The sequence below is a fragment of the Rhipicephalus microplus genome, chromosome 3, assembly GCF_043290135.1.
Source record: "Rhipicephalus microplus isolate Deutch F79 chromosome 3, USDA_Rmic, whole genome shotgun sequence".
Classification (NCBI taxonomy): Eukaryota; Metazoa; Arthropoda; class Arachnida; order Ixodida; family Ixodidae; genus Rhipicephalus; species Rhipicephalus microplus.
Genome location: NC_134702.1, coordinates 132498195 through 132565426, shown reverse-complemented (window position 1 = coordinate 132565426; position 67232 = coordinate 132498195). Strand labels below are relative to the sequence as shown.

Below are 67232 nucleotides of genomic sequence, written 5' to 3'. Positions count from 1 at the left end.
TTGTCCTGTCACCACTTCTTTAGTTATTCATGAAAGAGATTACTGCGGCCCGACCAAGTTCGTGTCACATTGCATGTTTCAAGTATACTACAAGTTGGCTGTGTATGACATAATTTACAAATTTGTAGACACTCATCTTATCCATGGAAACCTAATCCCTCCCACCGCTATGCACTCCACTACAAATAATTTGCACTTTCTTTAATATAGGGGCTGTAACTTACACTCGAAAGTAGCCTATAGGCAAGAACAAGTCGGGTAGGACCGTTTATTTTATCTACAATCCACCGCCAAGGTCACTCAAAAATTTCCAAGACAAACGCTTTTTTTTTCGCATACATACATCAGCAAAAAGACACAGTGTGTTGTTGTAAAATACCAGCGCTGCACGGTATTACACTACAAATAAAAACAGAAACAAACTGACATTTAGAGATTTACTATGCGGAGTTTGAAAACATCGTACACCACGGGAAAAAGTACGCGGTTTTTTTGTAGATAAAGCTACAGTTTCCAATTACATGTCGACTTATTTTCTTTTTCTTATCACCGTAGCAGCCATGTGTAGAGGCGAAGGCGGCCCACCGTTACCGCGAGCTGCACTTTTTTTTTCAATCTGTGCGTGCTGTTTTCGTCCACTGGTGGTGCTAATAAATGAAAAACTGGAAGCAACAGCTGGGAAAGTCACGAGGGTTGCACGTACAAGCATGTAACCCCAAGAGCTCCTTCATTGGTAGACAGTGTAGGAGCGGCGGTCACGAGCGCATCTATTGTTTCACCATATATTGCGCCTATTGTAGCGCACAATCACATATTATAGCGCACCATCTAAGTGTCATATATTGCTTATGATGGTCGCGGGTGCACTCTGGGCCCGCGGCAGCCGCTGGAAGCAGGCAGTTGGAAACGAGGCTTAAAGAGACAAACAAGGTTCCTGGTCTGGCTGCATGCTTTTCTTGCGGTATGCTGGGCAGAGCAGCCTCGAAACCTTGCAGCAGTGAGCAATATATTTGGGTTAAAGATCTTGCTCAAGAATAAGAAGCACATGCATAAGAGTTTCACGCTTCTGTGGTAAAATAACGAAGAATGGACGTCAAGATTGATGCACCACATATCTCTTAGTCCTTTGAGTGTTCTCCTTTTATGACCCCATAGACACCTTTCAGCAAGTTTTTGTCATTGTGGCGATACGCAAGGAATCTCCTGTGAAGGACTCCGAAAGAAAATAAGCGAAAAGAAAAAAGAAAGAGATGATATAACTAAAGTGATAATGAAGCTGACAGCTTCAGTTATGTTGGAGACTCAGGGTAGAGCTGCAGCATTGCTTTAACGCTGCAGCAGTGCCATGCGGCACATCTGCTGCAAAATGTGCACTTTCCGGCAAGTTTCGTTCTATGTGGCGCCATAAACATCGTTATCTCAGTGCCAGTCATAGCGGACACATTTTATGTAAAGCAGTCCGAGAAGGAGCCGCAAACCTCTCATTTTTTTGTGTTCTTGTTTGGTGTTCTGAGCTCGTGCCGCTGTACTTTTTCTTAATAATTGGTTTATACCTGAATTACTCAATCGAGTGGTAGGTTTTGTAGAACGAGTGTTTAAATCAGCGTTATCTTTCGATTTTGTCATCATTGTACATTGATACTGTCTGTACTCATTGACTGATTGTTTATGTATTTTTTCATCTCTCTTCAAAAATTTTTGTGTTTCGTTTAATTATGTGCTACTCTTCCCCTAAATCTACTGTATGTGCGTTGAGGGCACTTCAAATATATAAATAATTATAATGAAATTGGAGCTTCTGGGCACCTGAAAACGATTGCCCCTATTGCATGCAGTGCTGTACTATACGAGAGAAAGATTGGTCGGAGTGTGCCAGTAAGTATCTGATAGAATATACGAACGAGCTTCGATATGACCTAATACAGTGGTCAGTCTTTCTTAAACGGCTCACCACCAAGCATATATGACCAACTTGGGGAAGTTCCTAATTATTCATGATCTGCCTGAGTTTTCTAAGGTCACATTGAGAAATGCACACATTTGATAGTTAAGATGGCTTATCACAAACACGTTCAAGCACGAACAAATAACTAGTGTTGTCTGAATTAGTTTAATAAGTGCATGCATGCCACTAAATAAAGTATATGGCGAGTGGTACATAATGCGTCCTTAAAACCGAACAGTTAACTGTCAACACAAGTCTTCCGGCCTAGATTGTTCTTGTTCTTCGGGTGCCTATCTATCTATCTATCTATCTATCTCTTTATGTATCTACCTATCTCTATATCTATCTATCATCCTACACCAAGGTGTTCTCGTGATTATCTGATCATCGCATAAATAACGTGGAAATGCCTTTATATACGTCATCAGCCCTTTCCTGCAGACGCGAATCGCCCATTCCTGTGTACCACCATCCGAGGTATAGGACTATGCACCTGATGCCAATGGCAGTTTATATCGACCTAGGAAGGGTGAAAACAGACCTAAGTAATTTGAGTGCGAGTGTTAAAAAACTGCTATATACAGCGTTTTCCCAACAACCACAACAAATAAATGTCATGGTCCCCGCAGAAATCAAGCCCAAGCTTTTACGTGGCACATTAACTATTGCACCACAACACCACGCCAGGTCTCACCGCTGTTTTCGAAAAAGACCCTATGCAGGCTTTTTTTAAATAGAAAATAAACAAAGAAGTTTTTGTCACTGTTGCTTGGTGACGGCTACCCCTTTCCACTTAGATGGTACACATAAAAGTATGAAAAAACAATAGCATATATTCATATATACAGTCCTACATGGGTGAGAGCAAAAGTTCTCCTATTTGGGCAGAACAAACACATAGACGACACGCTCACTTTTAACTTTTGTCCGCTCAGTATTCGTCACAAATCTTCGTTTCTTCGAAAAACTGTTGCAGCACCTTCTTTGCTTTGCTGTTTGTTTTGGATGGCCGTGGACCTCGTATTTTATTCAACCCGAATGGCCACACGGGCTCTAACCTATGCAGTTCCTGTTTCAGTCGCCTTCGGTGTGTGTCGTGTTTCGGACAGTCGAGCAAGAGGTGACAGATATCTTCGTCACCGTGGCCGCATGAACATGCTGACGGTGTTGCACGCTGAATACGAAGTAGGAATTGCTTTGTGTAAGCAGTTCCGAGTCGTAGGTGATGTATGAGTGTGTCGATTCGTCTTGGAAGTCACGGTCTAATTGGTATTCAAGATTAGGATCAACAGAATATAGAATCGATTCCTTTGTTTTGTCTGTGAACCAGGTAGACAGGCATAATTCACGTATTGTTGTTCTTAAAATCCTATTTACATCATAATAGATACCGGAATAAGGCACGTTTGCGTAGAAGTAAGAGCGGTTTTCGCCAACTCATCCGCCATTTCGCTTCTCTTAATTCCGCAGTGACTGATAACCCACTGAAATGCCACTCAATGATTTGACTTCGTAGCGAGCTCTTTTAGTATAGCGTATATTATAAGCACATCAATGTGTCTTGAAGTGGCATTTTTCACACATGCCAGTGCTTCCAGAGAGTCTGTAATTACCACCAATTTTCTTGGTGTCGTTGATAGTATAATAAAGCTTATAGCTAGAAAAATCGCTACGAGGTCCGACGTTGTTGAAGAGGAGAGGTGGCCCAACCGACATGCATATTCTTCGTGCAATTCCGGAATTATCAGTGCTGATGTCGCTGTCTCTTTGGTGACGGAGCCGTCAGTGTACACGTGAGTGTATCCTTGGTAACTGTCAAACAGATGATGTGATGCCAACTGCTGTGCGGCAACGGTTGACATTTCATGTTAGCTCAAAATTCCTTCTATTGACGTTTCAATAGTTGGTAGTCCAAGCAGCCATGGAGGGTAGTGTTTGGTCCAGTGGCCAATGTGTCGACACAAGAAGCCGGGAAATTGACTGTTGGTACACATGGTGTATTTGAGCTCCAGCACGGTTCATAATGTTGGATATGAGCAGATGGGAAGGGTGTTGCGTGACTAGACGAAAGAGGTGCCGACATGTTTTCACATTTCTAATTACTATAAAGTTGGGTTCTCTTACCTCTGCCAGTGTCAGAGAACTTTATGTTGCCTGTTGAGCCCCCAGACATATGCGTAAGCTTCGTGCTTGTAACAGCTGAAGTCGATGTAGCGACGTCTGCGAAATATTGTGAAGAAGTGGCGCAGAGTAGGCAATTTTTTGTCGGATTAGTGCACAATGGACGTGGAGGAGAGACGCTGATGTACCGCCCCATTTTGTTCCCGTGATGCGACGTATAGCATTTCTGGTGTAGTTCACTTGATCTGCTAGATCCGCAATATGCTGACTCCATCTGAATTGGCTATCTAAGGTAACGCCAAGGAAGCGATGCTTTCGTGCGATTTTGATTCTTTGGCCATCCACAAAAAGCTTCAAGTTTTTCACAGTTTTTCTCGTGAATGCTGAACTACAGTTTGGGCGTGAGAAATCTGCATGCCTTGCTCTTTGAGGTAATCACTTATTGCATTTCATCCTTGTTGAAGCCGATGTTCGGTCACTTCCAGTGATTTGTGAGACGTCTATATGCATATGTCGTGTGCATACATGCATATGTTCAAGGCTTCGGGCAGTACTTCTGGAAGACCTGCCATTGCAGCATTGAAAAGAAGCGGACTGAGAACGCTTTCTTGGGCTACACCTCTGCTCATGTTGAAGCGATCAGTGTCTCCGTTATTGGTTGAAATGTATATTTCTCCGTTATGTAGGAATTCGGCGATCCATTGAAGGATAGGACCATGAACCTCTAGTGAGGTAAGCCCGTGCAGCACAGAAAGGTGGCTCAATGCAGGCTTAATGTTGGTGAAACTTCCGCTCATAGAGTTTCCTACAATGCTTACTGGAGGAAACTCTGGCGCTAGAGTCTATGGAAGTTGCAACGCCCGACGCTTCAGCGAGCATGGGAATGACACACATTTGTCTAATATTCGTACTTCAGGCCTGCTTTTGGCTCCGTGTGTGTTTGTTTGGCTCGGAGCTGTTTTCTTACGAAACAAGTATTAGAAAATAATCACTCGTTGCGCTTCACCATTTTATTTTTTTAGACTTACTTTCAAAATTAGCTCACGAAGTTCCAAAGGGTTCAATCTATCTTTCAAAAAAACCGAAACACAGCAATAAACGAAGCCGCAAGTACGAAGACTAGGCAAATGTGTGTACTACCCATCATTCCCATGGTCGCTGAACGGTCGCAGCTCCAGAGTGCCCTCTAGTTAATTTTAGGAAACTCTATGCTTCCACTGTGGTTGCAGTGCTGTCTATTTAATTTTATGAACATTACATCACGAGGGGTTAACGTCAACTGTATACTCAATCTCATCTATTAAATTTGCTTTGCGTACATCTACCGAGAGCCACCATCTTCTAAGCACAAGCGCTGCATGTCAGCTTACCGTTTCTGATGTTGGTAATACCCAGGTTGCTTCTGGCATCGTTATGCAACCGTAAACATCTTCTTATGTAAAACATGTTCGCATGCGCAGCATATGCATATGTCTGTGGGTACAACATTTCTACATACTTATAGCTACATTCCATAACGTTTCACTGAATAAAAAATGACACCACAGTTTCCTTTCTTCGGCACGCTTCGCATAACAACGATTCTTATCGATGCATGGCATCTGCTAAATTCTTTAAACATGGGCACCACTTATCAATTGGCAAACATTTTAAAGCCACAGAGCACAGATTTTTAAAATTAAAGATGGCTGCAATGTTTCGTATCTATTCTTTATGAAAATGTTAGGACTCACAACCCTGTGAGTGACCTTTCAGTAGACATAGCCAAGGTCAGCAACGTAGCTGAGGAATAAGATATGGGTACGTAAATGACAAGTCACTTGCATTGTAGACTATTTTCACAGTGTATTCACAGTGGTGCTTGCAGTGCTGACCAGCTGACCTCAATTACCGAGCTGAGAGAGATCTTCATTGTCTTCGTTGGGCGCACACGCGCATATTCCAGCGGCTAGCAATGTGCGTGTAGCATGATTCCCGGTGGCAGATGTGCCATCTCGACGCATCTGGATGTCTGCGTCACTGGGAAAGTGGCAGGGCTTCAAGCGTGCTATGTGTACAGTGTCGCTGGCCTGTGTAGCACATGAAGGTGATGAAGCAACAGGAGCGATTTCGTGAAGTACAAGAGTAACCGCATGAAGCACTAGGTATGTACCTGTGTCTTGAGACAGTAGTTTTTCCGACAGTTCAATGTTACAGGCTGGAGACCACAGCATGACCAAACAACGGGGTTAGAAGTTCAGGCCTCGGAGTCGTAAACCATTCAAACGCCGTTGCTTCTGTTGAGAACTCAGAAGGAGAGCTCGAGTGGCTTCACGTGCTTCGGCAACCTGAGTTATAGCGTCAAGGGCGTATTCACGGGTCGGTACAGCGGCAAAGGGTAGGATGCTGCCTAGCGACAACGTGGGTTGTCGGCCAACCAATAAAAACATGAAAAATAACCGACAGAGGAATGGCGCGAAGAATTTTAAGCGAATTTCGCGTACAGAAAAGCAAAGTTAAAGTCAGAGCGGGCTGAGGAAACACACTTCGGAGGCATGCCTGCAAATACTAGGTTCAGACGCCCAGAGAGACAATTTGTATGTTTATGGTACGAAGTAGTGAGTCTCATCATGCCTCGTTTCACATCACTGCAGGATGCCCGCTATGACCTTCCACAAATGTGCGGCCACTGTCTGTAAATAACTGGCGGGCAGCTGCATGTGGTTAACTGACGTCGTGTAGAAGTAAATAAACGACATCTGTGACGCAATTCGTTGGAACAGCTCGTTTGATGGCGTAGCACGTGGCATAGTCAGTAGCCACAACTATCCACGTTTTGTCAGAAGAAGAAAGAAGAAACGGGCGAAGTAGGTCTAAGCCAACGTGAAAAATATGGTTCTGATGAGATTTCAAGAGGGGGAAGGCACGCGGCGGGTAGCGTCGACGGTGCTTTGTGGCGTGAACATTTCTTACATTACGCAACATACCTTCTCGCCGAGCGAGCAAGCACTGGCCAGAGGAAGTGTCGGTGGATTCGGTTATAATTGGCGATACACGAAGTTGACCGGCCATCGCAAGTTCATGATGTTTGTGAAAAACAGCCGAGTACAGGTGCCTCGGAATAAGTAGCAGCAGAGTTGGACCGTCTGGGGAAAACTGTGGCGGTAGAGTGCAACATCTTAGAGGACGATCGAGCGGCGAGTCCGTTTGGTAGACGATGCTTGTAGGCGCTCGATGATAGTACGGAAGGATGAATCATGGCATTGTTCGTCGCCTATGTGTACCAGTAAGGAAATGAAAAAGACGCAAGTTTCGGTCAGTGTCAGTCTCAGACAGGAGTTCATCCACCGGTTGGCGAGAGAGGCAGTCTGCGTTCTTATGTAGGCGTCCCAACTTGTACGCCACTGTGTAAGTACGTTCTTTCAGTCGCAGAGCTCCGTGATCAAGCGGACAAGTAGGATACTATAGTGAAGAAAGCCAATAGAGTGCGTGATGGTTCATTATTAAGGAGAAATGACTGCCATATGAATATGGCCGTAACTTGACTGCGCAAAAAAGAGCTATGCATACGCACTTGTTAATTTATTAGTTACGCTCGGCAGCTGTAACGAAGGGGCCGGCATAGATGATAACGTGACTTTACCATTGCTGACATTGAGCTAAAATGACTCCGATACCCTGACCTTCGAGCAAAAGTTTGAACCTCTATCAGAGTGGATGAGGGAAACTTTACTAATAGTCGTGAAGTCGTGATAAGTGTGACGAGGGTAGAAAAGCGGCAGTTTGAGTAGAACCCTGTGTAAAAGGCGCATCGTTTCTCAAAACATCAGTAACGCTTGAGCGGTAGTTGCAAAATCTGTCATGAACCTTTTGACAGAGACAGATCTCCCAAAACTCCGAACGTCTTTGACCAACGCTGGTAGAGGAAAACTCGTGACGGCAAGAGTTTTCTCTGGGTAGGGCTGCACACCCAAAACATCGAAGAGGTGGTCCAACACTGTAATTTCCGGCAGCTGAAGGGACACTTCGACGAGTTAAATTGGAGGCCCGCTTTCTGGAAGACGCCCAGAATAGCTGACAAACACTGGTGGTGGGCCTGCAAATGTAAGTAAATATGAGAGGATATCGTCGAGGTAACAAAGACATGTCGACCATTTGAATCCTTATAGCTGAGAGTCCATCATACGTTCGAATATGGCTGGGGCATTGCATAGACCGAATGGCGTAACCTTGTACTAGTAGAGGCCAACGGGAGTTGGGAGTTACAAACGCTGTCTTCTCTTGGTATTTCTCATACACAGCTATCTCCCTATAGCACATGATAAAGAAAATAAAGGGCGTGGGCAATTTGGGGCAAAAGGTTAATGTTGTTGTTTATAATTCAATTCAGCTGGTGGTAATCAATGCACTAGTTCCACGTGTCATCTTTCATTTTACCAAGCATGACAGGTGACGCCCAAACGCTCAATGAAGGTTCAATAATGCCTCTGGTTAGCGTCTTCTTGACTTCTTCTTGATGGAACTTACGCTTTGAGGCAGGCACTCGATATGATGGGCAGTGAATGGGAAGAAAATTTTCAGTGTTTATGCGGTGCTTTACAAGAGAACTCTGGCCTAGTGGTCGCTTGTCGACGTCAAAGATGTCGCGGTAGGAAGTCAAAAGACAGCATCAAAGGGATGATTGCTCAGGCTCAAGGTTCGGGGCGATCATGAAACTTAATTATATGTCGAAGCGTGTAGTCTCTAGCGCGAAAAAAAAGAGCATCTGCGCACAAGTCTGCTCCAAGAATAGGGACGTAGTCGCCTGAAAGGGATCGTAGCGTGATGATTGAGATGCCTTGGGAAGCACTTGCTTCGTGAAATCAAAATTTATAATGATAAGATATATCTGGCAGGTGGTTTCATTCACAACACTGCGGTTCAGTGTTGTCTCACGCTGGAAGAACATCAGCAATGAATGGGACGTTGTAGTCCCCGTCAAGCAGATGTGAATATGGTGCCAATTCGATGAATGTTGCGGCTTTAGTCGGCATGTGCATTGTCTGCGGTTCAGAGGCTCTTCTGGAGCTCACAGCGCAGAATGCATTGATAAAAAGTTCATCACTCGGATAAGGTCATAAAGGTAACTTCTAAGCACCATGAGCATGACGGGAACTTAGCGGGTGGCAATTTCTATTCGAGCGGTACACATTCCTGTGATGGCGACAATCCCATCGTTGGTGACAGGTGCGGCTTTAGTTGTAGTAGGCGTTCGTACTTTCTAAACTCACCGACATAAATGCACGATGATGACCAACCGGAGTTTCAGTATCTATTAACGCCTTCCTACAAATAGCAGTCGCATGTACAGCCGTCAGCACCTTTAACAGGAACACTTCGATGCGTGGCCAGGGCCAGTTTGCTCGATGCCTGCCGCGAGGTGCTGGGTGCTTTTGCCGAGATAATACCTCGGTCGTCTTGGATAGTATGCCAGAGTGGATACTCAAACTTACGTGGTGTCGGCGTCATTCAAACTGCTGCAGGACACGCGGCGGATCGCTCGTGTTAAAAGTGCTGACGGCTGCACATCGATTAAGCTAATGTTTGAAGGAAGCGTCAACGGAGGATGTGGCTCGTACTAAAATAACACACCAATAATAAAGACGTACTTGTTCTTTTAAATTTGTAAAAATAGAGAAGCGCAGCAAATAATAAGAAAATGCTTTAGGTAGTATAAGCGAAAGGAACGCTTCAGGCACATATCCACTGTTGTCCTGATGTCGCGTACCACATCCAAACGTAATATGTTGTTGTCGCCTTCGTTCACACAAACGCCGTGAACGAGAAAGAAATTTTACCTCGATGAGCAATGAACGGTAAGAAGAGTAGTTGTTGGATGCATGCAACTTCCACAGGTACCCCGATGTGACAGGTCAGAATGCGGTATAAAGAGGCGGCAAGTGAGCACACGTACCCTGTCGACAACCGGAATGTGGCGGCTGCATGAGCTTTCGGAGCACCTAATCGCAATGGCAACCCACCCGCCATAAGTTGAGGTAGTTTGTGGAATGCGGAACGCTTGACAGGGCCGTATGACTGCGGTACATATCTGTACATTCCCTGTCTCCCAATTCGCCACCGATTCACCGAGTGCTGGAGGTTGAATTGTGAAATGTTTCAAATGTGTCAGACGCGATGAGATGATAACGAAAGGCTAGTGTTAACTAACTCGAACATTTGCTCGTCCTCACAAAATTAGGCTTGAGAAAATTTGCGGTTCTTGACAGATGCGTCAAGACCTAATGTGTATTAAATATTGACGGCCCTCAAAAGTGGCAGTGGCTAGTGTTACAAACCAGGCTGGTGTAAACTAATATCTGTTGGCCGAAAGTTGCCACGCGACTATAACATATATTTGTATGGCAATGCGGCCTACGAGCTTTTGACCATCCCTGTACAAAGTGGTTGGTCGAAAACGTTTCAACAGAAGGAGGCTACGAGGGATCGCTCACAACAGCACCAAATGTTAGTAGTTTAGCAATCTAAGCAATGAGACTCAATGCCGGCAGTCTAGGCAGGAGTCTAATTGCCGTGAAGTGCCCTGATTATGAAGGCACACATACTATAACAACATCCAAGCAGAGCTTGTTTTCGAAATACATAACCCTTAATACAATGATATAGATATTCTCTAGAAGACGCTATATATTAGCTTAATCGTAAATAATCTCCGTACTATAACATTGCGAAAAATTAGATATGTTATGTGCCCCATTTGTTTTGCCGAACACTTCAAACTTTTATAAGCACGAAAACATACAGCTTTGGGTTGTTAAATTACCTGCTTTTTTATTTCTTTCCTTATGACTCAAATTTTTTTGCATGCAAATACACTGTAGGGACAATAGCTTATATACTCCGGATATGATCCCACGTTTTGTGGTACTGAACGTATGTTATGCGCAGAATAAGTGCACGTCAGTGGGCGGGACGTTGCAAATGTTGAAGAGCAGTTTCATTTTCGTTGAGTGTTATACGTAAAACACGAAATCCAGTTCTCTTGGTAGTGTCAATGTTCAATGCTCATGGACTGAAATGCGACTGGTAAATGCTAAGCAATATACTTAAAGTTGGTCCCATTGCCCTAGTACGTGGTACATTGGCTCAATATTGTTTCTAATGCTCACAACAGAGTCAACCTTGATATTAGCGGACAGATTTGTAATCGGATGACTTCTCTCGGCCAATTGCGCATACCAGTCACCACACTAATGGTTTTGGTGTCGCGTTGGCATTGGTGAAATATTCTACGAGCTTCTTTGGCAAGCTTCTTATGCTCGCGCCTTGTCTAATGGTGGTATGTACATTTCTCCGGTGATTTCAGAAATTATCAATAGATGGCGCACCGCCACTCAAATAGTCGGCTCTCCGGTGATTCCAACAATGCTCGTAGATGGCCACCGTCGCTCAAGGCGTCGGCTTTTTGTTGATTTCAAGAATTCTCGCTAGATGGCATGCCGCCACTCAAGGTCGCGCAGACCCCTCTCGGCATGTGCGCCTCTTTTCTCTTCGCTGGGAGCTGACGCAGTGAACACTCTTCGTTACCACTCGGTCGGATGAACTCCTCAGAAGCCAACTCAGCAGCATAGCGGGCTCGCGACGTAGAAGCCTCTCAGGCTCACCGCAAAGGCCGTGCAATGACAACCCGGGATATAAGAAAACGATGCCACGTCTATATATAGTGACAGGAGATGTGTACGGAGGAGGATTCGCGGGTTGCCCGATCGTCTCCGAGAAAGCGTCTCTAACGTAATTCACTTTGTGGATATGCCTGTTCTATAATAATCGACGAAGAAGACGACGATCTGTTCCTGCATTCGATTCACGCGCTGCAGCAGCCACCCACGGAGTCGGAGTGTGGTTTATTGTCAGTAAACCTGCCGAACGGAAGTTCTCTATCACTGAACGTGAATGCTTAGCTTTAGTGTGTGCCGTCACAAAATTCAGGCCTTACTTGTATGTCTGGGTATGCTAAACTCAATGTAAGGTGAACTTTTTTAGTAGACTGTACTTAACGGTAGCTCGAGCATTTTATAAAAGGCACATGAAATACTGCTTCATCTGTGGTTATTTCTTGTTTGTAAAGAACCGCAAGAGTGTTAAATACCACGGCAAGATCATGAGCGAGCAGTGCACAACAGACAGCAAGTCATTTATCTGTCTAGCCAACTCAGCTAGGCGCCTGTTACTCCGCCCTGCATGTGGCTGCTTTGGATTTCCGAGACCCTCAGCTTTCGCGAATAGGTTACTTGTGCGGCACAGCTGCGCGCACAGGGCAATCAATTCCCGAGCTGCTGACGTCATGGGCAAAAGCAGTGAGTAGGCTTCGTACACCCGGACCTCCAACACCGCCTATTGTAGCAGACCCTACCACACTGATATCACACTCGCCTTACATGTTACGGCTGGGCCAGAATCTACCGGTACGCTGCCCTACCAATCGCAGCAGCTACAGAAACCCCTGCTTCCTATACTGTCGTACAAGCGGTGGCTTAGGTTCTTGAACGCAAATACAGGCTAACTGTTGGTACAATTTCAGACGGAAAAAATTGCTCAAGTGACCGATTGCCGGAGCAGGAAGTTTGCAATAGGCACCGCTGCGCTTTTTTTTTCCTAGTCCGCCGAAACTTAGATCTAGAGTGTCAGGCAGATTCCACTTTACAAAGTATCGAAGAAGGGTGGGGGCGAAAGCGTTCCAGCAAGAATCTTTTGCTGGGCAACTGTGGTAAAGATGCAGTTGCTTGTGGCTCCAGCAAAAAATTAACGAAAATGAAAAAAATCACTATCGTGTACATAACCACATCTGCCGATAAGCTATGAATCTGCGTTTCTTTACGATGCGGGATTTTGGACAAGTGAAGAGCAAGATGGCCTGCTGTGCACTGACCACGCCTGCTTCAAAAACTGGAATGGGCTTGGCAAACTTGTTATCGACATGCTCGGAAAAAATGCAGTTCCACGTGTCCCGACAATGTGGCTCCGGCCACCGTTCTCCTGCGCTATTTTTTCAGCTCGGACTGCACACCTTTGGCAAAATATATATAATTACGCAAAGTTGTGTAAGGGCAATCTCTAGAATGACACTAATCACAAGGGACATTCTGCATCGGCCTTACATCCGGTAAGCCCAATAATTCATCATCGTCATCATCGTGGTCATCACAGGAGCTTCAACGATCACGTGAGTAGCTGAAGACGTCCTTCGGTTCAATGGTAGCAGCTGTTATTGAAAATTATTAGGTGAGCCCTTTATAAAGTTTTGCGCTCGTAAACCAGTAAACCAACTACCCGTTGAGACATTTACATATTGTCACAATTTGCAAAATGTGGTCCGATTCTTTGCTCCCGCCGTGCAGCATTGCATCTGTTAATGTGACTTCTTGCCTACCATGACACTTTGAAGGGTCTGTCTCAAAAGTAGTGTAACTGTCTCGCATGGCTCTGTGCAGAGGTGAAATTAATTGAGGCCCGTGTGCTTACATTTAGGTGAATTTTAAAGAAGACCAAGTGGTCGAATTTCCGGAGCCCTCCACTACGCCGCCTCGCATAATCATATATTAAACCCTATAAATTATTATTATTGTCTAGGCTCTCTCGTGAAATGCCTTACTGACACGAAAAAAAAATACATCATGGGTTCAGTACCAGCCCAAACCCAAATTTTATCTGATATTTAAAAGACCACGTGGGTTTTCAGACCGCACTTTACGTTTCTTGATTTCTGGTCATGATGAGACGCTTTCGCCTAAAACTCTCACCATGCTTCAGTTTTTCAGCCACACACTCTCTTCATGCAATGTAATTGCTCGGACGTGGTTAGCAAATTGTTTGCGGTGGCGACTTATGTCTGTAAAGAACAAAGTTCGTCGGATTGCTTGCCCTGCAAATACCGCATGCTACGCTATACGCTAAATGAATGGCAGGGCAGGTAGGTTGTGACAGTCACAATAAATGAATTCACATAACAACCCAAATTTAGTTAGCGCAAGTTAGTTTATCTTGCAATACAACACTATGGATAACAAGGATAGTGGTTATCGTACTTCATTGGCCCTCAGTGAAATGGTTGTGCATACAAGAGGGCTGTCGAGGATTGTTTTTAGTATTAATACTCTTGCTGCGCTTTGCAAGCAGTTGTGCACTGCGAGGAATGGCCCTCAGGATTCACCGAACTGATTAGCTCATTCTGAAGCTATCGGTCAATTGCGATTGAGAGAAGTGTCTTCCATGCTAACAATTGTTCCCTATGATGAATTTGTTAAACCGTGGCATTAATACTGACCACTAGCATTTATTGATTAGCTTTTTTTTTCCAAGAGAAAAATGAGCTTGTTTATTGTGATAGGTTGAATGACCTCCCAAAAATAGCACAATGAACAGCATGCTCAATCAAAGTATGCTGCGTAAATTAAATAATTTTTTGTTGATCGAGCAATTCACAATTGTATGTAGAGATATGAGCACAAGCGGACTCGTATCACAATGTGAAATACTCGTGCGCTATATTGCTTAATGCACACTCATTGCTGTGATGTTTAAATAGGAAACAGAATGGAAAAAAATGTGAGTGGCATGTTTTTCAAGAGAAAGACGAAGCGGAGGCGTAACTGCCCTTCCAAGCGCACAAAATCTACCCGTCAATTCACGGTGGCCCCCATTGCGCCAGTCTTTGTTCCTATATAAAATGTTGGCAGCAGTTACAATCCTAGATGAAAAGTATTAAGAATTCTTGTGTTATAACTTGTTTAGTATTGAAAAAAAAAACAGAAATAACGCATAGGGAAACGTTGACAGGCGTGCCCTGTGCAGCGGCAGTGATTGTGGCGACGCAGGTTGTTGCTATGCGAAAGTGTTCGGGAGAAATTTATTTAGTGAAAACACAAAAGAACCAAGTACTTTCGGCAGCTACTGTGCTAGACATGCTTTGTCGAATAACATATTCACAGGTGTTTTACTCTGAAGGATATACCCATGCGGTTGCGGAACTGCAGCAACCCATTGCGCATCAAGCAACTTGTAGAGGGCATTGAACCGGTGGCGTTAAACAGCATTTTTTTCGCATTGGGAAAGGGCGATGTGAGTCAATGAACTCACAGCTGTTTAAACGAGATAATCACGAGCTGTTCCGAAGAGAGACATTGTGCACATATCACTTTTGCAGAATGGCTTTTCAGTTGTGGCCATCCTGGGGAGTTGCCTTTAAAGAACGAAATGAATAACATTTCTGGAGAAGAATTTCGGGGCGCCGGAGGCAGCACAAACTTACGGTCTGTCTCCAGATGTCGTGAGCAGCTACATTTACCAGCAGTGTGTCATCTTGGAGCCCACAGCGGCAAAAGGAAGATTTGTGTTATCCTGGTGTTTTCGAAGCGAATGATGGGCGAACAAACCTTTACTTAGTGGCTTCCTCAGAGGACTACTTATGAGCGAACGAAAGACGGCAAAACATATGCTTTCCTTAGCCATTGTTTCTCCACACAAACGCATGGGCATATCTTCGCTTTTCAGTCGATATAGCATTACTACATCACAGTTTTTCTTTTCCAAATACATAGTGTTGAGAGGAACTAAAAACCTATACTATAACCGACCATTGCAACTGCACATTCCATTTACAAGAGAGAACGGTGCTCTGTTTATTGAAGAAAAAAAATCAACAAGCGAAATGTATGTTGAGAAGCTAAGGAGCCCATTCTTTTTATCTTGTTGCCTTTGTGAAGCATCAGGGTTTATGTATACGTACGTAGAGAATTGATAGAGAAAGCGAGAACCGGCACAACCTTCATGGTTCCTAAATAACATGTAAATACTTTCATAATTTATAGCTTATGCAATGTGTGTCTTTACCTCATCATTTTCAAGCTTACGTGGTTCGATTCGGACGATTATTCTTGTAATAACTAACTTAGTATCAGAGTAACTACTATCACTTTCAAGCAACGTAATCAACAATCAACAAAGCTTTGTCCCACCGCGGTGGTCCAGTGGCTAAGGTACTTGGCTGCTGACCCGCAGGTCTCGGAATCGAATCCCGGCTGCTGCGGCTGCATTTTCAATGGAGGCGAAAAAGCTGTAGGCCCGTGTCCTTAGAATTGGGTGCAAGTTCAACAACCCCAGGTGGCCGAAATTTCCGGAGTCCTCCACTACGTCGTTTATTATGATCATATGGTGAATTTGGGGCTTTATGTCCCACATATCAATCAATCAATCAACGAAGTTTTTTGCAGTATAACTTTGTTTCAAAGAACATCTGAACTACGGATGAAAGAAGAATTGTTCGCCTTATACGGTCTCTTTGTTCGTGTCGAGCTACAGTCCCTTCTCTCCCCCCACGGTGAGTCACATGCCGAGAAAAAGTCAGCATCGCACCCGACCACAGAAAACGTAAAAAAAGTAAAGTGTCCTAAGAACAACAGGTGGCTCTGCATTACACATGTTCGATACGCGGCTGTGGCCCAACCAGATGGATCGATATACTATTTCTTTTTCCCCTTGTAGCCTAATGTTAAGGGAAAAATAGCAGCAGCAGCACAGTAGGTAATGGTGCACGTGTGCTTGCGTCCGCAACTTCCGTACTGTTCAGAGCAGCTGCGGCCAAGCTGACATCGACCAGCGAAATTCAAACGTGAGTAGTGCTCGATTTGGAAATGCATAGTATTGCTTTATGACATTTTGTTACGATTCTGGTCAGTGCGTTGTGGCTGTAGTTTTTCCAACGTGATTTTTTAAAGACGATAATCCTTCGCATGGTGTCCTGAAGGACTGCATTTCATGGAAATGCGTTTGTGTTAGGGGTAATTCTTCTGAAGTAACTAACGTGACTTGACAGCGTGGTTGTAATACTATAATACTTTTGAATATAGACGCAACCGGCAGCTGCGAAAACGACGAGCACATTACTCGGTTTGAGAAATCTATCTAACTGCTGTGAAAAAAAGTCCACTTGCAGCAGGTATGTTACATGAACATTTTCATTTGTAATGCTCAAGTCCATATAGCACAACTGTTCGAATCTTTTTTGCTTACTGTGGGCCATTGTCAATGCACTCATTAATGCGTAAGCATTTTCATGCCGTCTGAACGAGAACATGTTGAACATGTGCCTTATTTTTCTGTCACTGGCACATGAGGGGACCATCCTCTTGTTTAAATAATTAAGTGGGATTATTCGGGGTATCTCACGCCTTGTGCGAATCAACTTCATCCAATGCAGCCGGCGAGCCATTGCCTCTAATGTGCTTTTAAACTAGAAGCCAAGTGCAAGGAGGGGTATGCACCTCATTTTAAGAGTATCTATAGTAGTGTGCGCACTGCCGACTTACCAGAACGTCCACTACACTGGCGTTTCTGGTGAAACTTAAGCTTTGGCGTGACGTCCCCACCTATTTTTGAGCCCATACGTCCTTATTGTAAAAACCAAGAGATTTTTACCATTAGATGATTCGAATGTGATACGTAACTATTATCATACGAATGTCGTACGTAACCGTGGCCGAAAAACTCTTTGATATAACTTGTTGAACCATCTGAATATAAAACTGCTATAAAATCGGAGCCAGCACAAGAACCAACATAAAGCTTATACCAAAAAATTATTTAGGTAACGTTGTGTATGCTTTCTTATAAATCTAGATAGCCCCCATGGACTCTGGGCGCCTACTTCTCGAAGCGAGTTTTTTAACCGATTGGCCTCACCCCTGTGGTTACAAAATGTGAATATATTCAAGCTGCATCAATGTGAGGTCCGTGGTTTGAGATAAGTATAAAAAGAGTTTTTTGGTAAAGGCTTACTCAACGAAAAAAATTATGTTCACAAACGTTTGACGCCAGACACATGTTCATGTGTGCTTAGTGGTGCGTTTGTCATAGTATTGTTTGATGCGCTCGCAAGCACTGTACCTCTCGTCACCATCTTCTCCTGTCTTTGTGTATATTGAGCTGGCAAGCGCTGCACCTCTTGTCACCGTCTTCTGTTGTCTCTGTGTATATGGAAGGCAAAAGAAGTGTGCACACTCAGTCTGAAAGCAAGTAGACCAGTTTTAGTGGTTAAGCACCCCTCGTGGTCAGTGAAAGGTGTGTGCGTGTTGCTGGGCAGGTGTCATAAAGTATACAGGACTGCTATAAACGTTGAGCAACACTGAAACCAAAATAAAGCATATACCATAGAATTATTTAGATAGCGTTGTTCTTTATTTCTTATAAAGTTAGATAGCCACCAATTTATGCTGGTCGCCCACTTCTCGAAGCGAGCTAGGCTGATCCTGTAGTAATATAATCTTTTTGCCACGAAGAGCTGTCTTCACGGAAGTGAGGCTTATTGTGTATTCACTCTGACACTTTGTACAAAGTGTATTGGTGTTTGGCAGCCATAGCATTGTTTGACGTGTATGCACCCACGTTGGCACTAAGTGCAAGCAACATTTCCACCACAATGACTTACACTTATGATGATGATTTGGCTGTTGTGGCAGATGAAGTTGCTAATCCATACCTGGGCACAAGGTATCGATAATTCCACGCAAAGATGGCATCAGCAAGCACTTAATGAACGCTGGTACTTGATATTCTCTCAAAGCGTGGCCAATTTAAAAGGAAAACGGCACAACATGCGCTCCCGTGTACTAGAGTAACTTGCGCCTGTGCTGATGCAGAAACTACCAAACAGTGCTTCAGCATTATGGGACGCACACGTTCGTAGTTTGTGCCGCGAACGCGTGCTGGCGGCCTGTATCTCGCTTCTCTTAGACACGACAGTTCGCCCATTCACATGGTTGCCTTTCTGCAGTGCTTACTGCAGCAGTTTTATTACTGGTGGTGAAACGACGTTGGTGCATATAGAAGCTGCAGGACTCCGACAACGAACCTTGACACGCCTAAACTGAGAGGCAAGGAACAGAACGGTGTCTTGGGCGACTCCTCCAAGCGCACCCTGTGTTCCCTGGTGCTACGGGAATATGCTTCAACCACAGTCTCCAAAATTGTGAGCCGGCTTGCAAATCCGGACGTCATTCATTACTGCGTCGTTGATGAATTGCTTTCTATCAGCACTAGTTAGTGTCATGTCACAATATTGCTTGTCATCACTTCTGAACGGCAGCCCAACCCTGATCACTTACGTAAAGCTTTGTGCGAGATTGATTGATTTGTGGAATTCAACGTCCCAAAACCACCATATGATTATGAGAGACGCCATAGTGCTAGGCTCTGGAAATTTCGACCACCTGGGGTTCGTTTACGTGCACCCAAATCTGAGCACACGGGCCCACAGCATTTCCACCTCAATCGTAAATGCAGTCGCTGCAGCCGGAATTCGATCCCGCGACCTGCGGGTCAGCAGCCGAGTACCGTAGCCACTAGTCACCGCGGCGGGCGGCTTTGTGCGAGAGAGGATGTGAGATTTATAAGGTGCGTTCATACAGACCATTGCATCTGTCTGAATAACTTGGTCGGCAGAGCACTGAACACTTATCGTCACGGGTGTTTTAGTCGAAGCTTGAATTCCTTGCCGAGAAACGTGTTGTTACTACTTCTAGGGGCGAAGCTCCTCAGGCTTTGGGTCGTTCCCTTCTCTGTAGTAGTAGTAGTAGTATGTAGACACCTTTAGGTGATGAATAGGTCAATAGATTGCTTTGTCTGTATATGTACTTGGAAATAGTATCACGATGGCGTTAATGGTTTTTGTATCATTCACGATGTCACATAGTTTTCGGATAGACGGACCGACAGATGGACGAACGGACTGACAGAGAGACACAGACAAACGGTTGAACGGATGGACAGACAGGCACATAGAGTCAGATAAACGTTAGCACGGTCGGAAACACGGATGGACAGATGCAATGATAGACAGACTGAAGCATGCACGAACGGGCAGAAGCACGGATGGACGGAAGCATGGACGGACGAATGGATGGAAGCACAGATGGACAAAACGACAGAAGCATGGACGAACAGATGAACGGAAGCACGGACAGTGAGATGGACGGAAGCACAGACGGATAGATGAAAGCACAGATGGACGGACTGACAGAAACACGCACGGACGGGTGGAAGCACGGACGGATGGACGAACCGAAGCATGGGTGGACGAACCGAGGGACGTATGGACCGACGCACGCTTCGTCACACTCATCACCATTCCATTCACTCGTGGATATGTGGTGATTTTTTTTTCTTTCTCATTCCGTGACATGACATATTGAGCGCTAAGAGACAGGGACATCAGAAAACAACACAGTGCGCAAACTTCAGCATTGTTTTCAGAAAACGCCAACGTATATATCCATGCACAGTGGCGCCATCAATCTATCCACTAACCAAGCAGAAACGCCCTTTCCTGCTCTAAAAGGTCCCGTGACGGTGCACTTACACATGTGTCAGCTTTGCGAAAGATATGATTGGCTTCAATTATTTCTCGGCTTCAATTTCCGTTTACCAACACCCCAAAAAATAGTGTAGTGGATCATAACAACGGCGTGACCGGCGCGTGAGGGTAGGCTGGAAAAGAGAACGACGAAGATAGTGTTGTTTTGGATTGTGTTCGAGTTGGCTAAGTAAATTCATTCAGGCAACCGGAAGGATACGCTGCTAGTGGTACTGCCAGATATATCCAATTCTTTCTCCCCCTTCTTCATTCTTGTTAATTTTTTATATATTCTGGTTTATCGCATTCTTCTGCAATTTTTCACAGTTTTTCAAAGGAACATTATTATTGTTCCTATCTAATTTCTCTTTATTTTTTAACAAGCGTTGTAAAAATTGATCTATTATGAGGTACAGTGTGGCCATTCCCCCATGTGGGTATGAGCCAAGATCTCTTAGGAGACAAGACAAGTTGGTGGCTCTTGTAGGTTACATTTGGTGGCAGCGGTGACAACGTTAACCTATGTTTACAAGGAGTAAGGCTACCGCGATGACAGCAACAGTCGGCACTTCACAGATGCACCCTACGGAAGACGACACATCGTCGACGGCCCTGAAAAGTCCTGTCCCGACTACGCAGGAAAGCTTGGCACAGGCTACGGGAGCCGCAGTCTCCTCACACATCCCGCCACCAGCGCCCCATCAGCCTCTTCTGTCAGAGTTTGATGTCCAGGATACGCCAAATCACCTTCAACAGTTATGCGCTAGTGCCATTCTACCTATACCTGACTGCCTGCAAGCCCTTGGTTTACAAGGTGAGGCCGACAGATGAGCCCTTATGCAAGATTTTGACACTCGCTTCGCTACCCGCTTGCTCTCTTTTGAGGCAACCCTCGCACAACGTGCCCCGACGGCGGACGTCGTCGCCGACCTAGCTGCGCGGCTCTCCGTCATTGAGGAGCAGTCTGGACTTTAGCAACTTGTGTCTACGGCGGTCGAACGAAATGTTCCTCTGTCAGCTCCGCCTCAATTTTTTGGAGTGCAACTTCCACCACCTACCTTCGATGACACCACGTCGTGGGCAGCATTTTTGGCGCAGTTCGAGTCCGTTGCTACCCTAAACAGCTGGACAGTTCAAAATAAAGCTTAGGCGCTTGTCGTGCAGCTTCGTTGCGCCATGGTTGAATACCTCGAGTACATCCCGCCAGTCGTATGAAGCTCTGGTCTCGTGGCTGGAAACCAAATTTGGCGACAGTCATCTGCTTCAGCTCTACCTCACACAAATGAAACACGGCCGGCATGGTCGCCGCGATCTTCATGAGCTCGCTGCTCACGTCGACAGCTTGTCCCAGAAGGCCTTGTCGTGTTGCCCTACCCGAAACTATGGACCTCATTGCGGCTAATGCCTTTGTTGATGGCATCAATAACAGAAGTGTCCAGTACTTCGTCCACCTCGCTCATCCGATTGACGTACGATCAGCTTTAGCTGTGGCACTTGAGGCGGAGATACACGAACGCTCGCAAGCAGCTGAGGATTCATACCGGAGGCCACCCTACACGGGTGCACCATCTCGGACCCAGCTTTGGGCTCCTACTCGGCTCCACGATCCTACAGCGGTACTCCGGTGCTAGCAGTGCCACAATGTTGGGCTTTTTTCTCGTAACTGCGCTCGGGTGACCGAGTCGCTGACAAACTCAGCTCCTCCTATACAGTCTTTTTCGGGAAACTGCAATGCGGGCAATCGAGGGCAGAACCTCACATAATGGATGAAGCCCCTCTTCTTTCACTTGGCCCCTTCACCGAGATGCCAACTCTACCGGTGAAGCTTGAAGATCCGCCGCAGCACGTTGAAGCACTAGTGGACACAGGGGCTGCATTCAGTTTTTTAGGGACGAGTTTCTTGTCTGCAAGATTTTTGGTGAGCCCTGAGCAAGACGATTGACCCCATCTCGTCCTAGCTGACGGAGCCACTCTACCTACTCTCGGCGAAGTCTGCCTGGATGCGTGCGCTATGGGAAAGACCGTGAGACAGCGGTTCCTTGTTGTCCCTAACCTGTGTGTGCCAGTGATCTGAGGCTAAGATTGGTGCGCAGAGTTTGGCATTAGTTTGCTGTTTAACGACACCATTACACCATTGAACTGACGTCTACCGCTTCGACACCGATTCGAGCAAGTGTTTAAACCTCCAGTAAAGCTTGCTCTAGGCAGTCGTATTTCCCGTTGAGTCTAGTCATTTACAGAACATTTGACAAAGCGCGCTCCATGCTCGCTGACCACTATCGCATGAGGAAAAGTCTGATTATTAAATTTTGTTTGAAAGTCGGTATTCTAACGACGGGCACTAATACGGCCGGGGGTACAAATAGAAGTGACCAACCTGAAATTGGAAAACCATCCCTGCGCCTCAATCCGGTGATAACGGCAACCTCAGGTACCATCTCCTTGTCGTCTGCTGCGTGGGTTCCTATTTACAGCCCCGACAAGTTTTTTGTTGTCAAGGACAATCTCGTAGAAAGTACCGTTTGTTCCCGACCTGGAGGCGAATTCGCAATGCCGCGGGCCCTCCATCACTGTTCCGGCAAAACCTTTGCAGTGTTTCTCGTCAACCTGTCCGACAGTACTCTGTGCGTGCCGTCAGGCACCGTCCTCGGTACCTGTACCTACATTGAAGCACCATCTGTCGTAGCAGTAGTACATCCCGTAGCTCCTTCGCCACCAACTGCATCGCCCTTACACTGGAATGAATTTAACTTCGGCCCCAACTTGACTCCGTCAAAGAAACCTGAGATTCAAGCACTTCTACGAAAATTCCGTGACTGCATGGCGATGTCACCCAGTGAGCTCGGCCACACTCCTTTGTGGCAGCACAGAATTGACACCGGCTCAGAAGTTCTTGTTCGGTATCACCCGCGCCGAGTCTCTGCCTCTGAACGCGCATAAATTGCTAAGCAAGTGGATGACATGCTTAAGCGTGGTATCATATCGCGCTCGTTAAGTCCGTGGTTGTCCCCCATAGTTCTCGTGAGAAAGATGGCACAATCAGTTTCTGTGTTGACTATTGACGGCTAAATAGTGTCACCAAGCCTAACGTGTATCCGCTTCCTCGTCTTGACGATACCTTTGACCACCTGCATGGTGCCCGTTTTTTCACTACGCTGGATCTTCTTTCTGGCTATTGGCAGATAGAACTAGACCCGAACGACGCTGATATGACCGCTTTTAGAACTCCGGATGGCCTATACTACTCTAACCGCCTGCCATTTGGTCTCTTCAACACTCCTGCTACACTTTAGCGATTAATGGACCGGGTTCTTGGGCATCTCAAGTGGTCGATGGCTTTGGTCTATTTCGACGGCATGCTTGTCTATGCTCCCACAATTCCTGAACACCTCAGGCATTTGGAAATGGTCTTGCGTTCTCTCCAAGACAATCGCCTTTGCATTCAACCTTCCAAGTGCTTTTTCGGCTTTTCGGAGGTTAGTTACTTAGGGCACGTAGTCAGCGCCAAAGGTATCAGCCCTGAACCCACGAAGCTCCAAGCCATTGCCTGTATTTCACCTCCCACCACGGCTAAGCAGCTTAAAGGTTTCTTCGGCTTCGCTTCATATTTCAGACGCTTTGTCCTTGACTTTGCTTCTCGCGCAGTACCTCTCAACGAACTACTGAAGAAAGACGTTCGCTGGAAATGGGGACTCGACCAAGAGGCTGCCTCCCGTCACCTCAAGACTGCCCTTCAAGCACCACCGACGATAGTGCACTATGACGAGAATGCCGCGATTATTCTACACTCAAATGCCAGTTGTCTTCGCCTCGGAGTTGTTCTCTTGCAAGTTAACGAGGACGGGCAGGAGAGACTGGTCCCTTATAACCACCGGGTGAGTTAACCAGAGAGCCAATACCACGCACCTGAACTTGAGCTCTTGGTGGTAGTTTGGGCAGTCAAAAGATTTTGTCCGTACGTTTATGGTAAAAGTTTGATAATCGTTACCGACAACGTCGCCCTTCGCTGGCTTCAAACAAACAAAGAAGACCTCAATGCTAAGTTCGCCAGGTAGGCTCTCAAACTGCAAGATTACAACCTTTCTATTGTCCATCGCAGCGGCGCTCGCCATCAAGACGCTGACTACCTTTCTCGCCACCCGACAGCTTTCAGCGACATCTCCCCAGTCTGTGCAGTGCTTTATTTACGAACAACAAAGCTACAAGGCGCAGAAATTGTCGATATAACCCGACGACTATCTGGAGAAGTACGCACTCACAAGCGTCATCGCGAAAGTCTTTCTGCGTCGCATGTCGTCCGAGAGGAAATTATTTATCACCGAAATTGTCTGGATGGATCGTGCGTGCCTGTTGTGCCGGTAGCCATGCGACAATCGGTGCTATTCATGTGCCACAACGCTCCGACTGCCGGTCAGCTCGGGCTGCACAAGACGCTGGCACGCATCAAAGAGAAGTTTTGGTGGCGACGCATGCACAGTGACCTTTCCCGCTACGTTTTGTCGTGCACAGTCTGTCAAGAACGGAAGGCCACTACAAATCCGCAACCCGTCCCCATGCAACCCGTTGCTCCTCCTGAAACACCTTTTGAGATGCTGCGACTTGATCATATGGGACCCTTTCCATGTACGTCGCGCGGCAACAAGTTCCTCATCATAGCCACGGAGCATCTTACGAAGTGGACCGAAGTCAGGGCCGTCCCTGACTCTTCGACTCTGCACGTCCTCGCGTTCATCAACGAGTGCATCATTTTTTGACACGGCACGCCACGGTGGCTCATCACTGATCGTGGCACGGCCTTCACGTCCCGCGCATTCAGAAACCTACTGAATGATTATGGAATTCAGCATGCCGCGGCCACTCCTCAGCACCCACAAACAAACGGTCTGGTGGAACAAACAAACCGTACCATACAGGACATACTGTCGTCATACGTGACTCCCAGTCATAATAACTGGGACGAATACGTCACCGCAGCTGTCTTCGCCCTCAATACGTCACAGCAGGAAATCACACAGGAGCCACCGTTCAAGCTTGTCTATGGAAGGACGCCAAGGATTCTGCAAGAGAGCTCCTTTGGTTTGAACACAACAACGCGAAACCGTCTGGATGATACCAGTACTTCGGAGCTTCTTCGGAACGCTTGCTTTAGAGCGCACGTGGCAATAGCGCATTGTCAGGTGAAATTCCGCTCACCTTTCAACAATAACCACACCCCATTCAAACCAGGAGACCTAGTGCTGGTTGGATGCACCCAGCGTGTTCCACTGCGTTGCCGGAAGTTTTTTCTCTGTATGCCGGCCCATTTCGCGTGGTAAAAGCCCTAAGCCCTGTTACGTTTTGTCTGGAAGTTATTCCCGAACTGGGCATCAAAAGGAGAAACCACGTTTTTCCCACCCATGCAAGCCAGTTGAAACTTATTGTGCTGCGTAATTTTTGTATTTACGCCTCTTCGTCTTCTGGCTCAGACTCCAGGGGAGAGGGGGCGGCGAATGTAGTGGATCATAACAACGAAGTTACCGGTGCGTGAGGGGTAGACTGGAAAAGAGAATGACGAAGACAGGGTTGTGCTGGATTGTGTTCGAGTGAGTGGCTCTTGTACGTTACAATAGCAATGCTAAAATTCGGTGACTTTCGTTTTATCCACGTCATATACGTGACGGAAACACGTCCCTAAATTCATGATGGACCCCGGAATAAAACATTCATCGTGAAATAAATGCCTCCTAGTTCTCCCTCGCATAGAATTATCAACCTGAAACGCCACCCCAATTCAATTTAAAAAGCTTGTAAATTGGTTTTTCACTCCGCGGCCACGTTGAGCTTGTTTCTAGCCTTAATTGCTCTTCAAATGTGAGAGCCTGGAAAACTATGCTCGATTACATGTCCTACAAAGCTTCAAAAACTTAACAGCCATTGCTTGGAGAGAGGGGGAAATGCCAGCAGCTCCGCCACCTTCAAACGCATTATGCCATCAATAATACCTTGAATCGATAAGGGTTATTGGCATGGCACAGTGAGCCGAAAACATTGAAAACAAAATTGTTTTTATGTCCTTTACCTACGATTGGTTTCGGGGACCCTTATTTGAGCCTTATTTTTGCCGACATGCTATAGATTATGTTGGGTTGCTGACTAGTCAAGCCATCCCTCGGCAGCTTTTTTTTCCTTGTCGTTCATCTGTGAGATTGTAAAAATTGGAAATAAATTTGAATTTGTATTAGAATTTGAAACCACTGATTTAACATGACGCATCACTTAGATAACCATGTAAAGAAATTTCCTGCATTGAATTTTTAAGCGATGATTTCTTTCCTTAGAAAAGTTTGTTGCGACAGACAACTCGCATGTATTGGCATGCACCCATTTCCTATATCTCACGCTCGCTCTATCATGGGCTTGTATCCCACCAGCCGTCATTGATGTAAAATTGTGATCATTGTCATAGTCATTGTGACAAGTTATGCCGACAAACCGCACCTTTATTTCATCGTTGCATTTGATTGTGTCACGCATAAGCGCCACAATTACCCGCAGCAACAGATGCGTTGTGTGGTTAAGAAGGTTGGTGGACGTCCCATTCTTGGCATGAAGGAAGCATAGACGTAAGACGGATTGTTTTTCAATGAATTATATGTGTACCAACTGCAATCAATGGGGCGACGCTAGATAAACCAAGCCAAGTTCGGTATATCGTAATTATTGATTTAACGTTCGACAAATAAAAGCACATGAGAGGGAGTGTTCCACCTTTTGCGCACACGCATTTTCTTCTCAAATGACGGTGGAAAGAAGCGGCTTTTCAGATTGCCATTTTAGGCGTGTTGGTAAAGAGAACATGAAAATATAATTAGTGCTAGCAGACGAGAACGCAGCAGCTACTACGCGCCCCGCCACGGTGGTCTAGTAGCTGAGGCACTCGGCTGCTGACATGGAGGTCGCGAGATCAAATTCCGGCGGCGGTGGCTGCATTTTCGATAGAGGCGGAAATGTTGTAAGCCTGGGTGTTCAGATTTGGGTGCACGTTGAAGAACCCCAGCTGGTCAAAATTTTCGGAGCCCTCCACTACGGCCTCTCTCGTAATCATATGATGGTTTTGTGACGTTAAACCCCCCACATCAATCAATCAAAAGATACTACACCACATCCGCCAAGCTTGAAAACATTATTCATAGGAAATGCCCCGCTTTTTACAAATAAGACCAATAAGTTCTATTGCCCGCGGTTCCAAGAGACTTTGCAGCGCTACTTAGCCGACCTGCAGCCTGGAAAACAAGTAGAGAGAGCGTTGCTACATTTGTACAAAGGCTGCTTACAAAGCAGCTAGAATAAAACGAAAAGGGTGGTGGTATTTTAATTACTGTCAGTTGCAGACATCTTGTTAGATTCCCAAAGGATGTCATGTTGTACCAATCAGAATAACTGTATAGCCCCTCCAGGCCAGTTAAAATTGAGAACATAGCAATTTTCACTTTGTGGTGGGATTAAACAGTGTCCATATTATCACGTGACAATGAAAAAACAGACGCATGTAACCAAAATTCGTAAACACACAATTGTAACGTAAGGCACAATCTTCGTATGCCACAACGTAGCCCTAATTTGGAATTTTAAAAGAATGTTCAAGCTGAAATGAAAAGAGCGTATGCTAAGGAATACATGTGTTTGTTTACTTTAGCACTGTGGTCCTTATGACGAATGAAGGAGAGTGTGGAAGCACTTATTTTTTTTGGGGGGGGGGGGGGGGAGTAAACACAACATATTTCAGCTGATCACATAGCATTTCCGAGAAACTCAGGGGACGAATTGCAAATAATGCTTACTGAATTAAACAAGGAGAGCTGAAATGTAGGTCTTAAAATTATTCTGAAGAAAACGAAAGTAATAATGTACAAAAACCTCGAAGAGAACAGCGCTTCAAGATAGGTAGCAGTGCACTTGCAGTTGTACAACTTAACGTGAATTTAGAACAGGTAATAACAGCTGAGCCAAACCCGGAGATCTAGAAGATCTAGAAGATGAAGAATTTCGTGGAGCACGTTCGGCAAGCATTCCCAAATAATGACTTCTAGATTGCCACACTCCTTCAAGAGGAAGGTATATAACAGCTGCATCTTGCCGGTACACACCTGGAACGGAAACCTGGAAGTATAGAAAGAGGGTTCAGATTAAATTCAGATCGACGCAGCGAGTGATGGAAAGAAAAATGATAGACCTAACTTTAAGAGATAAAAAGAGGGTGGAGTGGGTCAGCGAACAAATCGGAGTTAAAGATATCATAGCTCAAATCAAGATGAAATTGTTATTGTCATTGTCGTTGTCATTCTGGACCAAACTTTCATATGCGTATTTAGAACTGTATTGTTTATGATAAGTTAATCACATTGAATTGTACACCCTCACTGCCTATTTGTTGCCTCCCCCCCATTATGTAATGCCCTCGGGCCTTTAAGGATGCAATAAATGAAATGAAATGAACATGGGCCGGGCACATCGCGCGTAGGCAGGATAACCACTGGGGATTAAGGGTAACTGAATAAATTCCCAGAGAAAGCAAATGGTTGCGGGGGATACAGAACGTTAGGTGGGCAGATGAGATTAGGAAGTTTGTGGACATAAAGTGCCAGCAGCAAGCACAGGACCGACTTTACTGGCAGAGCATGGGAGAATCCTTTTTCTTGTAGCAGGATAGCCAGGCTGATAATAATGATTTCAACCAACAATTAAGTCAAATAAGACATAAAGAACATTATTGGTCGTGTTTCACTGCTCTGTTGTAATAATGAAATAAACGTTAATTCATCAAAAGGGGCCAAAGAGCGACTGTTCCACCGGCAGGTGCGGAACGTACAGCCGGAAGCTACGGTGGCAGTCAGTCCGCAGTTCTGTTTTACAGGTCATTTCTCATACGCATCTGTTCATGTAAACCTGGAGGTCTTAGCCGGTACTGCTAATAGCCAGGTCCACGAGCATGACGTCTGTGCAATCAACGGGTGCGACAAGACCACGATATGACCCCAAATGATGCATTCTCGCGAAGACGTCGATCTACCCGAACAGCTCAGCTCCGAACGACAATTCCGACGTAGCTGCTCGCTAACTACTAAACGTAAAATCGATTACCACAATGCTTGAGATCTGCTGTTTTTTTTTTTTGTCAGATGATAACCTATGATAGCTACTGACAGGGATGCCAAGAAACTTGGAAACTGTGCACTTTCCCATTACAACAGGGCAGCTAATTTAACGAGTACAACTTTGGCTGCCGATACATTATAGGCGAAAGTAGAGAGGAAGCCAATATACCAATCACTCAGAGTAATCTCTCATGCTCTTTAACATAGAAGCTTGGCCGCTATACTTTTTAGGCGAAGAGTCAAACTTTTTCTTTTCGTCTATAGCTGGCATCGCTCCGTGAAAATGTGCAAAGATGGCCGGAAGTAGCGTCATTCATTGGCGGGTATCGTGCGGGCCGTGTTTGACACGAGCAGATGTCTCGTTACTTTGGAATGTATGTGTTACGTGAAACACCATAGAGCAATGCTGCTCATTTCATGATTCATCGTAGGCACGCACGTGCGTCGCATGGGAATAAACCCACGTCTACTTTTATCGACTATACTTTCCCGCAATTCAGTACGCAACGAAAAGATCTGTTCTCGCAGTTTTTAATTGATGATCTCGGGCAAACATAGACAATGCTTCGTGGATATGAGATGAAGAGGCTGGGATGTGAGTTGTCTACTTGAACTAAACGTATACATTGTCATATACTTTTGTGAAGTTTGTAGAAGCAAAAGTTGGTCGCCAACTATTTTGGTGCCACCTATAGGAAATTGTTTGTTCGAAAATGAAAAGTTGGAGGCCTAGAATGAGCATTCTTTTTTAGTACCCTGCTTTTGGAACAATGCTCGCACCACTGACAATTACGAAGCCGACATTAGAAGTCTGTCTTTGACAACCTTACACGCAGTTTCGGGCCATTTTTCAAAACAGTTGCCAGCTGTACGTTTTATTCATGAAATAGTAGAGCAATCGGTGCTCCCCAACAAAAACTAACACTTCTGTTGTCCTCCTCAATGAAATCAAAAGATTGTTGTAAGGGGCCGAAATTTTTACCTATTAACCCCCCCCCTCTCTCTCAGCGGGGTACATGCAGTCACCGTGATCATAATTCTCTGAAAGTACGAGAGAAATCAGGGGATAGGCGGCAGAGGAAAGAAGGGCTGCCTTCATGTGCACGGGCCTATGGTGGAGAATGAATTCCCAGCGTATTTGGTCCCTTTGACATCAAAGCCACGCAAAACACTGCTGCCGAGCTGTCCGCGAAATTCGTGCGGTAGACACTTAACCTGTCGCGTAAAAGAAAGTAAATTTTCAAGAGGTTTTTCGCATTCTCAAACGTGACAAAGACTCAATTTTTTTGCATTTACAAGAATGGTAATGAGCCTAAGGGCAACGTACACGCTTTTCCATGCGTAAAGACATAAAAGTCGCTGTTGCCAGTTTTCGCATCGCGCAGCTGCTTTGTGCGGATTTACTGCATTTACAATCAGTACGCATTTAACCCATCGTCCTTCCCATTAGACATCCTTTGGTTTCAATGTTTGGTTTTAATACGCAGAAGTACTTCAGCCGTCAGGCCTTCTACATCAGCACTTGTGCGAAAATTTCTGGAGACATACCTCTCGCCAAAGGGCCACGGGATGGTGCATCGATGTTTATTTGTAAGCTGGCATTGAAGTTGTAGGCCTATGGTATCAGCAGCATCAAAGTTTTCTTATTCATGTTGAGAGGAGAATGAACTCATCTCTATGATCTGCGATTGCCCATACGAGGCCGGTTAATTACTAAATATTGCCTCACCACAAGATGATCTCTATTCGACTGCGCTCTCCAGCTTGGCACATACACCTATGAGTAGAAGCGCACCGACAACAGCTCGTAAGTGGCCCAATGGCCATTTCCATCATGTAGCGGTGAGGCGTCAGCTTTCTAGAGTGTTTCCCCGGTCGACGCGCGAACAGAGTGATTCTCTCGACAGCACTGCTCACCCAAAGTAGACGACGAGTTCGCACCGCGCTCCTATAATTCATATACGCGTGCTCGCTAGTGTACATTACATTTCTAATATTTCATGGTGCAGTGACTCGCTCACTATGATCCCTACCTGGCTTCATTTTTCGTCATATTTTCAGGTAGACTTAGTAATCGACTATCCATGCCTACCTCTTCAAAAACGACAGTGCCTTTGTGTCTCTTGAAGAACGCGTAACATTTTTATTCCTATCACCCATTGCTTGTAGCTTCAGTTTCTCAAGCATCTTTTTAATCCAGCATTTTTCCGCGCCACACACGTTAGCTCAGATAAAATCCAGTGATTCCATTCTATGCAAAGACGTCGGTGAATGTGGTCATCGCTTTGTTATACTTGACCTCTGTGTTCTGAACATGCATCAATTATGTGTATATGTTCTTTGATCTCTTAATCACTGACAATCCCAACGATTGATATAGGTGTTAGTAGATTTGTGCATATGCTATACAAGATCATAGCCATTAATACATCCTATACGTACTTTATCACTATTGTATCTCAATAATAGGAAACTTTTGTCTCACGAGTCGTTGTCTGTTTGTCTAAATTTATCAACTAGCTGGCTTAATCCAGCTGTGTCTTTCACAAATGGAGAGAAATGTGTAAAGATAACGGAGGAAACTTTACGGAGTGCATTTTACGCAGTGTAAAGGTATAATAAAGAGTTTAAGTTGGGAAACTAACCGTTCGCAGAATACATGGTTTCTAGGGGAGTAAGTGTTGGTGACTCTGATGATCACAGCATGTTGTGATCCTCAATATCTCCACACAGCACGCATAGTTGTTTCTGCAATAAGCAACTGCAAATTACTTAGCCCCTGATATGTTCCCTTTGTCGTGCGGTAATGGTTAACAGGGGGCCGCTTTGACGAAGCCCATGAATGAATACTCTTGGATAACAGAGCGCACTCTACGTGACTCGGGACATAAAGCGATGACTCTCGACTGGCTCCTTTATCGGAAAGACGCATATATGCAGGCAGGCAAACAACAGGAAACGAAAAGCACGGTGTCTTGTAAGGTGGTCGTGTTCTTTTCTGCATCATTATACCGCAATTTTTACGATCCCACTGCCCCTTTTAGGATTCCTAAATGGAGTTTGCCATTTTTTATACAAAATTATCGGGCCAGTAGGGTAAGTCTTGGTTTAATAAACAGAAGTAAATGTTCCTAACACCAACTTGATATGATTGAGCTTGACTACTAGTGCAGTGCACCCATACCGAGAGCTTACATTCTCCCCCCCCCCTTTTTTTTTCGACTGATTTGTGAGCAAATATTGCTCGAATAGATGAGGCGTATTGAAACTCTACGTGCTTAAAATTGTTAAACTTTGACCGGCAATCATAGTTTAACTCTTCATTCAGCAACTTTCAAGAAAAGTGATTGTAATCAGCTTTTCTTACAACGCGCCTAATTCTGACATTATCTCAACCCCAGTGTTAATTAATAGGTTTTGACTTCTCTTACTTCACGTATTGAAACTGCGTACAACTGCGATGGTATGATTTTCCTCAGGTGCAAAAAGTAATAAAATAAAGCTCCACCACCAGAGCCATATTGCAAGATATTTATTGCAAAAGTGCCGCACACAGAAGAAACACACGTTTGCAATTTGGATATATTTGCTTTCCAGGACGTGGGATACAAGCGGACCATATTTCACTTTGTACAAATTCGACAGAGAAAGCCAATGTCGCCCCCGCCAGTGTCCATCAAGCGTGGGAATGGAACTTGCCGGGACAGCCTCCCGATGGACACGTGCTGGGGCATTCCCGTCTTGGCTGCGCTGTCCACGCTGCTCATCACACTGCCAGCTTCATACATGGCCGTTCTTTTCGTTTTCTTCGTTGATGACTACGACGTGAGCCGAGAGCGAGCATCCTGGCCCCAAAACTCCTTAACCATGGCAATGCATGTTTCGGGTATGTCTTGCAATTTTATCAAGCAGTTCTTACCTCAAATTTTTTTTTACTTTAATACGATATGCTTGGACACAGAAAATATGTAAAACAAGATGTTAGGGCTGGATTCTCCTGTTTCAAGTTATATTCGCTACGCTAACATGTTAAGTGTGCAGCATACGTTGTTGTTGGGGTACTGTAGGAATGACCGACAATCGTGTGGCGTACGCTTTATAGGTGAATGTAAACTATTTCAGCATTAGCATAGTGTATCTGAGCATAGTTTCAGTGCTGACAAAACGGAAACCGGGTGTTGCGCAGCCAAATTCATGTACTGCTAAAACTGCTATAGAAGGGATATCAAGCGCACTACAGCCAGCGAGTCGCACTGACCACTGACACAAGTTAGATTCGCAAGGGCGTGGACAAGGAAGCAGTAACGGGGGAGAGGGTGAGGGGATAGAGATTTAAGCTAACGCCACCATTTGAAAAATAAAAAGTTTGGCATATCTCACATACAGGTCATTTGCGAAGGAGCTCTGGCGCTAGAATTCCAACATGTCGGAAGTGGTTGCCTAAATCTAAATGACTAAAATCGGGACGCCGGTTCCTAAACATACTTTTAGTTTCATGGTTGAGTTAGAACACATGGCGATTCCATGACGTGCTTCCTAAAAACAATTAATCAGACCCGTATAGCCTATGTAGAACACGTACAGTGGGGCTCAATATGAGATGTAACACACTGGCTGTGGTTAATGCGACCTCACGTCTGAAAAATAACGCCGACAAGTGTCAAATTGGTTCACGAAGTACCACTAGTGAGCTACTTTAATTCATAAATGTTTTTCTCTGGGTAGGTGCACTTCGCAATTGTCATTTTAAGCGCAGATAGCATGTTGCGACTAATACTGAGCGCGGCTGTACATAATTACAAGGACAGTGGGACGAAGACAGTCATGCACGGGCGGCGTGAGTTGTTGGAGACACCTGATTTATAAAAAAGCCATATATATCAAGGGGGTGGAAAGGAACAGTAAGTTTGAGGGGCACCGATGTGAGGATGAAGAGAATATGAAGATTGAATGAAGTAGGACAGGGTATATTGGCATCGTATGCCACTGTTATGCGTCACCATCCGGCGCCACACGGGGCAAACCGTCTATAGAAAAGTTGTGTATACCAAGGGGGCGGGGAAGGTATGTTTGCATCACCTTAACTACATACACGAGCTGCACTGACGATTGGTTCGAGTGATACGAACCAACAGCGCCCCGCAAAGATAGATACAGTCGACATATTTCACAGCATATTACGCATTGCGCAGGTGGAATACAAATGAAATTATGAGGTGCGGAACTTCAGTTTTCTTTGGGTCTATAGTTTACTGTACTACCAAGTGCCACAAACAACTCAGACGTAGTGTAATGAACCGTGGCCGTCAGCCCCGAACAACAGTGCTTAACACAGTTCCCACGATTACTTGAGAAATCTGTGAGTCGAAAATTGTTGAGAAGGAATGACTGAAGCATATCAGCCAGTATTACCATGAGAATTGGAAGCAGATAATGAAATAATATTTGGAAAGGTTGAAATTAAGTGTAGCGAGACAATACGAGGCGTGAGACGACGTGAAGGTGGCCGTAGGGTCTGTGCCAATCTCACCACTTTATTTGTAGCGCCGAAGAAGAGTGGCGGCAGCTGCAGTGCCCGTTCCACCAAAAACGGGAGCTTGTAGTCCGACTGACTCATGTCTTGAGCTACTAGCACCGCAAAATGATGATGGATATAAATAGTGATCATGACTGTGTTTCTACAAATGCTTCGAAGGACATATCTGAATATTGTGGCGCAAACTTTCTTAAGTGGCGCTTTGGGAATGTGTAGGAATAGTGGCAGACGGCATAGGCGGAGAATGTGCAGCTCAATTTGTCAATGAACAGTTTGGTGGGTGATAGAACTTTAGGGCAAAAAAAATTTTGGGACTTAATTTCACACCAACTTAATGTAAACCAGAAGTTAACGAAGCAACAAAAAGTATATGAGACAACTCTTTAAAAATCAGCTGCGTCAAATGCATTGTAATAAATGTGATACGGATGTAAATGGCCTCTCGCAATACCATGCAGGCATGCATTATACGGCTCCACACCGATGTGTACCACGGGGGCCCTTCCCTAGACACCTCTGAGTAGGTGCCTGATGGAACTGACACAGAACGCCAACGCCCCTGTATAAACTAAACGTTTTTAGAGTGAATTGCCCAATTAATTGCAGACAATGTATACTTCGCCCTAAAGAGAAGGCGAACACCCCTCCTCACTGGTGTAGCTGTTATGGCACTCGACTGCTAACCCGGAGGTGGCGAGATCGGATCGCAGCTGTGGCGGCTGCATCTTCGATTGAGGCAAAAATGTTTGAGGCCCATGTACTTAGATTTAGGTGCCCGTTACATAAACCCAGGGGGCCGAAATTTCTGGAGACCTTTATTATGACATATATAATAATCATATCATGGTATTTCACGCTGAACCACCGAAAGGAGAATAAAGAGGCGAACAAAGCTTTACATACCAACGCTTTCTGTTGAACAACTGAGTAGTCTGTTTTTGGTGCGACTAGCAAGGCTCATCGACTTGCGAGATTGATTGTTCATTTGATTTCACAGTGATCTCACATAACTTCAAGATTCAATCGTTCAGTCTGCAATACGAAAACGCACGTCACGTAAACTGCCTTTCTTTTTTTTTTCAGGTTTAATTGTGGGTGCGCTTCAACGACGCGCCCCCGTCGCTAACATCGCCGTTCTGGGAGCACTCCTAGCATCGCTAGGGGTTATCACGTCAGCCTTTGCCCGCGAGATCATCTGGCTGTCCATCAGTCTTGGCGTCATGTATGGTGAGGAGTGTGGGTTATATTCAAAGACATATCACAGCATACCGCGCACACTCCCCCCCCCCCTACTTTATACCCTGTGAATTTCTAAGGCGGGGGACGCCAACTGCTGTTTCTTCTATGGCCTATAGTACCTGAACGCATGCTGCCACCATTGTCTCTTCATCATGTGGCTTCCAACTCAGTTAAGGCCTCTGTCGGGGGAAGAACATTCCCAATGACGTCCAATTTACCCTACGCTGTGCAACAAGGTTCACTTTATTTTATGCCTGCGAAATTCCTCATCTCGTCATAACACCTAACACTCCGTTGTCCGCGGCTGTGTCTCCCATTGCTTTTTGTCCACCCCGTAGTTCAATTGACTAATAGGTAAAGTGAGTAACGCCAGCGAGGGTTCGTTATATAACGGCCTGTTTTCACTCACTAATAGCCAATAGAGCCTCACAATGAACTATGCTGACTATACGGTGTTAATTAATGCATACTTGTAGGCATCTGCCTTTCAGAAGGACACTCCGCGAGCTTCTGAAGTGGTACTAGTATTGAACGACAGAATTTAACACATTTCTTGTATAAAAAGTTCTTTGAAAGAGTCAGCCTAATAATGCATAATGTCTCAAAGAACTATTGACTTGAGCCGCTATAATTACAATGGCAGGGGCTCAAATATATAATTATGGCACTTTCCTTCTAAATTATATGATGAAACAGAATTTTCACTCAGGGCTATTGATATAATTTACTCGGGCACGTGTCAACGCATATAATGTTTTACATGTGCATAACTTACAGTTGCGTAGTATATACGAATTCAGATGTCTGACGCAGCCACCGCAGTAAAGACCACCACCAACATGAGCCACGTTGTGCTTTATTGCTTACACAAAAAGTTTACCTGACAACATCACTGGGGAAATCTGTATTGTCTTCTTACACAGGCAAAGTAGGCCTGAAAAGCAGGGCATATTTTGCTTCATCCCTAGATAACGTCTCCCTTTCTTTTTACGCAGGACTCGGCGTCGGAATCTTTGTGTCATCAGTCGCTATCTACATCCTGATGTACTTTGACAGGTACAAGGGCACCGCCTTCACGTTGACATTCACTGCGTGGGGCATATCTGGTTTACTGGGCCCAGCATTCCTCACACATCTCCGCGCAAAGTATGCTCTCGACGGTACCCTTCTGATGACCGGGGCTCTTCTCTTGCACTCCATACCACTGAGCATGCTGCTCAAGAACCCTAGCCCAGTGAATACGGAAGTGTTGAGAAAACTCCTCTCAAGACTATCACGGCACTCTCGTCAGCGGAAGACCATCTCGTCTCACAGACTGCAGGTGCCTCAACAAAGACCACCAGCAACGATCAGTCTGAGCCACGTAAACGATCCCGTCGATTGGAGAGCGGGGAAGAAATCCGCAGAGTCAAACGTTACGGTTTGCGTAGAACCAGTGATCACAGAAGACACTCCCCCATCCAGCAAACGTCAAGACCAACAACAAGGGTCACAAAGTCTTTCCATGAGCTCTATTTCCGAGGCTTTTCGAGGCCTCCGTCGATTTGCCGCCGCAGTGTTTCGAACACCCGCCTTCTACGTGTTCCTTTTTGCGACAGTCGTGGGTGACTATTCGGGAGTGTCGTTCGGTACCACAGCTGTGGACTACGCTGTCGACAAAGGAATCAAAGTGGAATTGGCAACGCACCTCGTCGAGTTTGGTGCCGCGGGCCATCTAGTGGGCCGCATCTTCATAATGCCCCTGTCAGACTGGGCTCCGATTAGCCGATTTCCGCTCTTCGCCAGCTCCTACGCCCTCGAGGCCATCTGCGCCGTGATTCTGCCCCACATTGGCCCTTCGTTCAGCGAGATCGTGGCATTGCGAGTCACAGAGACCACAGTGGCCGGTTTTTCAACAGCCATACGAGGTATCCTCTTGGCTCAGTATATGGGCATCGAAAGGCTGGCTACATGCACGGGCCTTTACGGACTCGTCATGGTACCAGTCTCACTCAGCAGTGCTTCAATCATTGGTGAGTACAGTCACTCCGAACTGCAGCTTTAACGCCAGCTTGGAAGCCATCCCACGTACGCCTATGTACAATGTGGCATCTCGGGTTCATAGTATGATCATTGTCTTCGCCGGCACCAATGTAAAATTCAATGCAGCCATTGACATACTTGCCCGTCTATGAATGTGGTAAGGTCTAAATATTTTCGGAGAATCGCATCTGCACTGCAGGACAAATGAAAACGCTTCAATGACGTACTGGACAATAAACTTCGTTTAGTATGGTATCAACAACGAAAAAAATTTGATGAACACTACGACAGACCAATGTTAAAAACAGGACACACAACACAAGAATATGTATACCAACCTCTTAATCTTTTTCTTTGTAGTTTTACAGTTGGTCTATATTCTGCCTTGTACGTTCTAATATTCTTACATTTTGGGAGGAAAATTCTGTATTGTAAACTCCATGTAGTGAACACTCTGCGAGACGACGACGATGAGGCAACGAAGAAAGAAAGCCACAGCGTTAGTGATAGACATGCGACCCCAACTTGGGCTTACTTTAATTTCGCTGCCTTAACGTTCATCATTGTCTTTGTACGTTTCACGTGACTTACTATAGATCACTGCATAACGACAAACGCAGTGGGTATGGATTGTTTTTGTTTCTTTTTCTTGTGGCCTGGTGCTCTATAAAAAGATAAAATTTTGACAAACACAAGCTTTATGACCAGCAGGAATCAAGAGCGATTTGTCTTGACATAATATTTACAACCGCTGAGAAACAGAAGTAAAAATAATCAGGAGCTATATTGAGCCAACAATTTCCTCGTTATTCTTAGAATAAAACTGCGGAGATAAGTAAACAATTTAGAATAACTAAAGTTCCGGCGGCGTTTTGGACGCCTGGCAACAGCTTTAGCTAAAATGTGACGTTGAAGCCGCCAATCTTCTTTCACTCTCCCACAGCTCGCTGCATGCGGTTAAGTTGTTCGAATTTGGGTGCCGCGGCTTCCTTGGCAAATACGTCGCTGACGGATCATTTACTAGGGAAGTGATCGGTCACGGATCGCCGTCAGCTGGAAGAGGTGGAGAGAGGGAGGGGCCGCGATGGTGGAGATACGCGCTGAGAGGGAGAAGGTGAAGATATGAAGTGGCCTTCCGTGCCGATCGCGTTTGGAAGGCTTTGATGACACTGCACAGGTGGTCATTTGCACTTCCAAAAGGTAGTCTTATAGCACGCACAAAAAGAGCAGCACACCACAGGATCTTGCTGAACCCCTGTACGGCAAGCTGCGTTTGAACGTTCAGTGTTTTCGCATCATGGCTCCCCAGCGAAAGAAACATGACTGCGCAAAAGAAATTTTAACGTAACAAGCATAGAGCTGATTCAGAACGACTTGGATATGCTGTTAAGTGAGGATTCGTTCTATTCCGTCACGAAAAGCTAACTCTGCTGCCGTTTTTCTTCTTTCCGTAGATATCTTCTACGGCCAATTGTGACGTTAACACAGGTGGCCAAAACAGGTTGTGGAACCAATGCACGTGTAGTTACTTTCCTGCTACGCTCCTGTTCTGAAAATCTTTCTTTTTTATGCCAGATATAGAAATATGGGTCCCTCTAATAGCAGTTGCTAAGTTTTTATCAGCATGAACTTGGTATCTGTACTGACGTACATGCGTCAACGGCGTTCGCTACAAAGTGAGTGTGCTTGGGAGACCATTAGGCATACTCTCTCGCTAATAGGCAGAGCGCAGCGTTAGTATGCTGGCACACTAATGTTTCGAATAAAATAAACAGTAGTTACGTTTTCATGTTGAAATTTGTGCCTCAGTAAGCACAACACTTCACCTGTTACTCTGAGCTCTCAGCGTGTCTTATGATTTTTGTCACCGCCTTAGTTTCACTAGCGCACGCATAGTCCTACATTTGATGTCTATTTCAGTGTAAGCCCCTGTTGTACAGCTCTTCTGTATACCACAATACAGGGACAGTTGCAGGCTGTCCAAGCAGCCCGCCAAGTGGCCGAAAGCCCAGGTCTCTCGCTCTTAACGTGCAAGCAGCGCTCCGCCTCGGGCTCGATCGACCTATTCGACCTGTATAGTTTTTTTCATCCATCATCCATTCATCGTAAATAAGGAAATGCTACTTCTGTGTGGGAAACCCGCTGGTGTAAACCTGGAACTCGGCCAACACAGTCCGTTTCTTATACTTTGCTGGCCTGATAGCATCAAAAACACAATATTTACCTCTTTCCGTTTACTCTCTCTGCGCAGTTGAGCGTCTGGAAGTCTTTTCTAAATTGTTGCCCATCCTGCATGCACAATTGATCCCATGGCGCAACGTCTAGCAACCTACGTTTGCGCTGTGAGCGAGTTCGTGACCCGTTTTTGTGAGAAATAAATTTCACGTGCTTTATATTTTCTGCACTTCAAGAGTGCGACCAAGTTGCCACTAATGTTGTGAACAATAATTCTAAAAGCTTTTTTTCGCATAACTTTACATGGTGCTGGCCACGTTACCTGGAGAGAGAGAGAGAGAGAGAGAGGAGACTTCATTTTCAAATCAATAAATTCGAGTCTGGCATCTTTCAGTGTTTTGCTTAGGGGAGAGCAGATTTGGTAAAGAAAATAACACGGGACAGAAAGGACGCTTAGTGGATATGGCACTCTTTCGCTTCACTTATTTTATCTTACATTTCGTTTTGCCTACACTGTTGACTGTGTCTTATTTATTGAAAATGTACTGAATTTTTAACACTACGTGTCATAATTTATTCGGCATTGTGAATATGACTAGCGAATAAAAAAGACCACATAACTTCTCCATAGAGCTATATCTACTAATATATCTTACCAGGGACCATCAAATATTGCTTCACCCTGAAAAAAAAGGTACCACAACTTTTTCTTTCATTTACGTTAGAGCAGCGTGTAATCGCGAAGATATACACTAACCAAGAAAGAACATAGTTTACATGAAGTTTTGGGCCTCGATAGGGGAGCCTCGTTCGAAATTATAGTTATAAGAATAAAAGAACGCAATACATTATAAAAAAGTGTTTAATAAATGAAATGACACAAGTCACTCCTGTTTAAGCTAATTTGTATTGTCACGGGGTCGTGACGTGGCCGAAGACAGGAGACTTCGTGTTGGAATTTAACTGTCTATTTGGCCGAACCTGTGCCCGGTAAAGAGGAAGTCTAATTACAGCAGCAGTCTTGCACAGATAGCAGTCTCGGACTGATAGCGGCGAACGCAGCGTCAGCCTTCGATCAAACACTGACAAGCGGCGAAGCGCGTCGGCATTTATACTCTTGCCGTCGAACGTTCTAGCGTTATCACTGGTGGTGGCGTAGGTTCCAGAACAATCTGTACCGTTCGCACAGTGGGCGTGATCTTATCGAAATGATCTACTACAGTCCGGAACCTTCTCGAAACCTGCAGGCGCGGTTTGCGCCGAGAATCGTGTGGTGTTTCGGAACGATAACAAAAACTTGTGAAATGGAACGTGGCATTGCCCCCTCTGAAAAAGGCATCGTCCCAATGCTTTAACTAAAGATGAAGGTACAATAATAATGCAAGAAAGTACAATGAATAAATTACAATACAACAATAATACAAAAAACACTGTTTCAGTTTAACGTGCATGAAACGGCTTGAGGCGCGCGACATGGACGACTTCAGGTCGCGATCGGCGTCGTTGAGAGTTCGTGATGCCGTCGGGGACAACCTCGTAATCAAGTGGGCCGAGACGTCGAACCACCTTGTACGGTCCGAAGTACCGTCGCAGAAGCTTTTCACTTAGTCCACGCCGGCGTATCGGCGTCCACACCCAAACACGTTCACCGGACTGGTATTCCACGAAGCGTCGTCGAAGGTTGTAACGGTGGCTGTCGGTCGTCTGTTGATTCTTGATACGGAGACGCGCAAGTTGTCGGGCTTCTTCGGCGTGTTGAAGATACTCGCTCACATCGAGGTTTTCTTCGTCGGTGACGTTGGGTAACATGGCATCGAGCGTCGTTGCCGGGCTCCTTCCGTAGACCAATTTGTATGGAGATATCTGCGTCGTCTCCTGCACCGCCGTGTTGTAGCGAAGGTCACATACGGAAGAATGGCGTCCCACGTCTTGTGTTCGACATCGATGTACATTGACAGCATGTCGGCGATCGTCTTGTTAAGCCACTCGGTGAGGCCGTTGGTCTGTGGGTGGTACGCTGTCGTCCAGCGGTGGTTTGTTTGGCTGTATGCCAAGATCGCTTGAGTTAAGTCCGCAGTGAATGCCGTTCCTCTGTCGGTGATAAGGACATCCGGGGCGCCGTGACGTAGGACGATATTTTCGACGAAGAACTTAGCTACCTCGGATGCACTGCCTTTTGGCAGGGCTTTTGTCTCGGCGTAGCGGGTGAGGTAGTCGGTAGCTACCACGATCCACTTGTTTCCGAAAGCCGACGTCGGGAACGGCCCCAGTAGGTCCATGCCAATCTGCTGGAAAGGTCGGCAAGGTGGATCAATTGGCTGCAGAAGTCCTGCTGGCCTTGTCGGCGGTGTCTTGCGTCGCTGACAGTCCCGGCATGTCCTCACATAACGAGTGACGTCGGCGGTAAGACGTGGCCAGTAGTACCTTTCTTGTATCCTCGCGAGCGTGCGGGAAACACCGATGTGCCCTGCCGTCGGATCGTCGTGCAGGGACTGCAGGAGTTCTGGTCGCAGAGCTGAAGGCACCACAAGGAGGTACTTAGCTCGAAGCGGTGAAAATTTTTTTCTTTTGTAGAAGACCGTTTCGTAGAAAGAACGACGCAAGTGCGCGCTTGAATACCTTCGGGACTTCGGCGGTCCTGCCTTCGAGGTATTCTATTAGGGCTTTAAGTTCCGGGTCGGCCCGCTGTCGTTCAGCGAAGTCGTCGGTAGTTATCGTTCCCAAGAAGTAGTCGTCATCCGAGTCGTCGGGTAGCGGTTGGTCGACAGGCGCACGAGAGAGACAGTCAGCGTCGGAGTGTTTTTTGCCGGACTTGTAAATGACAGTAATGTCATATTCTTGAAGTCTCAGTCTCCATCGTGCGAGGCGACCTGAAGGGTCCTTCAGGGTGGCTAGCCAACACAAGGCGTGGTGGTCGCTCACAACTTTGAAGGGCCTGCCGTAGAGGTAGGGGCGAAATTTCGACGTAGCCCAGATGATGGCGAGGCACTCCTTTTCTGTTGTGGAATAATTTGCTTCTGCTTTGAATAGCGATCGGCTGGCGTAACTAATAACCCTTTCAAGTGCGTCAGCCCTCTGCACAAGAACGCCGCCAAGACCTACGCTGCTTGCGTCAGTATGTATTTCTGTCTCGGCGAATTCGTCGAAATGGGCAAGTAACGGAGGCGTCTGGAGGCGATGTTTAAGCTCCTGGAAAGCGTGTTGCTGTGGCGTTTCCCATTTGAACTCCGAGTCGGCCTTGGTAAGGTTAGTGAGAGGATCGGCGATGCGGGCGAAGTTTTTCACGAACCGCCTATAATAGGCGCACAGGCCCAGAAATCGGCGCACGGCCTTCTTGTCAGTGGGCGGCGGGAAGTCGGCGATGGCGGCTGTTTTCCGTGGATCGGGACGAACTCCAGACTTGCTGATAACGTGCCCCAGAAACAAGAGCTCCTTATACGCAAATCTGCACTTTTCTGGCTTCAGTGCGAGTCCGGACGTCTTGATGGCTTGAAGTACAGCTTCAAGGCGCCGAAGATGCTCGTCGAAACTCGAGGAAAACACGACGACGTCGTCCAGGTACACAAGGCAAGTCTGCCACTTCAATCCTGCCTGTACTGTATCCATAACGCGTTGAAAAGTTGCAGGCGCTGAGCAAAGGCCGGAGGGCATCACCTTAAACTCGAAGAGGCCGTCCGGTGTTATAAACGCCGTCTTCTCTCGGTCTCTTTCGTCGACTTCGATTTGCCAATAGCCAGTCTTGAGGTCCATTGACGAGAAGTACTTGGCGTTATGGAGCCGATGAAGGGCGTCGTCTATTCGTGGGAGAGGATATACGTCCTTTCTTGTGATTTTGTTCAGGCGGCGATAATCGACGCAGAAACGTAGGGTCCTATCCTTTTTCTTCACTAACAACTCGGGGGATGCCCACGGACTCTTGGACGGCTGGATAATGTCATCTCGCAGCATTTCATCAACTTGTCTCTTCATTGCCTCACGTTCTCGCGTCGAAACCCTGTGCGGACTCTGACGGAGTGGTCTGGCATTTTCTTCGGTTATGATTCGATGTTTCGTGATTGGGGTCTGCCGAATTTTCGATGACGACGAAAAGCAATCTTCGTATTGCAGGAGCAGGGCCTTGAGCTGTTCTTGCTTATAGTTCGGAAGTCTGGGATTGACGTCGAAAGCTATCGGAGGGGCTTGGTTCCTCTGAGCAGGTTCCGCAGAATCGGCGAGGGGGAAAGCACTGGTGGCTTCGACAATTTCTTCGATGTATGCGACCGTTGTTCCTTTGTTCACATGTTTGTACTCATTGCTGAAATTCGTGAGCATAACCGTTGCTTTGCCTCCCCGCAGCTCTGCAATTCCTCTTGCGACGCAAATATTTCGGGTGACCAACAGATGCTGACTGCCTTCAACGACGCCTTCCAAGTCAGGTGATTTAGGAGCGCCGACTGAAATAATGACGCTTGAGCGAGACGGAATGGTGACTTGTTCTTCCAGCACATTCAAGGCATGGTGTCCTGACGGCGTGCGCGGCGGTAGTGCTTCTTCTGTGGATAACGTTATCGACCTTGTTTTTAGGTTGATGACAGCACCATGGAGGCATAAGAAGTCCATGCCAAGGATGACGTCTCTCGAGCAACGCTGTAGGACTACGAAGTCTGTAGGATAAATACGGCCGTTAATGGTGACTCTCGCTGTGCATATTCCTGCAGGCGTTACGAGATGACCTCCGGCTGTGCGGATTTCAGGGCCTTTCCAAGCTGTCCTAACTTTCTTTAACTTCGCGGCGAACGACCCACTGATGACAGAATAGTCAGCTCCAGTATCGACGAGAGCAGTCACACTGTGGCCGTCGGTAAGAACGTCGAGGTCGCTAGTTCGCCGTCTCGCATTACAGTTAGGGCGTGGCGTCGGGTCACGGCTGCGTCGGCTTGTTCCGCTGCTTCCATGTTGCGTCGTCCGGCCACCTTCGGTAAGTGAGCTTTTGCCTTCAGGGCTTTGCCTGGTTGGTGTTGTGTTCAAAAAGCTCCGTCGCGTCGGCGTCGTCGTCGGAGGATCTTCGGTAGTTCGTCGCACAGCAACCGCACCTCCATCGGTTGCTGCCCTTAGTTTCCCGGATACGGGCTAGGAGACCGGCCCCGCGTTGGGCCAGAGTACTGCCGGGGGTGCGGTGACACGCGGCGGCTGGGCGACGGCGAACGGGAAGGACTTCGTGGTGTCCCTTGAGTTCCTGCCAGGTAGTCGGCGATGTCACGTGGCCGATCTCCTGGCTGCGGACGCGGTGCATTGACGGCGAAGCCACGCAGTCCCATCTGTCGGTACTGGCAACGGCGGTATGTGTGCCCGGCCTCGCCGCAGTGGTAGCAGAGCGGGCGGTTGTCAGGTGCACGCCAAACGTCCGTTTTTCTCGGTGCACTGCGCTGGCCCGCTGGGGAACGGTAGGACGTCGGTTGGGGTGGTGGCGGCGGTGGCGTCTGGCGACGGAAGTGTGACGGGGCGGCGTTTTGGACTGGACGGGGAGGAGCGTTGTGGCGCACTGCAGCGGCGTAGCTCATAGTTTTTGGCTCGGGCGGCGGTGTTTCGGGAATCCGAAGCGATTGCCGGACTTCTTCTCGCACAATGTCGGCGATCGAATCCACTTGAGGCTGCGCCGAAGGCAACAGTTTGCGCAGCTCTTCCCGCACGATCGCTCGGATCGTTTCACGCAGATCGTCGGAGTCACTGGCTTGAGCAGCAGCGCATTCTGGAGTCAGGCGACGATTATACTGTCTGGTGCGCATGTCCAGCGTTTTTTCGATGGTGGTCGCCTCGGATACAAATTCTTGAACGGTGTTCGGTGGATTCCTCATTAGTCCTGCCAAGAGCTCCTGTTTGACCCCTCGCATGAGGAAACGAACTTTGTTTTCCTCAGGCATGTCTGGGTCAGCGTGACGGAATAGGCGGGTCATCTCCTCTGTGAAAATTCCAACCTTTTCATTTGGTAGCTGAACCCGGGTCTCGAGTAGAGCAGCGGCCCTCTCTTTGCGAGCGACGCTTGCGAACGTTTGCAGAAATGCGCCGCAGAAGACATCCCACGTTCTGAGCGTGGACTCCCGATTCTCTTGCCAGGTCCTTGCGGTGTCTTCCAGGTAGAAGTACACACGACGGAGCTTTTCTTCGTCGTCCCAGTGGTTGAGGGCGGCCACACGGTCGTGTGTTTCTAGCCAGGTTTCCGGGTCTTCAAACGATGAGCCATGGAACGTTGGTGGTTCCCTGGGTTGATGAAATACGATCGCGGGCTGGGACGCTCCGGTTGTCATTGTCGCTGCAGTCGAGGTCATGGTCTTGGTCTTCCGCGCCCTGTCTTGTAGAAGGCCGTACTCCGGTGGGAGACCTTGCTGTCGGCGGCTCGTTCGCTCTTCTTGGTTGGCGTCAGTGTCTTCTCCGCGACGGGGGCTGGGTTCACGGCTTGACGGGGGCGTCCGGTACATGAACGAAGCAGCACCTCCACCAGATGTCACGGGGTCGTGACGTGGCCGAAGACAGGAAACTTCGTGTTGGAATTTAACTGTTTATTTGGGCGAACCTGTGCCCGGTAAAGGGAAGTCTAATTACAGCAGCAGTTTTGCACAGATAGCAGTCTCGGACTGATAGCGGCGAACGCAGCGTCGGCCTTCGATCAACAACTGACAAGCGGCGAAGCGCGTCGGCATTTATACCCTTGCCGTCGAATGTTCTAACGTTATCGCTGGTGGTGGCGCAGGTTCCAGAACAATCTGTACCGTTCGCACAGTGGGCGTGATCTTATCGAAATGATCTACTACAGTCCGGAACCTTCTCGAAACCTGCAGGCGCGGTTTGCGCCGAGAATCGTGTGGTGTTTCGGAACGATAACAAAAACTTGTGAAATAGAACGTGGCAGTATTATCAAAAGCGTACGAGTGCATCGTTTTTCATTTAATGTGATTTTGTTTTATTTTTGTTTTGTTTTTCGCAGGGTTCTTCCGAGACACAATGGGGTCCTACGATGGCTTCTACAGGATGCTCGCTGCTCTAAACACAGTCGTTTTCGTTTTGCTGGGCATTTTTCTGGTGTATGACTGGACGTGCCCCAAGAGAAGAGGATCAAATTGGTCACAAAAGTCTCTCGCCCATATTGCAGTGGACCAAAGGGATCAATTAGAACAGAGGTGCTGAATGCGGTACACAAATGCCATTGGATTGGCGGAACATGCGTGCTGATGAGCGTTAATATACTTTAGCCTGCTAACTTGAGATGGTACATGCGACAGCTTCAACACTGCCATGGAGAGAGGGCGAGCTGAAAGTGTGAGATCTTGTACTTATCAAGATACAGCAGAGTTCGCTTTTTTTTCTCCAGCTTCTGAAGAGCTACGAAGAAAAATAAACGTCGATCACAATAAGAACACTTTAAAATAAAATGAAATATTCCAGCTCCAATACGAGGGCCTCATTCACAATGAAGTACGAATTTCATTTGTGGACAGTTTACTACATTGTGAGTCAAAACGTCTCGTTTTGTTTCGAAGTGTTTTTGTTTGTTGTGGTGAGCTTTCCTTCTTTTCTTTGAATGCCTTCTTTCAACCAAGCTTGATGGCATCGAATTCTGGATTACTTCAGAAGAACTCTTCAAAGAGAAACCGAAATCAGCTGTGCAGTTTCTCTACTGGCACAAAGTATTTTATTATCTGGAACATTGTGGCGTTCCCCTGAACCGACGCTTTTAAAACCTTCGTGTTTTGTGCGTACAAGTGGTCGTTACATCGTCAGGTGTTTGTGTTTTTACAATAAAACTACGTGTTACACAAAATAAATAAATGTTTTGCATAAACACGTGCCTGATATCAAAGACCGTATTCATAAACGAACCTTATTGAAATGACGATAACTGTAGTGCGAGAACAGAACGACGACAATGAGACAAGAAGGACACTTTGTCCTCGTTTCTTGCGCTATAACTATCGTCATGTCATATCAACTAGCCGAAACTGCCACACTTATCCTGCTCTCACGATCTTCTTATCAGTGTTGTGCTTCGAGTGCGCTTTGTAAGCAAAGTACGTAAGCATTTATCAGCGAATATTGGGTTATTTATTACGCTGCTACAATTTATGTGCCCTAATAACGCACGTACATTGTACAGAAAATTAGGAACGACATCGAAATAAGCTTCGTTTGCGAATACGGGTCTGACTCTGGCCAAGGTGCTTGTCTGTGGTCGATTGGGATTGCAGTGTTGGCTGTTCGTTATAAAACAATGTAACAAAGATTACGTATACAGTCTGATAACTGAGCTAGCTATTACTTAAACTTCCTCGTTTCACAGGAATATGCCCAAGAAGGACGCTTCGCTCACGTAAGTACTGCCTCGGCAGTGATGTTATGCCAGCGTTTCATTCGACCATAAGGTACCTTTTACACAACAGTGCTAGGTAAACTGACGATATGACCATAACTACTGAATTTGCACAATGTCGACGTACCCCGCAAAACTTTGAAAGGGAAAAAATGCGATACGCGTATCAAACCGATGGCTGGAACACATGCATTCAATTCACACTATGCGTATAGGACCGGCCAGAGTGTTTTCTGAAAACGAAGAAACCGTTTTGCTGATAAACACCTTCAGGACTTCTCAAATTACGTGCAGTGCTAACGACAGGTAATAGTTTGTTACCACGTTTCCATGACTTGATAAAAAAGCATTTTTTAGACACATTTTAATCTGAATTCACCAGTAGCCAAGGAAATATGAAATGCGTGGGTAGATGCGTGTAGGCTGTGACACGTACTGAAGAAGGACTGTTACGTGGGCTAAGCGCAGGACGCAACCGTGCACTGTTTTCCCGAAGCCATCGAGTACCTTATCAATCTGCAGAACATACAAAAAAGGAAAACCATTCGCTTGCTGCTGCCTCAAAATGGCAACCAAGGGCCCGCAGTGTGCGTTAGTACACCTTGCTGACAGAGACGAGTCATTGCCTGAAAGTTATAGGTATACGTAAAGCACACTTTACGCGAGCAGAGCGGCCGGCCAGGTTCTTCACCTTGCCACCTTCACTTATGCATTTTTAATGTATGCGCATCAACAAAAAACAGTGTTAGGGGCCTGATTCGTGTTTTGTCAACTACGCCCACACCTATGTAACGTGAACTACTGCTGAATTCTTTCTTATATTCCTTGCTATAGGGTCCAAAGACTCCTGGCTGCCATCTAAGGGAGAGGATGTAACTCTTTTTACGCTTGTCGCTTTGACTAAAGTTGTTTCTCTCTCTCTCTTTACGCATTGATACATTATCCCGGTGGCAGAGAGGTGATGCTGAAGGAACTCTTTCTTTATCGGCATTTTACGGCGAATAGTTTCAACTGCTGCCTCCACCTTCCGCGCCTACACTGAAAGGAAAATTGCCGGCCCAGTACTAAATTTATTACTTCATTCGGACGCCCCAAGCAACCGGCTTTGTTCATGCCAGTCCATAAAAACAATAATTGAAGATAATTGAAGCCCATAATAGCAACGGTCTTCGCAGCTCTAATTTAAACTTACAGATGATCGTCTCAAGGGCAACACAAAACAATTGAAAAGGGTCCTGCTGTCAGAGCATCGGGAGACCAAAATATTGGTATTTAGTGGGTGTGCTATAAGTGAGAGCAAGACGAGAGCTGCGAACCAATGTGGGACACCGTATTGCAAAAGTTAGCTGGTGTTCCTGTCCACTGCAATATTGGTGGTGTGCTGTGCGGCAAAAAGGGCACTAAATGAAATGCCCTATGCGTTCTGAGGGCCAACTACAGAAACTTGCTTCTTTAAGTGAAATGTTGAGTTCCCGATGACTCACTTTGTTCCGTATAGGAATCATGAAGCCTTTTATCAAACGCTTCGGAGAATACAGTTTCGCTTGGATCTTATAATTGTTTTTCAGTTCTTTTCTTCGCAAATACATGAAGCCCTAGCTCTCTCTTGAATATTTCTGCACAAGAGTACACTGTTGTGTAAATCATTCGACCAAAACAAATCGATCAGGAAGATTGCAAGGTCGATAATTTAAAAAGAAAGGCAAACTGAACCATTGCCATGAAACTTTGTAGCTAGCTGCGCAGGTCGACGAACCTATATGCTAGGACGTATAAACACAACCGGTGCAACGGCTTAAGCACACTAGCACAGATTCAAATATTACTATACAAATATCAATAATGTTTTTTTTCTGTACCACATGGTCTGATAACAGAGATTTAAATTTTAGCTCGTGTCTGTGAAGGGTAAAGCGTTTTCGTGCAGAAACTTGTCACCACAATGACCTGTGTGGTGCAAGAACCATGTCCGCATTTTAGCAGCAACATTACGAAAATTTTCTGTTTTTGGTGTAGTGCATGGTGAACTCAGTTGATAACATTGGTGCGTGTGCACCTATCCCCTCAAATCTTGTTAAAAAGTACATTTTCATTCCCGTGTACTTAGACAAACAATAGTATAGTCGCAAAAAAATTGCCATTTGCGGCCGCTATTCACTTGGGGTGCGAATAAGGCTGATGAAGCAGTGTAGCTGGCCTCGTTGCCCTGCTCTTTTTGCTCGTCCTAATTCTCGCTTCCTCACCCACACTCCAGCTACCCTGCACTCTACATCACCGTGATTGCAATCTCTTCTATCTCTTCTATGTGTCCGTCTCTCTCTCTCTCTCCTTCTCTCCCGGTCTTTGACATTGTTTTTGTATATTTTACTCAATTTTCACTTCCCCTTTTCTCTCTCTCCTCTCATTTTCTCACTCATCAGGACGATTGCGTCCCATGCTAGATAAATCGGTGCCAATGTCTTGGGAGTGAATTCGAAGACGAAGAGGAGGAAAAAGAGAGGGCATGTTGGTTCATGATGATAGTTTGCTAGAGTCGCCTCAGGGCTTAACGAAGGGCTTTACCATTCCACAATAAAAAAAAATAAACAAGCCTCCGCTGAGCCAGAACAGCATTTTCCTTACTGCGCGAAATTGGCATATTGTCAAGATCGAACGAAGAAGCATTTTAGCTGCAGCTGTGAATAATTTTCTTGATGTAGTGTAAAAACCGAGCGTTTAAGAAATGTAGTTGTTAACAAAATGTAGTTGTAGTTTTAGTGATCCTAATATTAGAAAAAAATAGGGAACTTCGCACATTATTCAATAGTGCTTAAGTTTCAATTTTTTTCCCTCCACTTTTGTACCAGTAAAAAATTTTGAAATTTTCCAGAGATTCGACAGTTCAGGCCAACGAATTTCTGATTGATTGATTGATTGATTGATTGATTGATTGATTGATTGATTGATTGATTGATTGATTGATTGATTTGTGGCGTATAATGTCCCAAAACGACCATATGATTATGAGAGACGCCGTAGTGGAGGGCTCCGGAAATTTAGACCTGGGGTTCTTTAACGTGCACCCAAATCTGAGTACACGGAGGCCAACGAATTTCACAAAACACAATTGCCGACAGTGGTTTAAACGCCGATGCAAAATGTTAAACTAAGGCCAGGTTCCTAATGATGTCCCATTTCGAAATAACTAAAATGAACTTCCATTTTCTTCTTTTTTAAATCTCCGGAATAATGTGCAAGCCAGCCTTCTAATTTATTCGCCCTTCCACGGTGGTCTGGTGGCCAAGGTACTCGGCTGCTGACCCGCTGGTCGCGGGGTTGAATCTCGGCTGCGGCGGCTGCATTTTCGATAAAGGCGAAAATGCTGTAGGTCCGTGTACTCACATTTGGGGGCACGTTAAAAAACCCCAGGATGGGGGGGGGGGGGTCAAATTTCTGGAGCCCTCTACCAAAGCGTCTCTCATAATCATAAGTGGTTTTGGGACGTTCAGCCCCACATATCTATATGTCTTCTATTTTGTTCTGTACAAGTGTGTTGCATTAATTTTGTAAGATCGGAATTGCAAGACCCTTAAAATGGTGAAAGGGCCGTGCACTCGCAACCGCTTAATTGAGCGAGCATGTGGCTATGTCAGAATTAGAGGGTTGTAAGTATAGTATCGGCTATTCAAGAAACATGGTCACAGGAAAAAAGAAAACAGTAGGTGTCCCTTTAAAGTACAAGTTTTTGCATATGCGTGCTTCTTGGCGTCGTAGTTGCGTTTTAGGCGAAATAAATAATAGGTGTGAATCCAAGTTCGATTTAGGTTTACTAGTGATCCACCCGTTCTTAACACTTTTGATAATATTATTTATATAATATCTGTTATTATCTAACGTGTTACTATCTAACGCTGCGCAAGGATTATACCGTTGCGCGTAACACTCACCGTTTTAAGCTATCCTAGAAGGTTTACTGCAATCACAGTCAGCGTGGTTTGAAGCTGGTCTTGTAAGCAGCCAAAGGGTTGATTGATTGATTGATATGTGGGGTTTAACGTCCCAAAACCACTATATGATTATGAGAGACGCCGTAGTGGAGGGCTCCGGAAATTTAGACCACCTGGGGTTCTTTAACGTGCACCCAAATCTGAGCACACGGGCCTACAACATTTCCGCCTCCATCGGAAATGCAGCCGCCGCAGCCGGGATTTGAACCCGCGCCCTGCGGGTCAGCAGCCGAGTACCTTAGCCACTAGACCACCGCGGCGGGGCATCAGCCAAAGGGTCTAGGGGCATATTTTTGAAGAGTGAAATTCCACATTTGGCATTCTGCTGTCTCTACATGGCTGGTGCACGCTACAACAACCGCCGCTATCATGAACGATTCGCTCGTTCTCTCTGTTTCGGGGGAGAGAAAGAGCTAACTTATAAGAAGGCCAAGAGGTTGGCCTCAGCTCGAGTGAAAGCCAACTGAACTGGTGAAAAATTTACATGAGAGAGCTGGTTGGTCCTTGGCGATTCCGCATATCAACGACTTGCTAAGGTGCACAAAATATAAACATTGCATTATCAAAGCAAAAAAAAAGAGAAAATTGAAATTCGTCTTCCTCAGGTGAGAGTGATCTCAGCTTAATGAACACCAAAGGGAGAAAGTGATGTTTACCTAACACCTCTCTCTCCTCGACAGAGGATTCTGTGCCATCGTGCCGTCGTAGTCCTTGGTTGATGCTCACACGATAAGCTTCAAATCACGCTGGACCGTATAGTAAAAAATTGCTGAATACACCATAATTTTTCTTCGCAAGGTCACACCTTTGCAATTTGATGGTGCTGTTGCGATGGTAAATAATTACTCCGTAAGAAAGTAAAAGCCGAATTCTCCGCCTCTCATTTCCCATTAGCAGCCATTGGCATGTACATTGAGCACTATCTGACTGAAAAAGTTTGCTGCGTCATACTCGCTGGGCGTAACCTCCTTGGTTTTCGAAAGGTTTAGCGAGCGTTTGGTCGCAGTTCCATGAATACAGTGAACTAGTATATACCATGAAGTCGAGGTGGTTAAAGGTGGGAAGTGGACCCGAAGCGCAACCCGTAAGAAAGTGTGCGTGTGCCACCTCTCGTTTAGTCCTTGGAATGTCCGCTGGATGGCGGTGCTTCTATATGGGGAATATATGATGAAAAGATGCGGGATGGTGGTACTTGGAGTGTTGAATAGATGGACGAACGGACTCATAGACAGATACATGGATGGACACATGAACGGACGCAGTGGCGGCTGCATGGACGAACGCAGGGACGGACGCACGAACAGACGCGCGTACGGACAGGCTTATGTACGCATGAACAGTCACACTGACGGACGCATGGACGGACTGAAGCAAGAACGAATGGACGGATGAATTCTTCGCCGCACTCTCCATCATTCACTCCGTGGATATGCTGCCATTTTTTTTTTCCTTCAACAAGGCCTTTTGCGCGGGACCGTAAGTAGGCTTCAATGAGCCGCATGCTTCTCGGCGGTCACAGAGCGATGCATGCCTGAACATGCCATCTTTCAAACGGCGCGGAGGGTTCCGCAGACCGATGATTGCACGTTTCGTTGGCTTCTCACGATATAGGCAACTTGATAACAGCAATTGCACGTGCATTATCCGGTTTTTCCACGGTGACGTGAACGAAGCGAGGACGGGTAAAGGCGGAAGCGATAATCTTGAAGGACGTCGTCGCCTGCCAATTAGCCAGCTTGCATCATCGCTGGAGCGTGGCAGAGAGGGCGCACGTGGCTTCTGCTCGCCGGCTGAGCACGTTTGGAAACCTTATACTTCTAAACAAGAAAAGAAGGCACTAGACCAGTTGTCGCGAGTGTGAGCAATATGACGGTACAGAAACAAGGTCCCACTAAGCATGCCACTGCCTCTGTTCCAGCCGCTGTTACCTCTCGAGGTAAGACCTAAAGTGTTTGTTTACGAATGAAACAGCTCATGCAATATTCACAACTTAAAACTTGTTCACTTTCCCATCGTGTAATTGTATTGTTGGATGTGCATATTTTACAGAAACGTTATTTTTCGTAAACATATTCTAACTATTGACTCTTATTACGACTTTTCACATATTTTTAGAGAATACTTTCTCCAAAGAGTAAATCAAGGAGTACGTAAAAAATTGTTAATATAAAATAAATATGTAACATGCATTATTGATCCGGTGATGATGCTTCGTGCTTGCATCGCAAACGTCTAGGCAAGCTTTATCAGCAACACCTTTGTTTCCATAGCTGTTATTTAGTTGCTTATCTTTTGATATATAGAGCTTTTTTCTTTCTTTTTTTCTAAGCGAGTTGCACTTCAATCTTAAGCCACAAAAACGCAGTTGCTTGATACTGACAGTTTCATGGGGCCTCTTCGAACAACTTATCGCTTGTGTTCTGATGTTACCGAAACATGTCAAAGCTGTATTGGAGCTAAAATACACACCTATATATGATGCCATTATGGGTATTTAAGAGCAATGGTTGTGTGTCGCTTGAATATATTCAAATGTATAATTTGGACCTGCATTAGTCACGCAAAAGGAGTCTAAATGGCAGCGAATTAACAATATTGCAATATTTTGCGACAAAATTAACTCCATGCGTGTTTCGTCGGGTTTGACATTTCTTCCATAGAGGAATCGTGATTACTAATTTGTAGGAGTGAGTAGTCCTTGCTAGCCACAGGTGCACTGTTCTGGACAGCCGGCAGCGTTTTCATGATCTTGGCCTTCAAAAATGTTCACCCTCTTCCAAGGGTGTTCGCTGGTTTGGTCGGTGCTTTTGTGCCACACCATCAGCACCCAATATAATTTCTTTTGTCTTCCATTTCAAGCATACCATCTCAGAGCGAAAGAGAACAAGACATCATAGCACAAAACGCAGACAAAGTGCTACAAGACGGAAATAAAAAGGAAAGCCTCTTAATCATTCTGTGGGAGTTTAGACCTCTACAATCATGTACTTCATCAATTAACGAATGGGCTTAAAAATAATTGTAGAGCTAAAAGTCGATAAAGCAGCTAGGTTGCTAAAAAAACTGATTGGATACAGCTTTGTTGGTTGTTTTGGTCATGACTGTAGACAAAGCGCTAGTTGGTATAATGGATCGGGCTCAACTCGGTGCATAGAGGTGCAAAATTCAGTTCACTTTTTATTCAGAACTGTTTTTTTTTTTACTCCAGGTAACAATCAGGGGTTGCCTCCACCTTGACTACACTTAGTAAAGTGGAAAATATTAGGCGTCATCGATGGTCCTGCGAAACTTAGCCCAGTCTAGGTTTTTGGCACTTTTCGAAAAAGACGCCAAGTATGAATAATCAGCTGAGACCTTGACTGCGATACGTTAGCACAGAGACGCGGAAGCTGGGGCACAACTTCCATGTGTTGTATTTTAGTGCGAGAAAACTTGAGTTGCCAGCCTTTTCTGTGCATTTCTGCATTCTTCAAGAGGAAGCTCATTGCAGAAGTACTATTTTTTTTAACCTTCAGTGCACATTTATTACGGATAGTTTGCTGCACAAAATCTTCTTCATCGCGCAAAGGACGTGCATGGTTGGTGTCTAGATTCTCGCATACAAATTCAAGGTTTGTGTAGTGAGCGAATAACATAATATTCAGTATTTTTGAATGTATTTTGTATTTCAAGAGCAGCAAAAGAATGTTGGCTATGAACATTTTCTGAAACCTTTTAATGCAAAATTATATCTAATTTTAAAAAATGAAGGGAAAATATGTGTGTCAGACATTGAGCGTATAAATCTGCTCGAGTGACCAAGGTTTCTTTATAAATTTGTCCATCAAACAGTGTAAACAGCCGGAGCTCACGGCAATAGAAAATCCTTTTTTTAATATTTTTCTACGAAAATGTTACACCCGTTAATACTAAAATCAGATAATTCTAACGTGCTTTCTGTTCCGGGCACAGCTATGTATTATTCAATGGCATTATATTATCCTTAATTCGATATTATTTTTTCGCAATGCGGTTGATGAAGACGATTTCTCGGAACGAGCCGAGCTCGAAGCATCGCATACTTGCAGCGCAAAGGCACGAAAATGGCACTCGTGGACGACTGACTCGATGTGACGCAGTCCAAGTCGACATCGACATCAGCGTGAGCGGCACGGTAACGCCGATGACGGCGTTTCAGGTAACCTTCAGGTTATTTGGGAGACGATGGTCTTGAGTGGAAGTCACATTGTGTATTATTTCGAAAGTGGAGGAAACGGTGGTTTCTACACTGCTCTTTGGCAAGTAACAAATTTACGTACTCATCAAGGAAACAAATGCGTTTGAAAGTATAAAAATTCTTGGCTGGTTTTATTGCAATAGCAATAATGCGGACACTCTCAGCTGGATTTTGCCGCTAGCGTCGACGTCGTCGTCCTTGACTGTATATGTATACGTACCTATATATATAAGAAAATTCAAGAAAGAAAAATTGTCCTGAAAAAGACTTCAGTGCGTGGAATCGAACATCCGACCGCTGAGTCGTGAGTGCGAGTAGTTAGCCAATGAGCCACGAAGGAGCACCTCATCGATTGTTCAAACGGAAAGCTTATAATATCTACCACTAACCGCTGGTGATGGGTATATCGGTGAGGGGGGGACTATCGGTTTTTAGCATTACCAGCGAGATGGCAGCACATTGAGCGCGCGTCGCCTGTTCGTCACTACGCGGTTGCGCGCGCTCTCATCTTCTACGCGCACTTCGCACTTTGCCCCGCGGAGAGCGGGGGGGGGGGGGGTGACAACTCACGTGTGCACTCGCTTATCTCGCGGTGGTAGCAATCGTACACCTTGGGCTTTCACCAAAACAGTTCTGCTGTAGTTAGCCGGCGCACAAAGGTCACTGCACTTGTTGCGCATTCTCCGTTTGTGAAAAGGGTGCGCTTTCCAGGCACAGCAAATCAACAACTGAGACGCGCATTCGCGGTTGTATGTACCTGTAAGCACGTTTCGTGTGTCATTTGTGCGTGAGAAACGCAGAGCACGCTTCAATCTGCTTGCCATTCTTCGCGTGACGTTCCAATTTGTTGCTATCGCATTCATTGCTTTACCTTTGCGGTAAATCAGTGACTTTTTTATACCTTCAATATTTCAATCATAGGCTAATTCGGACATATTTCGCGTGCACGTGAAAGCCTGATTAACGAGTGTTTATCAGAACAACATAACTGATATCAACAAATGGCGATAGTATCTCCTTTTTTTGGGGGGGGGGGGGAGTGACTTATAATTGGAATGTTTCGCGCGCCAGTTGCGCAAGAATTTCTGCGAATCAGACAGTCTACTACCTGAAAGTTCAGTTGTCCTTGCATATTTCCACAAGGACGCAGGCGGAAGTGCTAGACGGGCAAGACCTCAGTGGCACAGGTCGCCATTTCATGGCATTGCGATGAAAACTCATGAAAAACCACAAGTTACGATTGATATAATATTATAGCATGTGTGCACGAAGACACATAACTCATATTTGGAAGAACTGAATCTCCAATCTCTTGGTAAGACGTAAAAAAAGAGGCATCAAAGATGCAGAGACTGTGTAGCGCTTTTCCAAAAAGTGCAAATGCGTGTGCCATACCGCGCCAAAAGGTAAGGGCTTCCTAGCTGCTATCCTGGAAAATGCTCTTAGTTCTGGCTCAATTGATACTGAAGTCTTAAGTGGGGGCGTAATAGCGGACAACTCGCTGATTGGTACCGAAAGTTGCAGCTAAATGAGCAAGCTAAAGGTTAGCCACAATGAAGGTTCATAATTCTTAACTACAACGCAAAGAAAAGCTGAATGCCCACGCAGTGAATTTTAAAAGGAAGCCGGCCTAAATAAAGCACCGCAGAACGTGCTTATTCATTCTTAGGATTTAAAAAGGCACCAACGTCTGCTCAATTTCGCACGATCAATGGGCGACAAGTGATGATGTAAGTTTGAAAATAAATCAAATTATTGTGTGACAGCGAGGAAGCACGACAGAGAAACATTTTCCAGCAGAAGCAGTTATGAGATTACAGAGCAGTCGCCTACAAAACAGTCCGACTAAAAGTTTTGTATATCATGCGCATTTAATCCCACGCCAACCTGCCCTGAAGCATCCGTATCTTTAGGATGGCCCTCAACCATACTTTATTGTTTTCAGCCACAGCATGTACAAACTGCATAGAATATATAATGTGTCTACTCTTCTGCTATGCCAAATCACGATCATTAATAAAATAGGCTAAAACTTACAGCTGCACTTCTAGTATACTCGCCTTAAGAAAGTACAACAGACTTTCTTCCAGCTTTCTTTCAGTTGACACTTTTCAGTTCCACGAAGATCTGGTGCGTTTTATTTTTTTACGCAGGGATACAAACCCAGCAGAACCAAACTTTAGACTTTCACCGTCAATGTTCTCATTTATGAAGCTGTCGCAATTTATGTAGCCATCCACTCATATGTGTTGATAGCGAAAATAAAAGACATGTTTACTCATATTGCGGTAGAGCAGTTCTGAGGAAAAAGACCTCATCCGTGCACAAATAAAACACTCGGGCATTTAAGGCTACCGGAATCTAAATACATGTTTTATTATATTTTCAAAGTGAATGAGCTCACATGTGCTTGTATGTAGATGGCAATTGTACATATATATCCAGACCCTACATTTGTAGCTAGTAATAGCACTCAGTGCCAACGAAGCCTGCTTGTTCCCCCACCAGAAGATATTTTAAAAATAGGCAGCCCCACTCTTTACTTTTGCAATCAAACAATTGGCTTGGTTGTGTGCTGCGATTTTATGCTTGTGTTCAGATCACGTACGCAGGTATACCATTGACGGCCTATTTCGATTCTCGCTTGAAGGCAAAGGAAGAACAAGCGGGCACAAAACACACGTACACGGAAAGTGACAAAGTAGACGTTACACAACTACTCGCGACTTTCCCAGCTATCTCATCAAATATACATACTTCCTGGCATTTGAAAGAATGGCACATCTGCGCATTCAGCTTGCATTAAAGGACGAGTGTTTCTCGTTGCTAAGGTTGAGTTTACCGTAGTGAAGTGTTCTTTCAAAATATGACCACAGGTGCCTTTTTTGCTCGTTTACGACATTCTACTTGCATGGATGGCCCAGTGAGCTCGCTTTTTATAATAGAACCTGTACAGCGAAGCTTTACATCTAGGATTTCGTCCCTGCGTTGACAAAAAGAAAAGAAGAAGTAAAAAAAAAAAGATGATCGTCGGCTTCCCACTGCGTTGGCATTTGTGATGGCAGTGCACCTCAAGGAAGGGCAGTCCGTGTTTAAAAAGCGTGGACAAACACGGTGACTTTGGACAGAAAAGAGACAGAGAAGGACTGTCATTCCTGAGAAGCGATAGCTCGTCGGTTTGAGCGCCAGGTTGTTGCACTCGAAGCACGGTAGAGGGTGCTGCAGTACGATAGCGCATGAGTGCAGTTACGTGGCTATATACACTTAGCGAACACATTCGGTTGGGCGTACGCAACAGTCTTGCGGACGCCGCCTGCCATAGGAAATGATTGATTGATTGATATGTGGGGTTTAACGTCCCAAAACTACCATTTGATTATGAGAGACGCCGTAGTGGAGGGCTCCGGAAATTTCGACCACCTGGGGTTCTTTAACGTGCACCCAAATCTGAGCACACAGGCCTACAACATTTCCGCCTCCATCGGAAATACAGCCGCCGCCGCCGGGATCATAGGAAATGACAGGCAGGCAGCGTTGATTGAGCGGCGGCGGATCAATATATATGTAAACTGGTAGCTTAACTTCCGTAGAAGCGGATGTATTTAGTAGTTAGCGGCTCGCTGCCATCATCGCCACCTACTAAGGAGGGGACAACTAACAGCAAACAAAAAATGAAATATAAAATATGACGTCAAAAGTAAAAACGGCGATGCTGCGAATTCGCCCTACATGACACATTATTGCTGACTTGCCTTTTGATTAATACGTGTTTTCACGGCACCTTTATGGCTCGCCAATTGCACGCATAAGAGAAAAGAAAAACCAGCAAGCAATAATGACGAGGTAAGGCTGTGCCAATTAGTGCACTTGCAGTGCACACCAAACGCTTTGAATATGAACAAATTTTGATACAATTAACTGTTCGTGAGAAGAATATCACAATACTTGGAAAACTCACGTTGCCCAATCGTGGAAAACCATTGCAGTGAGATAGAAACCCTGAAACCTGAAAGGACAGCTTTTCGTACGCGGCGGCTGCATTTCCGATGAAGGCGAAAATGTTGTAGGCCCATGTGCTCAGATTTGGCTGCACGTTAAAGAACCCCACGTGGTCGAAATTTCCGGAGCCCTCCACTACGACGTCTCTCATAATCATATGGTGGACGTTAAACCCCACATATCAATCAATCAGATTTTTGTTGCTTAGCGTGTCGCATTCACATTCATGAAAAGTGAGGGAACATCGGCTGCGTGCCAGTGAAGGCCACTGGCAGCCACAGGATCGGCTATTTACGCATTCCTTTAGCTATAGTCCAGCTCTGAAATGTCACGCTCGTTAACTGCACATAAGCAAATAAATTAACTACGGATGGTACGCAGACTACTACGCGAAAGTGAGAAATACCGCATTGACACGGCAATGCACCCAACTAAGCACAAACCATGATAACAGACTGCCTTCAAATGCTCCTACTTATGGCACCCACCGAAAAAATGAAGCAGTCAGCCATTCAGCCAAGTCCTGAAGAAACCGTAAAGTAATTTTTAGTTTTAACTGACCTGCATAAAACTATGCGCGTTTGAAAAAAAAAAGCTGGTCCTCTGAGTTTTCGGTTTCCTTTATTTACCGTCCTCACCTCGTCGCGCTTCAATCGTACGGCTGCAGTTGATGCCTCTGGCGAAAATTTTTTTGACCACTTTTCATTCCAAGTTTCACAATTTTACCCCCCCCCCCCTGCTGTAGACGCCCAACCAAAACTGTCTAAATCTTCCATGGCTTTTCTGTCAACACCTGCAAAACTCACCACAAAGAATGCACGTACAGTACTCACGAATTTGGACGCGATATTTGTATCGGATGATATCGCTACTGCATGTACAACACGTGGCGATCAGTCAAGATATCTTTGGCTTGCCCTCGCCCGTTCCACCTGTATATAAAGCATGGCACAATAAACTTAGGGGATTCTTCCCGTTACGCTCGGACTGTCAGGATGGCCCAACGACCACACACGATACATGGTGTCAGAAGTTAACCGAAGCTAGCGCCTAGCATGTACAACATGGATTTTGTGAAGCCACCGCCCCCACTACGTACTAATGGGGATATCAGCAAGAACTGGCAGGGCTTCAAGCAGCGCTTCGAGTTGTTCTTGACCGCGTCGGAGACCAGTGGCAAACCCCGAAAGGAAGCAACAAAGACTGCCCTCCTCCTAAGTATCGCAGGTGAGGAAGCCATTGAGATCTTTAACACGTTCGAATACCAGCAAGAGGAGGATAGCAGCGATTACAAAACAGTCGTGCAGAAGTTCGATGCATATTTTGCCGGACAGAGTAACGAAGTGCACGAACGCTATGTATTTCGCTCAAGGATCCAGAAGCCGGGAGAACCCTTCGAACATTTTGTGAGGGATCTGAAAACGCAGGCAGCATCGTGCAACTTTGGCAGTCTTAAGGAGTCGATGATCAGAGACCAGATCGTTTACGGGACTACTGACAGCAACCTTCGAGAAAAGCTGTTAAGGGACAACAATTTGACACTACAAAAGGCCGAGCTGGCAGGTAAAGCCGCAGAAGCAGCAGCGGGACACCAAGAAGTTTGGGCACGCGAACTGAAAGAAGTAGATCCGGTAGGCGTGGCTCCTATTGACAAAACTTTTTCGCCAGGACCCGCCTTTTCTAAGTGTCTGAGATGTGGGCGCAAGCATGCACCACGAAGCTGTCCAGCGTTCGGGATGAAGTGCCGGAAGTGCCACAGGCGCAACCATTTCGCCATATGCTGCAAAACAACCACGGAAGTTCACGAGCTCCGAGGCTCCGAAGACAACTTTGACATTCTGGACGTGTCAAATTTAGGCAAAATTCCACGCGACTGGACGGTGCGAGCTCAAATCAAGAACCTGCCAGTAAACCTAAAAGTCGACACGGGAGCACAAGCAAATTTGCTGCCTTTGAGCTGCTACCTCAAGATGCGCCCTCAACCGCCGCTGAATCCAAGTAGCGCGGTGTTACGTTCGTATGGAGGAGGGGCAATTCAGCACGTCGGGGTCATACGTACCGAAGTCACACTGAATGACTCGACCTCAGTACTGGATTTTTTCATCGTACGGAAGGGGCGTCAAGCGATCCTCGGACTTCAAGCATGCCAACTCATGAGGCTTGTGCCGCGTGTTTACAGCGTGTCTAAAAGCAACCATGAGTGCATCTTTGACGAATTTCGCCATCTGTTCACCGGAACCGGGTGCGTGCAACGAGCATACAAGATGGTGTTACGTGACGGCGCCATACCCGTCGTCCAGGCCGCACGGCGTGTTCCAGTGGCCTTACAAGAACCCCTCAAGATGGAATTGGACCGCATGCAACGAGCCAGCATTATCACGAAGGTGACCGAGCCTACAGACTGGGTGAGTCCTGTCGTTATTGTTCGAAAGAAGGACGGGAAAATCCGAGTGTGCATTGATCCACGAAACATAAATGAGTGCCTAAAAAGAGAACATTACATAATGCCTCGCAGAGAAGATATAGAAGCAGACCTCGCCGGCGCGACAGTTTTTTCACGCCTAGACGCAAACTCGGGGTTTCACCAGATCCCTTTAGATGACGAAACCTCCCGAATTTGCACCTTCGCAACACCATTCGGCCGCTACCGGTTTTTGCGCTTACCCTTTGGTATAGCATCGGCTTCAGAGGTCTTCCAGAGGACCCTGAATGAAATTTTTGAAGAACTTCCTGGGGTCAGAGTGTACGTGGACGACGTCCTTATCTGGGGTGCATCCATAGAAGAACATAATGAGCGTCTTAAGTCGGTGCTACGAGCAGCTGAACGCGCCGGCCTTACATTCAACCCAGAAAAGTGCACGTTTGCGGTCGAAAAGATAGAATTTCTCGGGGACGTGATTGACAAAAACGGCATCAGACCAAGCCCATCCTTGATAAATTGCATGCTACAAATTCCCACACCAGTTGACAAGCTTGCGGTGCAACGAATGCTGGGCGTTGCCAACTACTTCAGCAAATTCTTGCCGTCACTCGCTGAAAGAACCACACTACTGAGGGGCCTGATCAAAAAGGACCGAATCTTCGAATGGACAGATAACCACAATCAGGAATGGAAGCAGCTATGCGACAGTTTGAGCAAAGAACCTTTGCTGTCTATCTTTGATCCTCAGAGAAAAACCAAAGTGTCGTGCGACGCATCACGGAATGGGGTTGGATCAGCTTTGCTGCAATACCACAATAACGCGTGGAAGCCGGTCGCGTACGCGTCACGAGCGCTCAGCGAAACTGAGCAACGGTATTCACAAATTGAAAAAGAGACGTTAGCATTGCTGTACGGCTGCGAAAGATTTCATCACTTTATCTACGGCCGCAATGTCATTGCAGAGACCGATCATCGGCCCTTGATTACCATTGCTCGGAAACCAATAGGCGATATGCCGCCAAGGCTACAGCGTTTCTTCCTCCGTTTGCTGCGTTATGACCTTGACTTGCAATTCATTCCAGGGAAGCAGCTCGTCCTGGCCGACATGCTCTCGAGAGCCACAAGCAGGCAAGCGGGTGACACCGACAGCGACGATGTAGAAGTCCACGCGGTAAGTGTGATGTCTTCATTAGTGAGCGACCGAACATGGAAGTGGTTGTCAGCAGAAACAGAGAAGGACGAAGAGCTTAAAGACGTTCTGAAAAACCTAGAATCTGGAGAGGATATCAAGGGCCAATGGAGGCCATTTCAAGCAGAACTATCTCAAGTTAACGGTGTACTTTTGAAAGGCTGTAAGGTGGTAATACCGGCTTCTATGAGACGTGAAATGCTAGATCGCATTCACCAAGGTCACTTAGGTGTCAACAAATGTAAATCAAGGGCAAGACAGCTTGTTTTTTGGCCTGGAATAAATCAAGATATCGAATCGATCTGCCATAAATGTGCACCATGCAGAAAATACGCATACAAACAGCCGACAGAGCCTCTTAAGATGCGCCCGGCGCCACCCCAGCCTTGGTACCGTGTAGGGGCGGACCTTTTCGAATATGGCGGTAGAACATACTTGTGTGTTTATGACGCGCTCTCCAACTTTCCCGAGGTGGAGTTGCTCAAAGACACATCTTCGAGAACTGTCATAGAAGCAGCAAGTGCCATCTTCGCCAGATATGGCATACCAGTTGAACTTTGTACCGATAATGGGCCGCAGTTCACAAGTCATGACTTCGCTGCATTTTCTCAGCTGTACGATTTCAAACACGTCACTTCAAGCCCGAGGTATCCACAATCAAATGGCCTCGCAGAAAAAGGAGTACAGGTCGTTAAGAGAATACTAAAGAAAACTACTGACGCGAAACAAGACTTTTGGCTTGGATTACTCGCTTACAGGACGACACCGATGGAGGGTGCGCCTTCACCTGCCGAGGTGTTACAAGGAAGGCGACTGCGAACGACGCTGCCGGATGTCCGTTCCGTTCCAGAATTTCCGGTCCGAAAGCATCGCCAGAGCAACGCCTGCAGGAGGACCCTAGCGCCGCTGGGAGCAGGCGACACCGTTCGAGTTAAAGGGGGGTCATGGTCGACCAAAGCACGAGTCCTCGAGCCATGCAATACTCCCAGGTCATACCATGTCGTCACAGAGGAAGGAAGGGTCCTCCGCCGCAACCGCCAGCACCTACTTCCGACCGGTGAAAGCTTTCGAAGGCGCACGTGTTCCAGCAGCAGTGAGGACTTCGCCGAACAAACTGCAAATTGCAGTAGTGGGCCCGCAGCTCTCCATGCACCCAATACGGCAGGCATCGTAACTTCAAGAAGTTCGACAAGACTGCGACGGCCACCACAGCGGTTGACCTACGACAGAAACTTTGTGCAAGTGTCGTGATGAGCTTCCCAGTGGCGTGCAATGAACGATGTTTCTTCTGTGCACTGTTCAACCCTGTAACTCCCCGTTAGAAAAATATTTAACTGTTCTGTTTTGTTTACTCATACGAAAGAGGATGTATCGGATGATATCGCTACTGCATGTACAACACGTGGCGATCAGTCAAGATATCTTTGGCTTGCCCTCGCCCGTTCCACCTGTATATAAAGCATGGCACAATAAACTTAGGGGATTCTTCCCGTTACGCTCGGACTGTCAGGATGGCCCAACGACCACACACGATACAATATTAAAGTTTCATTGTAACTACTGGAACGCGCCTTATCTCGAGATAACCGTGTCATGTCCCGACAAATCTGATCTGTAAAGATAATTTTGGTCCTCGCCTAATTTTTCAATTTAAAGTTACATCGATATAACCAAAACTGAGAGCAACGTATACAAAACTATGCACTTTACTTGGGCCCAAAGTGTACTGTTTTAAAGTGGGAGGATAGTAGGTCTCCAGAAAAAACAATATTGATGCATCATTGCGGAAAACCAAGCCTGCTACGGCTTTAGTAAAAACACTAGGTAATAAAGCGATTATTAAAAATTTTGCATAATACATCTTAGATAACAAGTTTGTTAAGGGCACTAAACAATATAGTGTAACGAGCCCCACAGGACAAACGATACGTCGTAGGTTTGATGCAGTTGCTGTTAACCATTTTTGAAAGAAAAACATTTGGTTCTAGTTTCTAGGAGCACGCTGTATATGCTTATTTTCTTTTTAATGAGGCTTGTGCCTGTATTACATGGACAAAGTAATTATCAATCAATGAACTTGAAACATCTGGACAACAATATTTTGAGCGTATATTTACGTCAACCATATTTTTGTGGTGTACCAAACGCAAGAACTTCTAGAACATTGTTATCATCTTCAATCCGGTTATAGGCACTCATGATGTAGAGAGGCGGGGCTGATACAGCACACAAGAATAGAAGACACAGTTCGGTGCGCTACTTATAGCTACTGACGACGTTTATTCAAAAGAATATAGAGTCATAACGCCGTTGAACACGATAAACCAAACGTGTCAATTCAACAAGACAATGTACACCAGTGCTATGCTCAATCATTCGTTGTGTCGTTCGAGGACGATTACCTTGACAGTCACCTGTGCGTACTTCGCAGCACCCATAGACGCACATTCGTCGCCGTTCTCTTTCCCTTGTGCCTTGTCACCACCCGCCCGTACAAATGAAAAAATGGCCGGCACCCTTCCGGGT

The 67232-nt window shown here is 45.9% G+C and overlaps 1 protein-coding gene across 1 annotated transcript; it reads left to right on the top strand.

Annotated features, from left to right (window-relative positions):
• Nucleotides 1-16653: 16653 nt before the first annotated feature.
• Nucleotides 16654-48183, top strand: LOC119159956 (monocarboxylate transporter 5). The gene is made up of 5 exons (XM_037412741.2): nucleotides 16654-16709; nucleotides 33179-33467; nucleotides 36201-36344; nucleotides 37352-38368; nucleotides 47515-48183. Exons 2-5 carry the CDS (start codon nucleotides 33236-33238, stop codon nucleotides 47712-47714), a joined length of 1593 nt encoding a protein of 530 aa, XP_037268638.2. The 5' UTR covers nucleotides 16654-16709; nucleotides 33179-33235; the 3' UTR covers nucleotides 47715-48183.
• Nucleotides 48184-67232: the final 19049 nt, after the last annotated feature.

Bases quoted from the DNA above. Each gene is read 5' to 3' on its own strand.
- LOC119159956 (XM_037412741.2), top strand. From the start codon at position 33,236: ATGTCGCCCCCGCCAGTGTCCATCAAGCGTGGGAATGGAACTTGCCGG. The intron at 33,468-36,200 runs GTATGTCTTGCA...TTTTTTTTTCAG, and splicing joins CATGGCAATGCATGTTTCGG to GTTTAATTGTGGGTGCGCTT. The intron at 36,345-37,351 runs GTGAGGAGTGTG...CTTTTTACGCAG, and splicing joins CAGTCTTGGCGTCATGTATG to GACTCGGCGTCGGAATCTTT.